Below are 72,089 nucleotides of genomic sequence, written 5' to 3'. Positions count from 1 at the left end.
CAGAACCTGGTCCGAGCCCCGCAAGTCACCCCATCTTGGATTCCCCTAGGTCTCTAGTTTTCAGAAATGCACAGGTTTGGTAGGTTTCCCTAGGTGCCGGCTGAGCTAGAGGCCAAAATCTACAGGTAGGCACTTCGCAAAAAACACCTCTGTTTTCTTCAAAAATTTTGGATGTGTCCACGTTGCGCTTTGGGGTGTTTCCTGTCGCGGGCGCTAGGCCTACCCACGCAAGTGAGGTATCATTTTTATCGGGAGACTTGGGGAAACGCTGGGTGGAAGGAAATTTGTGGCTCCTCTCAGATTCCAGAACTTTCTGCCACAGAGATGTGAGGAACATGTGTTTTTTTAGCCAAATTTTGAGGTTTGCAAAGGATTCTGGGTAACAGAACCTGGTCCGAGCCCCGCAAGTCACCCCATCTTGGATTCCCCTAGGTCTCTAGTTTTCAGAAATGCACAGGTTTGGTAGGTTTCCCTAGGTGCCGGCTGAGCTAGAGGCCAAAATCTACAGGTAGGCACTTCGCAAAAAACACCTCTGTTTTCTTCAAAAATTTTGGATGTGTCCACGTTGCACTTTGGGGTGTTTCCTGTCGCGGGCGCTAGGCCTACCCACGCAAGTGAGGTATCATTTTTATCGGGAGACTTGGGGGAACGCTGGGTGGAAGGAAATTTGTGGCTCCTCTCAGATTCCAGAACTTTCTGCCACAGAAATGTGAGGAACATGTGTTTTTTTAGCCAAATTTTGAGGTTTGCAAAGGATTCTGGGTAACAGAACCTGGTCCGAGCCCCGCAAGTCACCCCTCCTTGGATTCCCCTAGGTCTCTAGTTTTCAGAAATGCACAGGTTTGGTAGGTTTCCCTAGGTGCCGGCTGAGCTAGAGGCCAAAATCTACAGGTAGGCACTTCGCAAAAAACACCTCTGTTTTCTTCCAAAATTTTGGATGTGTCCACGTTGCGCTTTGGGGTGTTTCCTGTCGCGGGCGCTAGGCCTACCCACGCAAGTGAGGTATCATTTTTATCGGGAGACTTGGGGGAGCGCTGGGTGGAAGGAAATTTGTGGCTCCTCTCAGATTCTAGAACTTTCTGCCACAGAAATGTGAGGAACATGTGTTTTTTTAGCCAAATTTTGAGGTTTGCAAAGGATTCTGGGTAACAGAACCTGGTCCGAGCCCCGCAAGTCACCCCTCCTTGGATTCCCCTAGGTCTCTAGTTTTCAGAAATGCACAGGTTTGGTAGGTTTCCCTAGGTGCCGGCTGAGCTAGAGGCCAAAATCTACAGGTAGGCACTTCGCAAAAAACACCTCTGTTTTCTTCCAAAATTTTGGATGTGTCCACGTTGCGCTTTGGGGTGTTTCCTGTCGCGGGCGCTAGGCCTACCCACGCAAGTGAGGTATCATTTTTATCGGGAGACTTGGGGGAACGCTGGGTGGAAGGAAATTTGTGGCTCCTCTCAGATTCCAGAACTTTCTGCCACAGAAATGTGAGGAACATGTGTTTTTTTAGCCAAATTTTGAGGTTTGCAAAGGATTCTGGGTAACAGAACCTGGTCCGAGCCCCGCAAGTCACCCCATCTTGGATTCCCCTAGGTCTCTAGTTTTCAGAAATGCACAGGTTTGGTAGGTTTCCCTAGGTGCCGGCTGAGCTAGAGGCCAAAATCTACAGGTAGGCACTTCGCAAAAAACACCTCTGTTTTCTTCCAAAATTTTGGATGTGTCCACGTTGCGCTTTGGGGTGTTTCCTGTCGCGGGCGCTAGGCCTACCCACGCAAGTGAGGTATCATTTTTATCGGGAGACTTGGGGGAACGCTGGGTGGAAGGAAATTTGTGGCTCTTCTCAGATTCCAGAACTTTCTGCCACAGAAATGTGAGGAACATGTGTTTTTTTAGCCAAATTTTGAGGTTTGCAAAGGATTCTGGGTAACAGAACCTGGTCCGAGTCCCGCAAGTCACCCCTCCTTGGATTCCCCTAGGTCTCTAGTTTTCAGAAATGCACAGGTTTGGTAGGTTTCCCTAGGTGCCGGCTGAGCTAGAGGCCAAAATCTACAGGTAGGCACTTCGCAAAAAACACCTCTGTTTAATTCCAAAATTTTGGATGTGTCCACGTTGCGCTTTGGGGCGTTTCCTGTTGCGGGCGCTAGGCCTACCCACGCAAGTGAGGTATCATTTTTATCGGGAGACTTGGGGGAGCGCTGCGTGGAAGGACATTTGTGGCTCCTCTCAGATTCTAGAACTTTCTGCCACAGAAATGTGAGGAACATGTGTTTTTTTAGCCAAATTTTGAGGTTTGCAAAGGATTCTGGGTAACAGAACCTGGTCCGAGCCCCGCAAGTCACCCCTCCTTGGATTCCCCTAGGTCTCTAGTTTTCAGAAATGCACAGGTTTGGTAGGTTTCCCTAGGTGCCGGCTGAGCTAGAGGCCAAAATCTACAGGTAGGCACTTCGCAAAAAACACCTCTGTTTTGTTCCAAAATATTGGATGTGTCCACGTTGCGCTTTGGGGTGTTTCCTGTCGCGGGCGCTAGGCCTACCCACGCAAGTGAGGTATCATTGTTACCGGGAGACTTGGGGGAACGCTGGGTGGAAGGAAATTTGTGGCTCCTCTCAGATTCCAGAACTTTCTGCCACAGAAATGTGAGGAACATGTGTTTTTTTAGCCAAATTTTGAGGTTTGCAAAGGATTCTGGGTAACAGAACCTGGTCCCAGCCCCGCAAGTCACCCCTCCTTGGATTCCCCTAGGTCTCTAGTTTTCAGAAATGCACACGTTTGGTAGGTTTCCCTAGGTGCCGGCTGAGCTAGAGGCCAAAATCTACAGGTAGGCACTTCGCAAAAAACACCTCTGTTTTCTTCCAAAATTTTGGATGTGTCCACGTTGCGCTTTGGGGTGTTTCCTGTCGCGGGCGCTAGGCCTACCCACGCAAGTGAGGTATCATTTTTATCGGGAGACTTGGGGGAACGCTGGGTGGAAGGAAATTTGTGGCTCCTCTCAGATTCCAGAACTTTCTGCCACAGAAATGTGAGGAACATGTGTTTTTTTAGCCAAATTTTGAGGTTTGCAAAGGATTCTGGGTAACAGAACCTGGTCCGAGCCCCGCAAGTCACCCCTCCTTGGATTCCCCTAGGTCTCTAGTTTTCAGAAATGCACAGGTTTGGTAGGTTTCCCTAGGTGCCGGCTGAGCTAGAGGCCAAAATCTACAGGTAGGCACTTCGCAAAAAACACCTCTGTTTTCTTCCAAAATTTTGGATGTGTCCACGTTGCGCTTTGGGGTGTTTCCTGTCGCGGGCGCTAGGCCTACCCACGCAAGTGAGGTATCATTTTTATCGGGAGACTTGGGGGAACGCTGGGTGGAAGGAAATTTGTGGCTCTTCTCAGATTCCAGAACTTTCTGCCACAGAAATGTGAGGAACATGTGTTTTTTTAGCCAAATTTTGAGGTTTGCAAAGGATTCTGGGTAACAGAATCTGGTCCGAGCCCCGCAAGTCACCCCTCCTTGGATTCCCCTAGGTCTCTAGTTTTCAGAAATGCACAGGTTTGGTAGGTTTCCCTAGGTGCCGGCTGAGCTAGAGGCCAAAATCTACAGGTAGGCACTTCGCAAAAAACACCTCTGTTTTCTTCCAAAATTTTGGATGTGTCCACGTTGCGCTTTGGGGTGTTTCCTGTCGCGGGCGCTAGGCCTACCCACGCAAGTGAGGTATCATTTTTATCGGGAGACTTGGTGGAACGCTGGGTGGAAGGAAATTTGTGGCTCCTCTCAGATTCCAGAACTTTCTGCCACAGAAATGTGAGGAACATGTGTTTTTTTAGCCAAATTTTGAGGTTTGCAAAGGATTCTGGGTAACAGAACCTGGTCCGAGCCCCGCAAGTCACCCCTCCTTGGATTCCCCTAGGTCTCTAGTTTTCAGAAATGCACAGGTTTGGTAGGTTTCCCTAGGTGCCGGCTGAGCTAGAGGGCAAAATCTACAGGTAGGCACTTCGCAAAAAACACCTCTGTTTTCTTCCAAAATTTTGGATGTGTCCACGTTGCGCTTTGGGGTGTTTCCTGTCGCGGGCGCTAGGCCTACCCACGCAAGTGAGGTATCATTTTTATCGGGAGACTTGGGGGAACGCTGGGTGGAAGGAAATTTGTGGCTCTTCTCAGATTCCAGAACTTTCTGCCACAGAAATGTGAGGAACATGTGTTTTTTTAGCCAAATTTTGAGGTTTGCAAAGGATTCTGGGTAACAGAATCTGGTCCGAGCCCCGCAAGTCACCCCTCCTTGGATTCCCCTAGGTCTCTAGTTTTCAGAAATGCACAGGTTTGGTAGGTTTCCCTAGGTGCCGGCTGAGCTAGAGGCCAAAATCTACAGGTAGGCACTTCGCAAAAAACACCTCTGTTTTGTTCCAAAATATTGGATGTGTCCACGTTGCGCTTTGGGGTGTTTCCTGTCGCGGGCGCTAAGCCTACCCACGCAAGTGAGGTATCATTGTTACCGGGAGACTTGGGGGAACGCTGGGTGGAAGGAAATTTGTGGCTCCTCTCAGATTCCAGAACTTTCTGCCACAGAAATGTGAGGAACATGTGTTTTTTTAGCCAAATTTTGAGGTTTGCAAAGGATCCTGGGTAACAGAACCTGGTCCGAGCCCCGCAAGTCACCCCATCTTGGATTCCCCTAGGTCTCTAGTTTTCAGAAATGCACAGGTTTGGTAGGTTTCCCTAGGTGCCGGCTGAGCTAGAGGCCAAAATCTACAGGTAGGCACTTCGCAAAAAACACCTCTGTTTTCTTCCAAAATTTTGGATGTGTCCACGTTGCGCTTTGGGGTGTTTCCTGTCGCGGGCGCTAGGCCTACCCACGCAAGTGAGGTATCATTTTTATCGGGAGACTTGGGGAAACGCTGGGTGGAAGGAAATTTGTGGCTCCTCTCAGATTCCAGAACTTTCTGCCACAGAGATGTGAGGAACATGTGTTTTTTTAGCCAAATTTTGAGGTTTGCAAAGGATTCTGGGTAACAGAACCTGGTCCGAGCCCCGCAAGTCACCCCATCTTGGATTCCCCTAGGTCTCTAGTTTTCAGAAATGCACAGGTTTGGTAGGTTTCCCTAGGTGCCGGCTGAGCTAGAGGCCAAAATCTACAGGTAGGCACTTCGCAAAAAACACCTCTGTTTTCTTCCAAAATTTTGGATGTGTCCACGTTGCGCTTTGGGGTGTTTCCTGTCGCGGGCGCTAGGCCTACCCACGCAAGTGAGGTATCATTTTTATCGGGAGACTTGGGGGAGCGCTGGGTGGAAGGAAATTTGTGGCTCCTCTCAGATTCTAGAACTTTCTGCCACAGAAATGTGAGGAACATGTTTTTTTTTAGCCAAATTTTGAGGTTTGCAAAGGATTCTGGGTAACAGAACCTGGTCCGAGCCCCGCAAGTCACCCCATCTTGGATTCCCCTAGGTCTCTAGTTTTCAGAAATGCACAGGTTTGGTAGGTTTCCCTAGGTGCCGGCTGAGCTAGAGGCCAAAATCTACAGGTAGGCACTTCGCAAAAAACACCTCTGTTTTCTTCAAAAATTTTGGATGTGTCCACGTTGCGCTTTGGGGTGTTTCCTGTCGCGGGCGCTAGGCCTACCCACGCAAGTGAGGTATCATTTTTATCGGGAGACTTGGGGAAACGCTGGGTGGAAGGAAATTTGTGGCTCCTCTCAGATTCCAGAACTTTCTGCCACAGAGATGTGAGGAACATGTGTTTTTTTAGCCAAATTTTGAGGTTTGCAAAGGATTCTGGGTAACAGAACCTGGTCCGAGCCCCGCAAGTCACCCCATCTTGGATTCCCCTAGGTCTCTAGTTTTCAGAAATGCACAGGTTTGGTAGGTTTCCCTAGGTGCCGGCTGAGCTAGAGGCCAAAATCTACAGGTAGGCACTTCGCAAAAAACACCTCTGTTTTCTTCCAAAATTTTGGATGTGTCCACGTTGCACTTTGGGGTGTTTCCTGTCGCGGGCGCTAGGCCTACCCACGCAAGTGAGGTATCATTTTTATCGGGAGACTTGGGGGAACGCTGGGTGGAAGGAAATTTGTGGCTCCTCTCAGATTCCAGAACTTTCTGCCACAGAAATGTGAGGAACATGTGTTTTTTTAGCCAAATTTTGAGGTTTGCAAAGGATTCTGGGTAACAGAACCTGGTCCGAGCCCCGCAAGTCACCCCTCCTTGGATTCCCCTAGGTCTCTAGTTTTCAGAAATGCACAGGTTTGGTAGGTTTCCCTAGGTGCCGGCTGAGCTAGAGGCCAAAATCTACAGGTAGGCACTTCGCAAAAAACACCTCTGTTTTCTTCCAAAATTTTGGATGTGTCCACGTTGCGCTTTGGGGTGTTTCCTGTCGCGGGCGCTAGGCCTACCCACGCAAGTGAGGTATCATTTTTATCGGGAGACTTGGGGGAGCGCTGGGTGGAAGGAAATTTGTGGCTCCTCTCAGATTCTAGAACTTTCTGCCACAGAAATGTGAGGAACATGTGTTTTTTTAGCCAAATTTTGAGGTTTGCAAAGGATTCTGGGTAACAGAACCTGGTCCGAGCCCCGCAAGTCACCCCTCCTTGGATTCCCCTAGGTCTCTAGTTTTCAGAAATGCACAGGTTTGGTAGGTTTCCCTAGGTGCCGGCTGAGCTAGAGGCCAAAATCTACAGGTAGGCACTTCGCAAAAAACACCTCTGTTTTCTTCCAAAATTTTGGATGTGTCCACGTTGCGCTTTGGGGTGTTTCCTGTCGCGGGCGCTAGGCCTACCCACGCAAGTGAGGTATCATTTTTATCGGGAGACTTGGGGGAACGCTGGGTGGAAGGAAATTTGTGGCTCTTCTCAGATTCCAGAACTTTCTGCCACAGAAATGTGAGGAACATGTGTTTTTTTAGCCAAATTTTGAGGTTTGCAAAGGATTCTGGGTAACAGAATCTGGTCCGAGCCCCGCAAGTCACCCCTCCTTGGATTCCCCTAGGTGTCTAGTTTTCAGAAATGCACAGGTTTGGTAGGTTTCCCTAGGTGCCGGCTGAGCTAGAGGCCAAAATCTACAGGTAGGCACTTCGCAAAAAACACCTCTGTTTTCTTCCAAAATATTGGATGTGTCCACGTTGCGCTTTGGGGTGTTTCCTGTCGCGGGCGCTAGGCCTACCCACGCAAGTGAGGTATCATTGTTACCGGGAGACTTGGGGGAACGCTGGGTGGAAGGAAATTTGTGGCTCCTCTCAGATTCCAGAACTTTCTGCCACAGAAATGTGAGGAACATGTGTTTTTTTAGCCAAATTTTGAGGTTTGCAAAGGATTCTGGGTAACAGAACCTGGTCCGAGCCCCGCAAGTCACCCCATCTTGGATTCCCCTAGGTCTCTAGTTTTCAGAAATGCACAGGTTTGGTAGGTTTCCCTAGGTGCCGGCTGAGCTAGAGGCCAAAATCTACAGGTAGGCACTTCGCAAAAAACACCTCTGTTTTCTTCCAAAATTTTGGATGTGTCCACGTTGCGCTTTGGGGTGTTTCCTGTCGCGGGCGCTAGGCCTACCCACGCAAGTGAGGTATCATTTTTATCGGGAGACTTGGGGAAACGCTGGGTGGAAGGAAATTTGTGGCTCCTCTCAGATTCCAGAACTTTCTGCCACAGAGATGTGAGGAACATGTGTTTTTTTAGCCAAATTTTGAGGTTTGCAAAGGATTCTGGGTAACAGAACCTGGTCCGAGCCCCGCAAGTCACCCCATCTTGGATTCCCCTAGGTCTCTAGTTTTCAGAAATGCACAGGTTTGGTAGGTTTCCCTAGGTGCCGGCTGAGCTAGAGGCCAAAATCTACAGGTAGGCACTTCGCAAAAAACACCTCTGTTTTCTTCCAAAATTTTGGATGTGTCCACGTTGCGCTTTGGGGTGTTTCCTGTCGCGGGCGCTAGGCCTACCCACGCAAGTGAGGTATCATTTTTATCGGGAGACTTGGGGGAGCGCTGGGTGGAAGGAAATTTGTGGCTCCTCTCAGATTCTAGAACTTTCTGCCACAGAAATGTGAGGAACATGTTTTTTTTTAGCCAAATTTTGAGGTTTGCAAAGGATTCTGGGTAACAGAACCTGGTCCGAGCCCCGCAAGTCACCCCATCTTGGATTCCCCTAGGTCTCTAGTTTTCAGAAATGCACAGGTTTGGTAGGTTTCCCTAGGTGCCGGCTGAGCTAGAGGCCAAAATCTACAGGTAGGCACTTCGCAAAAAACACCTCTGTTTTCTTCCAAAATTTTGGATGTGTCCACGTTGCGCTTTGGGGTGTTTCCTGTCGCGGGCGCTAGGCCTACCCACGCAAGTGAGGTATCATTTTTATCGGGAGACTTGGGGAAACGCTGGGTGGAAGGAAATTTGTGGCTCCTCTCAGATTCCAGAACTTTCTGCCACAGAGATGTGAGGAACATGTGTTTTTTTAGCCAAATTTTGAGGTTTGCAAAGGATTCTGGGTAACAGAACCTGGTCCGAGCCCCGCAAGTCACCCCATCTTGGATTCCCCTAGGTCTCTAGTTTTCAGAAATGCACAGGTTTGGTAGGTTTCCCTAGGTGCCGGCTGAGCTAGAGGCCAAAATCTACAGGTAGGCACTTCGCAAAAAACACCTCTGTTTTCTTCAAAAATTTTGGATGTGTCCACGTTGCACTTTGGGGTGTTTCCTGTCGCGGGCGCTAGGCCTACCCACGCAAGTGAGGTATCATTTTTATCGGGAGACTTGGGGGAACGCTGGGTGGAAGGAAATTTGTGGCTCCTCTCAGATTCCAGAACTTTCTGCCACAGAAATGTGAGGAACATGTGTTTTTTTAGCCAAATTTTGAGGTTTGCAAAGGATTCTGGGTAACAGAACCTGGTCCGAGCCCCGCAAGTCACCCCTCCTTGGATTCCCCTAGGTCTCTAGTTTTCAGAAATGCACAGGTTTGGTAGGTTTCCCTAGGTGCCGGCTGAGCTAGAGGCCAAAATCTACAGGTAGGCACTTCGCAAAAAACACCTCTGTTTTCTTCCAAAATTTTGGATGTGTCCACGTTGCGCTTTGGGGTGTTTCCTGTCGCGGGCGCTAGGCCTACCCACGCAAGTGAGGTATCATTTTTATCGGGAGACTTGGGGGAGCGCTGGGTGGAAGGAAATTTGTGGCTCCTCTCAGATTCTAGAACTTTCTGCCACAGAAATGTGAGGAACATGTGTTTTTTTAGCCAAATTTTGAGGTTTGCAAAGGATTCTGGGTAACAGAACCTGGTCCGAGCCCCGCAAGTCACCCCTCCTTGGATTCCCCTAGGTCTCTAGTTTTCAGAAATGCACAGGTTTGGTAGGTTTCCCTAGGTGCCGGCTGAGCTAGAGGCCAAAATCTACAGGTAGGCACTTCGCAAAAAACACCTCTGTTTTGTTCCAAAATTTTGGATGTGTCCACGTTGCGCTTTGGGGTGTTTCCTGTCGCGGGCGCTAGGCCTACCCACGCAAGTGAGGTATCATTGTTACCGGGAGACTTGGGGGAACGCTGGGTGGAAGGAAATTTGTGGCTCCTCTCAGATTCCAGAACTTTCTGCCACAGAAATGTGAGGAACATGTGTTTTTTTAGCCAAATTTTGAGGTTTGCAAAGGATTCTGGGTAACAGAACCTGGTCCCAGCCCCGCAAGTCACCCCTCCTTGGATTCCCCTAGGTCTCTAGTTTTCAGAAATGCACAGGTTTGGTAGGTTACCCTAGGTGCCGGCTGAGCTAGAGGCCAAAATCTACAGGTAGGCACTTCGCAAAAAACACCTCTGTTTTCTTCCAAAATTTTGGATGTTTCCACGTTGCGCTTTGGGGTGTTTCCTGTCTCGGGCGCTAGGCCTACCCACGCAAGTGAGGTATCATTTTTATCGGGAGACTTGGGGGAACGCTGGGTGGAAGGAAATTTGTGGCTCCTCTCAGATTCCAGAACTTTCTGCCACAGAAATGTGAGGAACATGTGTTTTTTTAGCCAAATTTTGAGGTTTGCAAAGGATTCTGGGTAACAGAACCTGGTCCGAGCCCCGCAAGTCACCCCATCTTGGATTCCCCTAGGTCTCTAGTTTTCAGAAATGCACAGGTTTGGTAGGTTTCCCTAGGTGCCGGCTGAGCTAGAGGCCAAAATCTACAGGTAGGCACTTCGCAAAAAACACCTCTGTTTTCTTCCAAAATTTTGGATGTGTCCACGTTGCGCTTTGGGGTGTTTCCTGTCGCGGGCGCTAGGCCTACCCACGCAAGTGAGGTATCATTTTTATTGGGAGACTTGGGGGAACGCTGGGTGGAAGGAAATTTGTGGCTCCTCTCAGATTCCAGAACTTTCTGCCACAGAAATGTGAGGAACATGTGTTTTTTTAGCCAAATTTTGAGGTTTGCAAAGGATTCTGGGTAACAGAACCTGGTCCGAGCCCCGCAAGTCACCCCATCTTGAATTCCCCTAGGTCTCTAGTTTTCAGAAATGCACAGGTTTGGTAGGTTTCCCTAGGTGCCGGCTGAGCTAGAGGCCAAAATCTACAGGTAGGCACTTCGCAAAAAACACCTCTGTTTTGTTCCAAAATTTTGGATGTGTCCACATTGCGCTTTGGGGTGTTTCCTGTCGCGGGCGCTAGGCCTACCCACGCAAGTGAGGTATAATTTTTATCGGGAGACTTGGGGGAACGCTGGGTGGAAGGAAATTTGTGGCTCCTCTCAGATTCCAGAACTTTCTGCCACAGAAATGTGAGGAACATGTGTTTTTTTAGCCAAATTTTGAGGTTTGCAAAGGATTCTGGGTAACAGAACCTGGTCCGAGCCCTGCAAGTCACCCCTCCTTGGATTCCCCTAGGTCTCTAGTTTTCAGAAATGCACAGGTTTGGTAGGTTTCCCTAGGTGCCGGCTGAGCTAGAGGCCAAAATCTACAGGTAGGCACTTCGCAAAAAACACCTCTGTTTTCTTCCAAAATTTTGGATGTGTCCACGTTGCGCTTTGGGGTGTTTCCTGTCGCGGGCGCTAGGCCTACCCACGCAAGTGAGGTATCATTTTTATCGGGAGACTTGGGGGAACGCTGGGTGGAAGGAAATTTGTGGCTCCTCTCAGATTCCAGAACTTTCTGCCACAGAAATGTGAGGAACATGTGTTTTTTTAGCCAAATTTTGAGGTTTGCAAAGGATTCTGGGTAACAGAACCTGGTCCGAGCCCTGTAAGTCACCCCTCCTTGGATTCCCCTAGGTCTCTAGTTTTCAGAAATGCACAGGTTTGGTAGGTTTCCCTAGGTGCCGGCTGAGCTAGAGGCCAAAATCTACAGGTAGGCACTTCGCAAAAAACACCTCTGTTTTCTTCCAAAATTTTGGATGTGTCCACGTTGCGCTTTGGGGTGTTTCCTGTCGCGGGCGCTAGGCCTACCCACGCAAGTGAGGTATCATTTTTATCGGGAGACTTGGGGGAACGCTGGGTGGAAGGAAATTTGTGGCTCTTCTCAGATTCCAGAACTTTCTGCCACAGAAATTTGAGGAACATGTGTTTTTTTAGCCAAATTTTGAGGTTTGCAAAGGATTCTGGGTAACAGAACCTGGTCCGAGCCCCGCAAGTCACCCCATCTTGAATTCCCCTAGGTCTCTAGTTTTCAGAAATGCACAGGTTTGGTAGGTTTCCCTAGGTGCCGGCTGAGCTAGAGGCCAAAATCTACAGGTAGGCACTTCGCAAAAAACACCTCTGTTTTGTTCCAAAATTTTGGATGTGTCCACATTGCGCTTTGGGGTGTTTCCTGTCGCGGGCGCTAGGCCTACCCACGCAAGTGAGGTATAATTTTTATCGGGAGACTTGGGGGAACGCTGGGTGGAAGGAAATTTGTGGCTCCTCTCAGATTCCAGAACTTTCTGCCACAGAAATGTGAGGAACATGTGTTTTTTTAGCCAAATTTTGAGGTTTGCAAAGGATTCTGGGTAACAGAACCTGGTCCGAGCCCTGCAAGTCACCCCTCCTTGGATTCCCCTAGGTCTCTAGTTTTCAGAAATGCACAGGTTTGGTAGGTTTCCCTAGGTGCCGGCTGAGCTAGAGGCCAAAATCTACAGGTAGGCACTTCGCAAAAAACACCTCTGTTTTCTTCCAAAATTTTGGATGTGTCCACGTTGCGCTTTGGGGTGTTTCCTGTCGCGGGCGCTAGGCCTACCCACGCAAGTGAGGTATCATTTTTATCGGGAGACTTGGGGGAACGCTGGGTGGAAGGAAATTTGTGGCTCCTCTCAGATTCCAGAACTTTCTGCCACAGAAATGTGAGGAACATGTGTTTTTTTAGCCAAATTTTGAGGTTTGCAAAGGATTCTGGGTAACAGAACCTGGTCCCAGCCCCGCAAGTCACCCCTCCTTGGATTCCCCTAGGTCTCTAGTTTTCAGAAATGCACAGGTTTGGTAGGTTTCCCTAGGTGCCGGCTGAGCTAGAGGCCAAAATCTACAGGTAGGCACTTCGCAAAAAACACCTCTGTTTTCTTCCAAAATTTTGGATGTGTCCACGTTGCGCTTTGGGGTGTTTCCTGTCGCGGGCGCTAGGCCTACCCACGCAAGTGAGGTATCATTTTTATCGGGAGACTTGGGGGAACGCTGGGTGGAAGGAAATTTGTGGCTCCTCTCAGATTCCAGAACTTTCTGCCACAGAAATGTGAGGAACATGTGTTTTTTTAGCCAAATTTTGAGGTTTGCAAAGGATTCTGGGTAACAGAACCTGGTCCGAGCCCCGCAAGTCACCCCATCTTGGATTCCCCTAGGTCTCTAGTTTTCAGAAATGCACAGGTTTGGTAGGTTTCTCTAGGTGCCGGCTGAGCTAGAGGCCAAAATCTACAGGTAGGCACTTCGCAAAAAACACCTCTGTTTTCTTTCAAAAAAATGGGATGTGTCCACGTTGCGTTTTGGGGCGTTTCCTGTCGCGGGCGCTAGGCCTACCCACACAAGTGAGGTATCATTTTTATCGGGAGACTTGGGGGAACATAGATTAGCAAAACAAGTGCTATTGCCCCTTGTCTTTCTCTACATTTTTTCCTTCCAAATATAGGAGAGTGTGTAAAAAAGACATCTATTTGAGAAATTCCCTATAATTCACATGCTAGTATGGTCACCCTTGAATTCAGAGATGTGCAAATAACCACTGCTCCTCAGCACCTTATCTTGTGCCCTTTTTGGAAATGCAAAGGTTTTCTTGATAGCAATTTTTTACTCTTTATATTTCAGCAAATGAATTGCTGTATACCCGGTATAGAATGAAAACGCACTGCAGGCTGCAGCTCATTTATTGGCTCTGGGTTCCTCGGGTTCTTGATGAACCTACAAGACCTATATATCCCCGCAACCAGAGGAGTCCAGCAGACGTAACGGTATATTGCTTTCCATAATCTGACATTGCAGGGAAAAATTACAAAGTAAAACGTAGAGAAAAATTGATGTTTTTTTCACCTCAATTTCAATATTTTTCTTTTTCAGCTGTTATTTTCTGTAGGAAACCCTTGTAGAATCTACACAAATGACCCCTTGCTGAATTCAGAATTTTGTCTACTTTTCAGAAATGGTTAGGTTTCTGGGATCCAGCATTGGTTTCATGCCCATTCCTGTCACTGACTGGAAGGAGGCTGAAAGCAGAAAAAAATGCAAAAATGGGGTATGCCCCAGTAAAATGCCACAATTGTGTTGAAAAATTGGGTTTTCTGATTCAAGTCTGCCTGTTCCTGAAAGGTAGGAAGCTGCTGAGTTTAGCACTGCAAACCCTTTGTTGATGCCATTTTCAGGGGGAAATCCACAAGCCTTCTTCTGCAGCCACTTTTTCAAATTTTTTTGAAAAAAACGAAATTTTCACTGTATTTTGGCCAATTTCTTGGCCTCCTTCAAGGGAACCCACAAAGTCTGGGTACCTCTAGAATCCCTAGGATGTTGGAAAAAAAGGACGCAAATTTGGCTTGGTTAGCTTATGTGGACAAAAAGTTATGAGGGCCTAAGCGCGAACTGCCCCAAATAGGCAAAAAAAGGCCTGGCACAGGAGGGGGAAAAGGCCTGGCAGCGAAGGGGTTAAACAGCTTGCCTTTAAGTTAAGCAGGTCACACGCCCTCTAACGTCTGTTGAGTACAAGCTGTCTGGTAGAAAAGACACTGGTTAGGCTTCCACTGTGTTCTTCTTCACTTCAATCTTCAGTTTCTTTTGCTTTATATTTTCTCTTAGATTTTCAATTTCTCTTCTCTTGGTTTTCCTATGTAATCTGGTTCCTCCTTAGATTTTCTGTAGGTTCAGTTTCTTCTTTCATGAACTGGCTCTTCCTTAAATCGTTGCCAGTGTTGTAATCAATTATGGTTTCTTATGGGTTATACAAGAGGTAGGTTTAGTAGCTTAGTTGTAGGTTACAGATAAGGCCCCACCAGGAGCAGCATCCTGCCTCTCAGCCCTTCTTACTCCAACTCCACTCATCCAAGCACAAACACTGTCAACATTCCAACAATACAATGACCTCACTCACTGGCTGAGCAGCAGGGAACATTAAAGTAGTGTGGGGAGAATGCATAAGATAGAAAGAGGCCACAACAGGTTTACATAACCATCTCAGTGTACGAATAGTGTTATATTAAAAATACATACATTGCACTAGATTCCAGTGGACCATCAAGTTGTTGCATTCTCCCAAATACGAATCACCAGCCCACCGCACCTTAAACGATAGCATGAAAATATTTGGGATCGTCGTACACCCTGGTGCACCACTGTGCGTTGCAATTGCAGCTTCCCCTCAAGTCCCCATGCTGCTCCCTTCCAGGATTTAGGGTATCAAAGATTTTGTACATGCATCCTCCTCTGGTCTATCACTTCACTGGAGGCATCCTCTTGCTCCTTTCTCTCAGTCATCATTTGCAATCTTGTGGACCACAGGAGTAGGCCTTCCATTGCCCTTACATCCATCCTGAGGTCCTGCATTCAGAGCTTCTCTGCCAACGACCACTCTGCCAGATCCCATTTCCAGGACTCTATCATTGGTCTCCTCAGCCTGATCCAGTTTATCGGCACCTGTCATTTAGTTAAAACTAATTCTAGCATAGCAAAACTGTACTCCCTTTGCATACTTCTGGATACATGTGTGATGCCTAATATTCAGTGTTCAGGAGTTGCACGTATATGAATGTTTGTTATTCTAGACACTGCGCACTACCTGGTGTAGTGACCTCATTGCAGGATCATACCATATGTATAAATGTGGCTTCCCCGCCCTGCACCAAGGGCAAATCGGAGATCTAGGAAGATACATTTTATGCAACTTGAGGGGGGTCATGTAAGTGCAGTGAAGGAAATTAAATTGTGCCAGCTGAAAGCGTGCCTTGCTGGACACTTCCTTGACCAGTCCGCATGTCATTTTTCTTTCAGCATCAGTTAACTGTTCCCCCAAATGCACATCCCACAGTTGTTGCACCTTCATATAAGTTTGAACTTTATCCTCTTTTAGGGCCCTGTGCGTGTCTATTTTTAATCTACGCCTGTGTCCATTTCTAGTAGCACCTGTACTGACATTGTGGTGGCCGGAGCATCCGGGAATCCATGCCAGACTTCTCTAGCTGTTTACTTTAAGCGCATATTGCAGGAATTTACCCCGTTGAACACCAAATTGTTCCTCCGCCTCAGTAAAAGTAATGAAATGATCATTTGGGTATAAATCCCCCAATGTATGACCACCACCTTCCCACCAGCTCATTATGTTCATATTTGTGCTAATATTTAAAAAAGGTCTGCAGCCATTAAGTTTGAGAGATCTAGAGAAAGGGGGCTGCTGCATCACTCTTGACACCACCATCCCTCATGTGAGTGCTGTTTGCTCTGTAATGAGTGGAGAAGCCATTGGCATGCTTCACACTCTCATCAGGGTAACTGGTAGGCTCTCGCCCCATAGTGTACTAGTTAACAGCTTTTTCCCCCTGTTATTGTCCTCAGCGCTCCACTGCACCACATGCTCAAGCAGTGTAGCAAGGTATAGCAAGGTACATAATTCCAGGTTGAGGAGACCAAGGCCTCCATAATTTACTCCCTTTGGTGGAGGACGAGACATGCACATCCTTCACATTGGCCAGGTAATGGAAAGAACGTGAACAGCTTGATCTCCAGACTAAAGTGGTTAATCACTCAGAGATTAATCTGGATGTGTTTATTGATCCATAACCATTAGTAAACTACTCTGTTGCTTTTCTTGAAATAATTCTATAAATCGTATACCTTAACTATTTTGGTCTGTGATCTCAACAGGTTCTCCTTTAGTGGGGGGTACTTTCTTTTGCAACTGATGTAAGTACAATTTTCACACCAGGGGCCTGCTTTTCTGGTTGTCAAAAAATGTCTGTTCCATAGTAAGGCTTTGCTTCAGCATGTTAGACTTTCGGCAGTTGTCAGTGCTCAAAGAATAGCTGCCACAGGAAATGGTGCACCAACAAACACAGTGGCACACACAGTAAGGTCTGTCTCAGTGGCATGTTTGTCTGGGCCACAGGTAGCCCATATCGACAGTACCAGAGGGACCAGCCTGGATATGGTATGTGCCAGGCAGAGGCGTGAATACAGTAGCAGGGCTCTTGCAATTGTTTCTTTCATCATTTGAAAACATTTGCTGTGGCACATGGGTTACAACACAGATCTCTGGAGTAGGTGCTAAACACTGAAGTGGTTGTGTGGGTAGATGGAAGGGTGAATGTGTGAGTGCTACCACTCTTACTCAGATATGATTTCCTGTAACTAAACCTAATTGCATGCTCTATTACTTCTACTTTTGCTTACAATGCTTTTAGTTATGCGTCTTATCACATTCTGAAAGTCCTGCAGTGGTTACTCAGTCCTGCTTTTACTGCTGTTATTCCAACTGCTATCACTTCATGCAGTCTTAAAGCTGGTACTAAGTCCTGCTATCAGTGCCCACAAATTCATCTGATCTCATTCTCTGCCAGTCCTGCTCCTACCACTGCATGTAACTCCTACTACCATCACAACCTGAGAGTCCTCCTGCTCTAAATGTGAGTTATTTTGTCACTTCAAAACACTCCTACCAGTCCTATTGTCACTTCAAATACCTTCTAATTGTCATGTACAGTTCTGTCATTCTCTCTTGATAAAGCTGTCATGCCTACTTCTGTAGTCGGGGCATCAAATTAAATGTGTGGACGGAGGCTACGTGAAAGCAGATGAATTTCAAGGGTACATAAACAGGGTTTTCCTGCAGAAGCCTTAGTTGATACATGTGTCACAATTATAATGGTGCGGCTGTCACCGTGAGATTGCTGTAACCGATGTTGCCATTAACAGTGTGAAGCTTAGGTCAGGGCGCCCTCATGCCCAGTGGAGAAAGACTCAGGTCACCAGTGATCCCTTCCATCTTTCTGCTTTCCAGGAACTGGCATCTGTTCAGCTAGGGGAACCTGATCCCCATATTGGCTAGTGGTTATGCACACGCTGGGGCTGCAGGATTTGAGGGGCTCTGCTGCTTCATGGGTAGGCATGTCTTTCCTCATGTTAATAGCTCTATTACTGGCTTTCCCTTCAACTATCTTCATGTATTATGATCTCATCCATCAGTAGTGTCATAAGCAATGCATGCATATCATCATCCTCTGTATTTTTTTCATCTCATTAAGCAATGTGCCACATTTTTTTGGCAAATAGATGTCATAGATCTAGTTACTTCCTGTTGGGCAATCCATTTCTGCGCCACTCCAAAAGTGTATCCATATAGCCCTGTCAAGTGTCACGCATCTCGAGTTAGTCTCATGCATATTACTAATATATGCGCATCCCCTCAAGGACTGGACATTATCACACATATATGTTGCACTTGGCAAGTCTAAGTTGAGCAAATAAAACTCTCCCTGTAAAGTCCTTTCTTCCTCTGCCGCATGAAAGTGACAGGCAGAGGTCTTTTGGTTACACCTGGGATGAGTCTGACAGACTCTCTGCCCCACTGGAGAGCACTGGGCTCACGACCCCTATTTGCTTGCGATCAAGTAATTTGTTATTTATTGGCACCTATGTGTATTGCACAGCCAGTGGCTCTGATACTCCTGAAGCAAGAAAGGACTGAAGAGAGGCAGGAAGCACCCTCCACTAGACTCTGTCCCAAACAACACACTGATTGGGTCTTATCTCTGTCTTTTAGACCCCAAATGCTCACGTTCTGCACTAAGCGGGAAAGTACTTTCTTGTGATTTAGAGCTCCAAGGCAAACCTGCTCTCATCTCCAGCTGAGGGCCCCTGCACAGAACAATATGTGAGCAGCTGACAAAGTAATCATGAGACCACACAGTTAAGAAGTGTGCTCTTCACTTTATTGCTTTTGTTGCATGAACGTCCTTTAGATATACATACATTTCTAAGTCACAATGTATTTTTATCAGTATATTTAAAAGTTAAACATTCTGGAGTGTGAACGCATTTTTCATCCGACATCAACGAATCCTTTGACCCAGTAAGATGTGTGGTGAACCATAAACAGCTCCTTCAACACCACCCAAATAATTTAGACACCATGACCAATGTGGCCACACAAGGAAAACTCAAATCAGGAATATAGTTCAAAGCTTTATTACAAAAAACAAGCTCAGAGTTATGTAGACTATACACAAAACCAAGTTATAAAGATACATAATCACCAAGGGTTGCCCAAGGTGACGAAACAAGTTCAAGCAAACTAACATTAACAAAAATAAACATTAAGAAGAATGATACAGAAAGTTAACAAACATATCTGAGACACAGAAATAAGTGGTGCTCAGACTGCACAATCATTTAGTCAATTCAAATTCAATCAAGTCAATAATCATTTGCTGGGCACATGTCAACCCTGAGGCTAACCGGATTGGGGATATACATGTGTGGTGAGTAACATATGCGGGCAAAATACAAAAAGTGACAAAATAATTTGGAAAAATAGAATAAATAGGGACGCTAACTAAAATAAAAATAAAATAAGCGTCAGCATAGTGGAGAGTCTAATCTAAAAAGGGCATTTCAAAGGGCAGGGGTAAATGGCAGAGAAGAAGATACCTTCCAAGGGATACAGCATTAAGGGAATCTTCGTCAGCAAAGCACCACCATCTGCATCTCTCCTCTCAAGCATCTGAGCAAAGTGCAATCAGTAAATGATATATCAAACCACATGAAATTGTTCCAACTGGCCTTCATGGTCAGTTCATATTATGAAAAAGGGCATCATCCAATCAAAATATTGAAAAACTTCAGGTTGCAACAGTCGGACAGTTTCCCAGGTCTGTCATGAGAACATTTCCTCTTTTCGTGTGACTCCAAAAGATTTGAAACAAAAGTATGCTTTTGCAACAGTTCGCTTGGTTCCCAGATTTTTACTATGGGATCATCTCAGTTCCGTTTCAATCCAAAAAGTTTGAAACAAAAGTATGCCATGTTCCTGCAATATATACTTCTCAAGGACGAATGTACACAGTTCTTCTACAGTTAAACAATAGGCTTTTACAAATGTGACTTTGCTTTTCCTGAGAAAGAACCTGAAAGAAAATATCACGTTATGAAAAAAACAATTCAGCACTTCTACATGAATGCGAAATGAAAGCTCTGTCATTAATAATATATTATCAGTGTAGGTAATATATTTCATTGGAAAGTATAAAACATGTTTATTGCATTACAATAAATTTAATAGAGAAGTACATTTTCTCACTTGCACATAATTTCAAAGTCATTAATCTTTCACTAAAAATTAGAAATCTAAATTAGCTTTCACATTGACTATTAGTTTAGTCATAATTACATTTTAACATCAACTTTAATGTTCTAGCATGTGATTAAATTTGAAAGGCACCAATATCACGTTTGAAATACAAGATACAGGCACATTTAAAATGTGTGTCACTGTAGCTTTCTACATTAGTTTTTCACTCATGTGGACTTTTAAACTTACACTTGTCACAGTCTGCTGACTTTAGTGACACGAAGAACAGAGCTCAAATTTATGCTCTATCAGTCCCTCCTTTGATAGCGAAATACGCCATCACAATAGGCCAAATTCTCATTTCAATGAGACAGTTCAGAACTTTGTTGTCTTATTTCAGTAAGGTCTGCTGTAAGTCTCCATTTTCTTGACATTACAATCATAAATGCTTCCCCTTTTCTCCATTTCAACTCCTCTTTCACCTACCTGCATGACTCATTGCAGCAACTGTGTGTTTTCCTACATTCATCAGCTGACACTTTACACATCTGTGACACACTGCTTCTGCAATAAATCTGAATCTGGAATTGTGCCATGTTTGTCAGAATGTTCTGATCATTACATCCCTACCTATATGGGCCTGTCCTTGGTAGTATCTTGTCATCAGGTTCAATAAGCTATTTTGCAAAACTGCTTTACCTTCATTTGAAAGCCAAACATCATCCTCATTCCTTTGGACACATCCTTCTTGAGTCCAACCATGCCTATCATCTTCCGTCACTTCCTCCTGCAATCTTTTGACTCCTCCCCAAGTGTCAATGGCTGTCATAAATAAATTTTGATTTGTCTCATCGTCACTTCCATAGCTCAGTTCTTCACTGAAGGAAGTGCAATGCAAGGCACAATACCTTGCTACTTCGTCAACATAAGTATTTACCAAGGAAATTTAATCATTTGCTTTCTGGTGAGCTGCACATTTTACACCTGCAGTTTTCACATGTAACTGTAATGCTTTCAGTAATTTATATACCTTGTCATCATTTCGGATAGGTGATCCAGAATAAGTGACAAAGCCTCTCTGGGACCACAACTGGCCAAATTCTCATTTCCATGAGACACTTCAGAACTTTGTTGCTTTATGTAAATAAGGTCTGCTGTAAAGCTCCATTTTCTTGACAGTACAATAATAAATGCTTCCCCTTTTCTCCATTTCAACTCCTCTTTCACCTACCTGCATGACTCATTGCAGCAGCTGTGCGTTTTCCTACATTCATCAGCTGACACGTTACACATCTGTGACACACTGCTTCTGCAATAAATCTGAATCTGGAATTGCGCCATGTTTGTCAGAATGTTCTGATCATTACATCCCTACCTATATGGGCCTGTCCATGGTAGTATCTTGTCATCAGGTACAATAAGCTATTTTGCAAAACTGCTTTACCTTCATTCGAAAGCCAAACATCATCCTCATTCCTTTGGACACATCCTTCTTGAGTACAACCATGCCTTTCTTCTTCCATCACTTCATCCTGCAATTTTTTTACTTCTCCCCAAGTGTCAATGGCTGTCATAAATAAATTTTGATTTGTCTCATCGTCACTTCCATAGCTCAGTTCTTCATTGAAGGAAGTGCAATGCAAGGCACAATACCTTGCTACTTCGTCAACATAAGTATTTACCAAGGAAATTTAATCATTTGCTTTCTGGTGAGCTGCACATTTTACACCTGCAGTTTTCACATGTAACTGTAATGCTTTCAGTAATTGATATACCTTGTCACCATTTCGGATAGGTGATCCAGAAGAAGCGATAAAGCCTCTCTGGGACCACAACTGTCTGAAGTCATGAACGACACCAAACCCAGATTGCCTATCAGTAAATATGGTCACTTGCAGCTGTTCAGAAATACAGCATGCTCTATTAAGAGCAAACAATTCAGCTGCTTGGGCAGAAAAGATTCCTTGAAGCCAAGAAGCTTCTATCACGCCTGAGAAGGCAAACAGCATAACCAGCTATCCGGGCATCTTCAGAATCTCTTAACCAGGAGCCATCAACGAAAAGACATAGACATTTTCGTTCAAGGGGACATCTTGAATATTAGTCATGCTCAACCTCATCCTCATGGTTGCTTGCATTTTCAACAGGATCTGGCATGAGTGGCAACATTCAGAACATTGCAATGTTTTATAGTTACATTGGGTGATCCAAGGATCACCAGTTCATAGCGGGTCAAACAAGCACGTGTGAGAAACTGTGTTTTCGTACGGGTGAGAAAATCTCCACTGAATGGGGAATAAAAATGTTCAAGGGTGGCCCATAACAATGCCTTTTAACTGCAAAATGCTGACGCTCAGTGCTGCTACAGCTCCTAAACAGCCGGGCAACGCAGCATCTACAAAATCAAGTGTGGCTGAAAACAAAAGCCACTGGCTTGTTGGCACTTCCGTGTAGCTGTGTCAAAACAGAGAGAGCACACCCACCCCTCTCACAGTGAAACAAAGAAAAAACATTGTTGTAATTCGGCATTCCCATAGCAGGGGCTCGGCATAAGCTTCCTCTCAGCTCAGTGAAGGCTTTCAAGCATTTGTCATTAAATTGTACCGTATTAGACACATCCTTGAGTGTCAGTCTTTGTAAGGGTTTGGACAAAAGGGAAGAATTCGGGATACATTGACAGCAGTGACCAACCATTCCCATGAACATTCTGACTTCCTTCTGAGTAACTTGGGGATTCATCTGCATGAATACTGAATTTCTCCTTTGCGATATTTTTCTTGCACCTTTCTCTATGTGGTGTATTGGACTTCCTTTTTACATATTGCACCTTTCCTGGGGTAACTTATGTCCGTTTCCTCCTAAATGATTCAAGAGAGCTATGGTATCTCTCCTGCATGCTTCTTGTGTATTTAACACAACCAACGGGTCGTCAATATACTGCCAGATGTAGCAAACTTTTGCGAGTCGCAAATGGCCCGATTTGCTATTTGCGACCCCGCAAAATCGGAAATGGGATGCAAAAATCCCATTTCCGACTCGCAAAATGCGATGCGAGCCGGTACTGACTCGCAAATTTTGCGACCCCATTTAGCGACCCGCAAATAGGAAGTCGCAATTTGCGAGTCGCAAACCATATGCAATAGCAACTCGCAAATTGCGACTAGTCGCAAAAAGCCCATTTTGCACTTCCAATTTACCACTAACTCAGAGCAGGTGGTAACCATTACCAAAGTATAAAAGGAGACCCAGAAGGCATCTGGGTTACTCAAGATGGCGGAGATATACCTGATAGCAGTGAGGAGGAGAGCCCACGCCGCACAGCAGAGGAGGAGGAGGAGCCAGAGACAGGAGAAGATTTACAGAACAAGGCAGACCCTCTTCCAGCAAACTGAGGAGGAAATTTATGACAAATATAGACTTAGCAGCGCAGCTATACTAGATTTAATAAATTTACTCAAACCACGGCTAGAACGCCAGACTGTGCGCGGCTGCGCCATCCCTATGCATGTGCAAGTGCTATGCTCACTGCACCTCTTGGCCTCAGGTAGCTATCAGGGGGTCATTGCAGTGGCAGGTGGGGTATCCCAAAGTGCACTATCAAGGTTCTTCAGGGCATTCCTAGATGCCATACTCACACACATGTCCCGATACATATACCTACCCAGGAATGAGGCAGAAATCAACAGTACCAAGTTGGACTTTTACCGGATTGCCAACTTCCCCCATGTCATAGGATGTGTAGATGGGACACATATTCAAATATGCCCTCCTGCAAACCTGGAATATCTGTTCCGCAATAGGAAGTGTACCCACTCACTCAATATTCAGGTGGTATGTGACGCCCATTATGTCATCACTGACATGGTTGCTAAATTTCCAGGCAGTACTCATGACTCCTACCTTTTTAGGCACAGTGGGATACACCAGCGCCTGGAACGTGGGGAGTTTGGAGACGGATACCTCCTAGGTAGAGCTGAATACACCTTGAAGACATGCACACAGGTCAATGTGCAAACCACCCATGCCTTGCTAACAGTGTACGTTTTGTGCCCAACAGGTGACAGTGCATATGCACTACGTCCATGGATACTGACTCCATACTTAACACCCAGCAATGATTGCGAGAGGCGATACAACAGTGCACATAAGCGGACCAGGAACTTGATAGAACGAACCTTCGGACTGCTGAAAGCAAGGTTCAGATGCCTCCACCGAAGTGGAGGTGCCCTCGAGTATACCCCAATAACGGCATTCAAAATAGTTGTTGCATGCGCTATCCTGCACAACATTGCCACCCGACATGGGCTACCTCTCACCCCTGAAGACCCAGATTAGGAGGATGAAGAGCAAGAGCAACCATATCGCCATCATGGGGATAGGAGCATCGCAAATCAAGGCAGACTGAGACGGGAACACATTGCAAACCAATACTTTGGAAGGTACGTGCCAACTTCTACCATACTCACCAACAGAACAAAGAGTCCATGTGTTAAGTGGAAAGAACAAATGATTTAATAAGTGCAAATAACCAAACTATGTACATGAAAAAACAGTTCAGGGGCTTCAATAGTCCACGTGGCATGGGACACATTGACATCATGTGCCCCAACCCCAGGGACAGTGTGGAGCTCACACCCTACAGCAGGCTCGGCCAGCCTGGCTGGTACTAGGTGGGTTAGCAGTGCTCTGCCTTGTGCTTCCACTACGTAGCACCCTGGTGTCACTGGCAGAGACACTGCTGACAGTGGAGCCCTCCTCACTGTCTTGTGGGGTGTCGCCTGTGCCCCTGGCCACCTGCTGTGCCTCCATTAGGTCTATTGCATGGTTGATCCGGCCCAGTCCCCGTGCCACATCACCCGCAAAGTGGCCCATGTCCACCTGGAGGCTGACTGTTCGCCTAGACAGCCCAGTTGTGTTAACCGCCAGCCTAACTATAGAGGAGGCCATCCTGTCCAGGCGTTGCAGCAGCTGGCGGTCCCTGCGCAGTGCACTGTCACTCTGCGTTAGCAGTCCTGCCACCAGTTCGCGCATAGACAGTGCAAGGTCACCCGTGTTGTTCCCAATAACCTGCAATTCTGAATGCACCTGCTGCATACTGATGGCATGGTTTCTTTCAATGCGCTGTAATACCCCACTAATTCTCCTTAATTATTGGTTTTGCAGGCGCTGATCCCGTAGCAGTTGGGCCTCTGTTGGTGTTGTGGAGGCAAGCCCTGACTCTGCCTGCTGCTCTGCTGTTGTCATCCTACGTCGCCTGCGCAGCGGTGGAGGCCCTGTGATGTCTGACGTGGCACTCTGGCTTGTACCTGGTGCAGGCTCTAACACCACTGTTGCAACAGGTGTTTCCAGAGAGGGCATGGTGCAGGTGGGAGTGGTGGCAGGTCCTGTTGTCTCCTCTCTGTGCTGGCTGACCATTGGCCCCTGGCTGCTTGGGCTGGTGGGGGTGTCTTGTGTGAGACCTGTGGGACATAGGGAACACACTGTCAGTGTCTACTATCTGTTAAAAACTTCCTAATAAACAATTGCCTATGAACTGCCTACTTGACTACATTGCCCATAATGCATCATTCTGGTGTTTGCTACTCTGAAATGGAGCTATCTTGGTTGTGCATGCCCCTGTGTACAAGGTGGGTGGGGGTATGGCATTGATGGGGGTACATGCATATCACATGGTACTCACCGGTTGATGGTCCTGGCTCAGAGGTGTCCAGATCTCCCATTCCACTGACAGCCTCAGGCTCAAGGGTCTCCTCAACCCTTTCCTCCAGGGGTGTGGGTGGTGGTATGGTAGAAGGTCCCCCTCCTGTGCCTCTCATCTCCCGGAGCCGCTCTGCCACCCTCTCCTTGGTCCGGGAGCGCAGGTCATACCACCTTTTCTTAAGTTCTTCCACACTCCGGTGGCTGACCCCCAGGGAGTTGACCTTGTCCTGGATATCCTGCCAAATTCTTTTTTTTTCTGTGTCTGGCACAGTGAGGGCTGCCCTGCCAAACAGCTCATCATGGTGCTGACAGCACTCATCTGTTAGCACCTCCAACTCCTTCTCAGCAAACTTTAGCTTCCTTTTCCTGGGAGTGTCAGCCATGGTTGCTGGAGCTCTGTTAGCTGTTCTGCAGTTAAAAAGGGTGTGGTCCTCCCTCCTCCCAGGTGTATTTGTAAACTTCCTGGCTGTGATGTCATCATCATGTGCCAGGAAGTGTTTTCCTGAGTGTTCTGAAGTGATTTCCAGAGTGTTCTGCAGCACCTGCTTTCAATTTTCAGCACAGTCGCAATTTGCGACACCCACTCGCAAATTGCGAGTCCGTTTTTTGTGCGGTCGCAAAAAGCGACCTCGCAAACAACGGACTCACTATCTGCAGTGCGACTCCGTGTGCGAGTCGCAAATTGTCCGCGCACTTTCTACCTGCATTGCAGTTAGCGACTCGCAAATTGCGAGTCGCTATTTTTTACCTACCTACATTTGGCCCTAAGATTGAATGGTAAGGCATTTTAAGTGACTCCAGGTTCTTTTTCAAAATCTGATTGAAGATTGATTGAGATTCTGTATATGCCTGAGAAGTACGACACAATGCTAAAATACGACTGCGGTGCATCGTCACCAGCGTAAAGATGGCGGTAGCACTCTAGGAGTGCTCCAGACCCCTCCGTCATCCGCCGGCGAGAGGGCCACTGTCCCGGTGCCCCAGTGCCCGCCCGCGGACCCTCGGGTGCCGGGGAAGTGACGGGGCAGCTGGGGACCCAATTCCTGGCAGAAGAAGTTGCAGCGGAGCCGTGGGCGGGCTCCGCTCCCTGAGGCTGTTGCGGCAGGCTTTGCGCAGCCTCATGGGCGAGGCAGCTGTGGCGCGGCCTTTGGGGCTGCTGAGAGCAGCCGCGCTTTTGGGAGGGGCATGCCTGGAGCCGGGCGGCCCCTCTGAACTGGTGAGTGAGCCACGGTGGCGGCGAACAAGGGCTTGGCAATCTGGACCCCCGGACCGCTCCTTGTGGTCCATGCTGCGACCTGGGTTGGGGGTGGGGCGGAGCGTGGGGAGGAAGATTTGGCTCTTCCCCGCACCAAACCCAGGATTTTGCCAGAGCCCCCCCCTGAAACTAGTTGCGGCGGAGGAAGCGCTGCAGGGCCCTCGACCTGGCTGGGCCTCGCCTGGTGGATCCTGGGACCAGGGACGTCCGGGTGGAAAAGGAGAGCCCGAGGCCCACGGGGTGGTCGGCGCTGCAGTCGGAACAGCAGTGGTGGCGAAGGAAGCGGGGCCCCACAGACGTGAAGACTGCTGACGTGCTTGATGGACCGATGGTGGCAGGCTGATTGGGCTGGACAGTGACAATAAGGAGCCTGAGGCCCCCGGGGTGGACGCCGACACGGTCGTGGCCCTGTTGGAGGGCAGCAAAGGGACACGAGCAAGGCGGGCCCCATGAAGGTGATGGCTGGTCGGTGAGGGGCTGGCGGTGGGGGACTGACTGGACTGATCGAGCTCGGTGGGGAGCCTCTGCAGACCCTCTGGGGCGACCTGGGACCCCTGTCTCCCTTCTCTCCAACCCCCCCAGAGGAGTCCGGGGTCGTACGCAGTCAGCGGCGGCCCTTGGGGGGCCCGGGTGTGGAGGCAGAGATCCTCAGAGGAATCACGCGGACTAGGGGGGCTGGGTGGAGCCCCGGTGAGAGGTGTGCGGCGGCCGGCTCCTGGACCAGACCGCGGAGTGGTGTAAGACGTTGAGCCCAGAGTGGTGGACGAGTGTGATTGGGCCCTCGACCGCAGCTGCGGAGACAATGCTCGGGGCTGAGTCAGCAATCCCTGGGCGAGAGGAGCTTTGTTCCATCCACCCACCCAGAGATACATTCGGAGGCCAGAGAATGCAGCTGGAGACCCTGTTCGGGACTCTCTTGAGACCACACACCTGAGATGGGGAGAGACAAAGCAGGCAAGCAGCCGCCGGCATCGCAGCAGCGTATAGACCAATTTACTAAGCAAGGATCCTCTCAGGTGATGGGAGAGCCGGAGACAGAGGCTGCGGCCGGGGGAGTGAACACGATTCTTCAAGCTATCCATGCCTTGCAGTTAGCAGTGGAAGCCAAGGTCGGTGAAGTGAAGAAGGATGTGGGCCTCCTGCGCCAGGACCTGCGAAAGGCAGTAGGTCTCATCAGCCACAGACTGAGGATGAGATTGCGGACCTTAAAATTAGGGTCGCCCAGCTGCAGACCCGTACCGGTGAACTACACAGCAGAGCTGAAGATGCCGAAAACCGCTCCAGGCGTAATAATTTGCGATTTGTGGGCTTCCCAGAGGGAGCGGAGACAAGCTCTGCAATTGAATTCTTGGACTCGATCGTGGGTCCTGGACCAGCGGCTCTCCCCGTGGTTTGCCATGGAGCGCACCCACAGGGCTTTGACGCTGCAGCCGCCACCAGGTGGCCCCTGGCGGCCAATGATAGCACAATTCTTCAACTTCAAAGACCGGCATTTTGTCCTTCTAGAGGCTAGAGCCCAGTCAGACCTCCGCTGGGACAACCATAGGATCCTCATATTCCCAGACTATACCCGTGAGGTGCAGGCCCGGCGACGTTCGTACGAGGGAGTCAAACAGAAACTGCGGGCCATGCAGCTGACATACATGCTTCTCTTTCCTGCACGGCTGAAAGTCATGATGGACGGGAAATCCTTCTTCTTTGACTCGCCGGAGGCTGCATGGGAATGGCTCATGGAAGAGCGCCGTGTGACTCCGGGGGGGCCCTCTGAGCTGAGGAGCGGTTCGCCGGAGATGAGTGAGGGGGAGCCGTAGGCGCACCCGGTCCTGTCAGAGAGGACCGGGCCCCCGCTGGCGGAAGGGCTGTGCCAGATGGCTCTGAGGAGAAGAGGCCGGCTCAGGATGAGGAGGGGGAGCGCCTGAGCCAATCTCCCTTGCTCTCCTGCCTCTGACTCCTGGTGCTGTGAGTATTTGGGAGGGTCCCGGCGGGCGCTCCCCTCCGGAGGCGAGGCAAGGGACAGTGCTTGGCCGCATTGCAGATCTCCGACTCAAATGAAGGGGTCCACCATTCCACGTTCACTGTAGACATTCTGTATCTACTGTTTGGGATGACAGATGCTTCTGGGGTGGAAGTATGGGGAGGGGGGCAGTTGGGGGGAGTTCAGGGCTTGTGTAGCAGTTCTGTGCTAAGGTTGACTCAGTGTTTCATTTTTCAGGGTTGGCTTGATATGTCACAATGGAAATGTCTGGTGGGCGCAGGGGATGCACTGTTCTTGTTCTTTTGCCTATGTCCGAGTCTGCTAAAAGGGCATTATCCTGGAACGTAAACGAACTCCTGAATAAAATCAAACGGCCAGCTGTGTTTAACACCCTCTGTCTTTTTGCACCGTCTGTGGTCCTGTTGCAGGAGACCCACCTGCTTCGCACTCAATGCCCTTTTCTGCTGAGACGGGGGTATGACCGGGTCTATCATGCAGGCTTTTCCAGGGGCTCATGGGGGACGGCCATTTTATTGCACCGTTCGCTATCCATGGTGGTGGCTACCTCTCACTCGGACCCGCAGGGCCGTTACGTGGTGATCTCCGGGCTGGTGGGGGGGGCGCCCCATCAACATCCTTAGTGTTTATGCCTCCCCGGGGGCGTTACAGAGCTTTCTTATGACCCTTAGGGAAATGGCGGCAGGGCTCCCCCCGGGACTGACTATTTTGGGAGGAGACTTCAACTCGGTGCTGAACCCAGAACTAGACATTATGGGACCATTGTCCTTGAGTCGGACTGCCAGAGCGTCAGGGCAGCTTAATTGGGTGGATGGTCTCGGGCTCTGCGATGTCTGGCGGACGTGGCATCCCTGTTTGCAGCGGTACACCCACACGTCAGCAGCACACCACACTCACGCCAGGATAGACCTCTTTCTTGTTCCGGCCCTTGATGTGTCTCGGGTCACAGGGGTGGAAATGCTCCCACACGGGGTCTCAGATTATGCGCCGCTCTTGCTACGACTAGATGACTTTGATGCGGGTCGACGCCCGATGAGGCGGCTTAATGCATGGTTTCTACAGGATGGCGACTATGCGCAGGGCATAGGAGAACGCCTGTCAGAGTACTTCTCTATTAACCTCGGTTCGGTGTCATCCCCAGGCATACTTTGGGCTGCCTGTAAAGCTACCCTTTGGGGGCGCCCCAAATACCTTCTTCGTGTGCGGGCGCGTAGTCAGGCGTTGTCAGTGTTGGAGTCCCAAACGGTGCGTCTGGAGGGCTGACTGGTGGAGGCTGACAAAGAAGTAATCACGAGGCAGCTCATCCTGACTCGGCAGGAGATTAGACACGCAACTCTTGAGGCAGCGAAGCATGTGGTGAGCGTCCGTGGCCCCGGTTTATGGGTGGGGAGACAAAAATTGCAAGCTTCTGCACTGGCTGACAACTGGCCGATGGCGGGGAGGATCGTTCCGGAAATCATTGCTGAGTCAGGGGCGGTCTCCAGGTCGCCTTGCGAGATTGCGCAGAGCTTTGCCATCTATTATGCAAGATTATATGAGGAGCTCCCCAGACCTCTGTCAGAGAGGGATGACCCCCTATTATATGAGGTGTCCTTTCTGAAGATTTTGGTGGCCGACAGATGGGACTTGGACGAACCGGTGGGTGTTGAGGAAATTGGAGCCGCCATCTCCGAGTTAGCGGCGGGTAAGACTCCAGGTCCAGACGGGATCACGGCTGAGCTCTATAGTAAATTTTGAGATGTATTTGCCCCACACCTGCTAGCCATGTTTGCAGAGGCAGAAAGGACTGGGGGATTCCCTCCGGGGCTTGACGAGGCAACTATTGTAGTAATCCCCAAGACAAAGCCTCCATTGCAGAGCTGCTCGGAGTATCGACCAATCTCACTCCTTAACACAGAGATTAAGATTTTTTTTCTACAGTTCTGGTGGCTGGGTTGCGAAAAGTGTTGCCCTCACTAATACATTCGGACCAGTGTGGTTTCATGCCGAATAGGAGTACTAGACCTTGTATCAGATGACTGCACGTGGCACTGGCTAACTGGGCTCTCTTGGCCCCCTCACTGGCTTTCCTTCTCGTGGATTTCGAGCGTGCGTTCAATACAGTGGATTGGTCCTATCTCCAGGGGGTGCTGGAGAGGGCCGGGTTCAGCCCACGATTTCGGGCATTGGTGGGGCTCCTCTACTCTAACCCTACAGCCCGAGAGCAGGTGAATGGGGTGGTGTCAGAATTGTTCCCCATCTGGAGGGGGACTCGTCAGGGCTGCCCTCTCTCTCCGCTTTTATTCGCTCTGGCGATGGAGTTGTTGGCAAAGCTGGTAAGGGAGGATCCCTTGATTGATGGGTGGGCCTGACCCACTGGGTGGGAGGATCGCATTGCGTTGTACGCAGATGATGTACTGTTGTTTTTAGCAAACCCAGCTAGAAGCGGGCCGCGGGTGTTGCAACTCTTAGGCCTGTTTGCGGATGCGGCGGGTCTGGTAGTTAATCCCGGTAAGTCTGTCCTGGTCCCGCTGAGCCCGACCAGAGATAGCTATGATTGGCAACTGGGTATTCCCCTCCGCCGTAATAGCTTCCGGTATCTTGGGATACAAGTGGCACTCTTGCCTGAGTTGGCGTGGTCCATCAATGTAACAACCTTGACTCGGAGAGTCAAGGAGGATCTCCGGCGCTGGCGGTCGCTCCCCCTCAACATTCTGGGGCGAATTGCGCTGTATAAAATGATGGTGCTTCCTTGGCTCCTCTATATGCTTCAAAATCTTCCGCACCATATTCCTAGGAAGTGGTTTAGCGAGATGGAGGCGGTGGCGCGGCGGTTCTTATGGCATGGTTCGCGCCCCCGGCTAGCGCTCTGTACCTGTCAAGGGGATGTTTATGAAGGGGGATTGGGAATGTCCAACCTCTATCTATACTACTTAGCTATGCATTTCTTGGTCATCTACGACTGATTGGGAGGGGGATGGTCAGATCTGGCGTATCAGCTAGAACTCTTGACGATGGGTTTCTCTGGCTTGCTTGGGCGGTTGTACGGTGACCCCCTGCCGCCTAATGTTCGGTGGTGTTGGCGGGGTGGAGGGCTGCACAGCGAACAACTGGGTGGTGGCGCCGCCTTACCCAGCAGATGCTGTTGTGGCAGGGACGGTGGTTTGGGGAGGTCTCAGCGGTCCAGGGATTCCATAAATGGGACCTCATAGGTATCTCCCAGCTGGGTGATGTCTGGACCGGCTCCCGCATGACATCATTTCAAGAGCTCCAGGAACAATTTGAGCTGCATAAGTCCCAATTTCACAAGTTTCTGCAGCTTAGGCATGCATTGCAGGTGCATATTCGGACAGGGACAGAACTCCTGGAATTCAGCCCTGTAGAGGCCAAAATTATGATGGGTCCTCTCTAGGCAGAGGGGGAGTGTCACGCATCTACTACTCATTAGTTATTAACACCACCCAAACACTTGACAAGCTCCAAGAGCAATGGGAGCAGTGGGTGGGTCCGATAGAAGATGGAGACTGTAGGGAAACGTTGATGGCCCCACGGTCTCTAATTACGACCTCCCGACTCCGAGTGGTACAGGTATACTTTCTTCACATGGCATACCTCACCAGTTGTGTAGAGCGGGTCTGCGGCCCCAAGCGGACTGTCCTCGTTGTGCAAGCCCCAATGCAGACTTCTTTCATATGGTATGGACTTGCCCCCATATAACCTGTTATTGGAGGGCGGTGCTGGGAAAGATTTCAAGAATTATACAAGTAGAAGTTGAAGTTTCTCCACTACTAGCTCTCCTAGGGGTGTTCGACGGGGTGGGCTCCAGCAGAGCGCAGTGGACATTTGTGGGGGTGGCCTGCTTGGTGGCCAAAAGAGACATTGCAGCGAACTGGAAGGCCGAGGCCGCTCCCACAATCATAAAATGGCATTGGGGTGGACTGGTGTGCACAGCAAGAGAAGGTGGTCTGCGAAGTACGAGGACACCCGGCCAAATACACAAAGGTGTGGGGGAGTTGGAATGGGGCAAGATGCCTGGATTCACCTTAAAGGGGTGTGTGCAGTCTGACAAATGGGGCAGTGGTTATTGAATGTGCATTAGTGTATCATGCATTGGATCTATATGGTGTACTACTTTACCTGTGCTGATTGTACCAGTGACCTATTGGACTGTTAAGCCATTTCACATAAAACTATTAAAAATGGTTTAGCAAAAAAAGACTGCCAAATCTGAATGCAAAAAGGAACTGCCAATCCTCATAGTGGGGAATGGAGAAAAATGCTTGGCACAAATCAATGACCGTAAACTATTCCGCTTCACAAGGATTCTGAAATAAAATCACTGCTGGATTCAGTACCACAGGACAACATGGAACAATTTTGTTCACCTTTCTCAAATCCTGAACTATGCATTATTTTCCATTGGGCTTTTGCAATCCCTAAATGGGGGGATTACAAGGATTTACCAAAATTTCCTTCAGAACACCTTGCTCAATCAGACTCTCAATTAAGGGTGTAATCTCGGGTGTCATGCTGTAAAATGGTATTCTCAGACACACTGCATTTGGCTTTACTGTTATTTTGACTGGCTCATCTCCCTTTATGAGACCAATGTCCTTTCCTGAGAAATCCCAAACATCAGGATTAACTGTTTCCTGCAATTCTCCTGGCAAATCATCACATCATCACTGGATACAGTATGAAAGTGGGTACTGTTCTACAGTTTAACAAGGGACATCTCCTTCCCCATTTGTTTGAATTTCGATCCTTTGGGTGTGCAGCTAATGGAACTTTTTGGGGGGGAGCTTTGTTTTATTGGGTTTTTTCACAAAACATAACAAAAACCAGTAGGGTAAGCAGAAAGAGTTGGTTACATTGATGGGAATACAACATCTTGAAATCCAGATCATGTCATGATCAATAGGTAAATACAATGGTTTGTAGGTCTTGTGAGGCATAAAAACATTTACATATCCTGGCGAAAGATACATCCAAGACACAATCCTATTATTCAGATATACTGAGATTCATATGATACCATGCTTGGATGTCACGTGTAGTACAAATTAACAGAGGCCAAACAAGATTTTCACAAATCGTTTTCCGATCCATCACTTGGGCTAGTGTCGCCATCATCAGGAAAGTTATTGAGGACTAAGCCCCAAGTCATGATCTCATCCTCAGCTTTCTCATTAGTGTGGGTGAGGCACATATGGGCCTTCTCCGCCGCGCCCCATTCACAGACATCACATAGCCAGGCATTCAAGTGTGGTAATCTTTCACTCATCTGTCCAATTGCTACTCTCCGTTTTGCTAATAGCAGAGTAAGCTGGGCAATCTCATAGGGGATCTTGCACCCCCTGGCTCTCCTCACCACTTCCAGGAGGGAAGTCAGCAGGGTGATGGGGACCTCCACATCCATTGCTCTAACTATAATAGGTATCACATCTCTCTAGAAGCTCTGAATTCCAGTGTAGGTACATGCTAGGTGTACAAATAAAGCTCCCCGTTGCCCACAAAGTGCGCAGCTACCTCCTTTTAAGGGGTCCATCCTGTTTAACTGCCTGGGGATGACATATGTGCGATGTAAGAAATTGAAATGTAGTAATTTGAATCTGTGGTTACAAGATATCTGCCTCACCAATTCACAGGCATGGGACCAATCTGTACCTGCTAAAGGTTCCCCTAAATGTCCAGCCAAGGCTTGTCGCAGGACAAGCTCTCTCTGGCTGCACCTCCCTGGCAGTATTTTCCAATTTGGCATGGTGGAGAAAGTGTCCCATTGCCACCCCAAAATCCTCTAGCCCCTCCTGAAAGGTGAGAAAAACCTCCCCCGGTTACAAGTCTCTCGCCACTGGACATCCTCCCAATATCCACTGTTCCATGGACATACCTTTGTCAATCTCGCAAAACAGTGCCAGGTGCGACAGCTTGAGTTCCCTATCAAAGAGGGCTCTACGCAACACCTTTGTGACCACAGCTTCCCAAACCATCACCATTTGTCTCACCAGATATGGAACTGGGTGCTCAAAGTGCCCCTTTTCATTTATCCTTTTTCCCACTTGTCAGAGTATCTCAACCATCTCGCACATGCTGCAGCGTGGCAGCGTAAAAGTAAGAGCTTATGTCTGGGAGGACCATTCCCCCATCCTGCAGATCATGCTTGTGGATCGACAGCGCCACTCTGCTGCATTGCCCTGCCCACACCAGTGAGATAAGTAAGCTGTCTAATTTACGGAAGAACTCCGGCCTAAGCGGAAACAATGCATTTTGGACCAAGTAAAGACACCTAGGAAGGAAGGCCATTTTGCCACTGCAGCCCTACCCTTCACAGACAAGGGGAGTCTAGACCAAAAAGCTATAGAGGCCTCCAGCCATTCTAGGATTTCGGTATACAGGCATCTAAAGGCCTCTACTGTGTGAGCATTCTTTATGCCTAGATACCGGAACACTGCAGTTTCCCACCAAAGTCCCAACTCTGGAAGTCGGTCTGGTGGCATCCCAATCAGGCTCCCAAGCAGAAATAGCACTGACTTACTGACACTATCCCGGAACCCAGACACTTGACTGAAGGCAGTAAGTAAGCCCAACAAGATCGCACCAAGCATTCCGGAGTATGGACATAAATGAGTGCTTCATCCGCATATAAGGAGACAACATCCAGAGAGTTCCCCACCTGGATCCCCCACTGCCCCAGATCTCTATGCAGCATCAAGGCCAGGGACTCAACTGCAAGAGTGAAAGCAGGAGCGACAGGGGGCAATCCTGTCTGGTCCCCCTCCCAACCACCCACGGTTCAGAGATGCCACTCCCAACTCTTATGCCTATCATGGAGCCAGTGTATAAAAGCCACACCCAACTGCCGAATACAGACCAGAATCCCATGCCATTTAGAACTGCCAATAAGTAAGCCCATTCCATGGAATTAAAGGCTTTTTCTAAGTCCAGGGAGACCAGAACCAATTCCCGATCATCATTTATGGTTTTGTGAAGCACGTGTGTGAGCCTGCACAAATTAAACATGGTGCTGCGTGTGGGCATAAAACCACATTCATCTTTGTGCACTAACATTTGGATTACCCTAGCAGTCAAATCGCTGGCAGTTTGCACAGTATTTTGATGTCTGAGTTGAGCATAGTAAGGGATCTATATGGGGAGGGGTCTGCAGGATCCCCTCCTGGCTTAGGCATGAGACAGACAACTTCCTCTTCATGGCGGGGTGGAAGAACTCCATTCCTCTGCTCCTCCTGAAACACCTCCAGAAGTCTCTCTTTTAATGTTGTGGAGTAGGCCTGGGAGAATTCTATGGGGACTCCATGCCCCCGGGGCTTGAGATCTATTAAGAGCCTTGATGGCCTCGCCCCCTTCTTCCAATGTAATCTCCCTCTCCAGCTCCTGTGCGAGGTCTGGCCCAAGTGTCGGCAGTCCCACCCTGTCCAGGAAATTCTCCATCTTCCCTTCAGTGCCCCCCACCCTAGCCTGGTACACCTTCTTAAAATAACTCACAAAAACGTCCAAGATAGTTAGTCGGCTAAACACCAGGGCACCGCCAGACGTACAAACATGGAAAACATGAGGGATCTCTTGCTCTCGACGTAATATCCAGGTCAACATCCTGCCTCACCTATCCCCCGCCCTATGAAGGTACTGACTGTATGTTTGCAACGTGCATTTATCTAATGTGTCCTAAATGCCAGGCACCTTTCTACGGAGCCGGATCTCCTCAGTTTGCACCTCGTGGTCAGGTCAGAGCTCAAGCAACTCTCCCACACCACTAGGTCAGTCTCGAGCTGTCTTCTGACCACACATATGGTGCCAATACAGGCTCACCTCATTACTGCCGTGAAGGCCTCCCAGTCTAGCACCCTGGAGGTGGCAGTACCCCAGTTAACAGCCAAGTAGTCCATGAAGGAAGTCACCAGCCCCTCCCGGCACACTGCGTCCGCTAGGAGGTCAGGGGGCATGTGCCATCTATGCTCAAGATGTAGGGAGTCCCCCCACCACAGGTGCAGCAGCACCAGTGCATGATCAGACAGGTATCTCCCTAAGTGAGACACCACATTCAGGGGCTGATTCTAACCCCGGCGGTCTTCGACCGCCGGGGCGAGGGTCGGCGGGAGCACCGCCGACAGGCCGGCGGTGCTCCGCAGGGCATTCTGACCGCGGCGCTTTGGCCGCGGTCAGAAAGGGTAAACCGGCGGTCTCCGGCCGGTTTACCGCTGCCCTCAGAATCCCCCATGGCGGCGCAGCTTGCTGCACCGCCATGGGGGATTCTGACCCCCCCTACCGCCATCCTGTTCATGGCGGGAAAGCCGCCATGAACAGGATGGCGGTAGGGGGGGTCGCGGGGCCCCTGGGGGCCCCTGCCGTGCCCATGCCAATGGCATGGGCACGGCAGGGGCCCCCGTAAGAGGGCCCCGCAAGGTATTTCAGTGTCTGCCTTGCAGACACTGAAATACGCGACGGGTGCTACTGCACCCGTCGCACCTTCCCACTCCGCCGGCTCGATTACGAGCCGGCATCCTCGTGGGAAGGGAGTTTTTCCCTGGGCTGGCGGGCGGTCTTTTGGAGACCGCCCGCCAGCCCAGGGAAAAACTCATAATACCCTCCGCGGTCTTCTGACCGCGGAGCGGTATTATGGGGGCGGAATTCTGGCGGGCGGCCTCCGCCGCCCGCCAGAATTAGAATCACCCCCTCAGTCTCCTAGAGTCCACTCTAGAAATCAAGAGGCGGTCCAACTGACTACAAGTGCTGTGTGTGAGTGAGTGGCATGTGTACTCCCGATCCCCCGGATGTAAAGCTCGCCAGCTATCATAGAACCCTAGATTGTGCATGGCCATGACAAGTGACTTAGTCATCAAAGGTTTGGTTCTATGCCTGGGGGGTTGCCAGTTCTCGTCTCCATCCAAGATACAGTTATAGCCTCCTGCCCATATCACCGGATTCCCCATATTGTCTTTCAGCAGACCTTGCATATGGTCAAAGAAGTGTTTGTTGTTGATGTTAATTGCATATGTGTTGCAGATGGTAATGTCCCTACCATCCAATGTACCCTATAGCAAGAGGTAACGACCCTCCACATCCGCCTCGCTACGCTTGATTGGGACCTCAGGTGCGATCCAAATGGCCACCCCTCTTGCATAAGTGGAACATGTGGCTGTAACCAACTGTCCCCTCTATTATCTACCCAGCTTTCAAGCTTCTTCCCCCATGAGGTGAGTCTCTTAGAGACAAGCTATTTGTACTCTGTGGCGCCTCAGAAAAGAATGGACCCTATATCTCTTGGTGTATTCCTTCAGGTTTCATACATTTCACTTTACAATATTCATACATTCAGCCAACCTATTGCAGGTTTTTGCCTCTCGTGGACTCAATCAGTATCCCCCTTACCGGACCCATCACCATTATGAGGTATTCTGGATGTCAATAGCCAGCCAAAAAATAGTTTTGGTGCACTGACATTAGAGCTCACACCCCACAGCCTGTGGGAAACCCAAACAGCACATCCCCTTCAACACACCCCACATCGGATAGACAATATAACAACAATAACAATTCATATTGGACATCCATTGTAGTCCTTTCTATCAGAACTAACAGTCTAAAATCCAAACCTAAACCCTACCACTACTGTGGAGGCATACTCCCACCCCACAAATAATATGATACTGAATTGTGAAGATCAGAGACAAGAAGAGAGGCACACAAAGAGATTATGATGCACATCAGTAAGATAGAAGTTCAATCAGCAGCATCTACCAACATCCTTGCTGGCTCCAGGGTCTCCTCCGTTCCTCCATCACCCGTCATGGCAGTCAGGGATGCCGAGGCCATAGTTCTGTCACCCTGGATCTCGACACTGGAGGAGCCTTTGAGGTCGCGTCCACCCCCAAAGATTCACATGACCTCCAGTTAGGGCTGCGGGCCCCCAAAGTACTCCCCATACTTATCTGTCTATGTGCAATTACAATCTCTGTAATTTAGGGTTTGAACTATGATGGCGTGCACTGACGCCCCAGGTCTGGGGGGGCAACAGTGCCCGATGCACTCTGTCAATTGCAAATATGGTGGACAATCTAGCTGGTTTGAGCACATCCCGGAGCCATCGTTCCACAAACACCTCTGTGGTGTTACCCTTGGCCCGCTCTGAACCCAAGTCTAACATTACTGCAGCACGATCTGCCCTCAGCATCCTCGACATGTGCCTCAAGAGTCCCTTTTTTTGGAGGTGGCCATGTCTATTTGCTTCTTCAGTGTGGCCACTTAGGACTGCAGCTCAGATATGGTGCCCTCTGCCACTTGAACCTTGTCTGATACTTTCTGAAGGTCGGCAAGAAGGAGATTAACTTCTAGGGCAACCATCTCTATTTTCCCCTTGGGTGGAATCCTGGACCCCTGTATGGCTGCGAGCAGTTCCGCGTGGGATGACTCGTCAGCAGATGCACCCTAGTGAAGATTTTCCCTCTGACAAACCTGCCGTGTCTGCCGCTGTGGGAGATGGGTCACAGTGGTATGCTGTTCCATAGTATTTCCCTTTGGGGGAGCAGCCTGTTTATTTTTCCCCATGTGGACACCAGCAAGAGGTAACCAAACAGGTACTCTGTGCCAGCAATGGGTCATTGATTTTCTAGTCACTCTGCACGTATCCCACATGATCCCACCACTGCAGGATCCATGTAAGCGCCACCGCAGCACCCCCAATGTATGGATGGCCAACCACTAAACTCAGCAAGAGAGGAGAGATACACAGGATCAGGTGTGCTCCAGAGTCCAACAACACTCATCCACGAGTCCTGAGGACCTGCAATTCCCCAGCCAACCAGGTTTCCCCACCAGTGTCAGGTGCCAATACATGGGCAGCCCCCAGGCAATCAGAGCACCCCCTAACAGTTGCCTTTGCAGTCTCACCACTCAGACCCCCATCTACGTCGTCCAATTGTGTGTCTGTGATGCTCCCGGGTAGCCCAGCACATAGATAAGGGTTCGCAGGCCCTCACCTCGCCCCACTTATTGGTGAGGGGGAGCAGTCAGCTTTCAGTCAGCCCCAGATGGTCCGTATAGAGGTCAGGTGGTCACGGAGGGTGAGGAATGGTGGTCGGGCTATTCCATTGACCATGCCCACCTCCTGAGTTGTCTCCCTCAAGCCAGAAAAATTCCAGAGAGGTGAGGATCTCCCCCACCGCTGCACGAATTAAAGGGAGGTGTGCAAATCGATCTGTTCGGCTCCTCTTGTGATACCTTGCTGTATCACAAGGCCCACCGTGGGCAGCATTACACCAGTCGCGGCCTCCAATCTTTCCTACTGGGCTGCAGCCGCTCCAATCTGCACCCCGCCCCCCCCCCCCCCACAGTCAGGGGCAAGCACGGCAGGGACACAGTTCCTCAGCTTCGGCTGAGCTCCACCACCGAATCCAACCTCCAGCAAAGTTGCAGCAGTCTCACAAAGCCCATCGCGGGCCGCACCACTTGAGCCGCAGCCGCCGCTCCTCATTTCCACAGTCTGCTTTGCCTCCTCACTCCCAAAGTGCCGCTCTGAGCTGCGTGTTCACCATCCTGAGGGGCCTGCACCGCAAGGAACAGTCACACAGCCCCAGCTGGGCCGCACAATTAATGTGAGTCCAACAGCACGGTTCCTGCAACCCAGGTATGGCGCCACTGATGCCTCCTTCTTACTTATTGCAGTAGCCTTGGCTACACTAGATTCCACCCATAAATAGTGCAGAGGGTGTGCTGCAACAAATACTGCCCTTGTGTAGTGTCCTGGGATATAGATGTGAAGGATTAAGCTGGGGTCGCAAGGATCTGCCTAGAAGCACATCCCACCGGCCCTCTTGCTTGGCCACGTCCTGCTAATGGAACAATTTAACTTGCACAACAGGTCATGTCCAAAAAGATTTACTGGACTTGAATCACACGCCACAAGTTGGTGCTTGTCTTCAAATTAACCTATTTTTACTGGGACCTGTTCCATCACAGGATGGAATCCTCACCATCAGAACTACCACTGTGAAAAGTTTAAAATAATTCTTCATCACTTGTCAGGGAAAGCTATGTGATTTACATTTGCATTTGTCATTTGATTTTTTTTACTTTTGCCATCTGATTCATGTTTTGCTGAGGAACAATCACCGGTTGCTCTGGCATTAGGGCTTGTGGAACCTGCATCTGTTGCACTGGGAACATTTGCACATTCAGAATTTGGGGTCTCCAAATTTGAACCCTTAGTCTGAGCAACTCCAGCTTTCTGTACCAAATTATTCACATTATTTAATGGACAGTTCCTCCGCCAATGTCCAAAATGTCCACAAGCATGACCTGGACTTGTTTTCTTCAATGACTGAACATCAACTAAATTTCCATTCTGGTCTACATGAACACAATGTCCTCTACCTTTAGGCTGAACAACATTGCTAACTTACTGTTGCACTCCTTGCATTCCACCTGTATTTACCATCACCAATGGACTCTGAGTTCTTCTATTTGCAGCCTTCAATTGCATCACCATCAATTTCTCTCTCAACGTTTTCTGCTTCAATTCAATTTCATCACTACAGTACCTTGCATACTCTACTGTAGTACACAATAAATGGGACTGTTCTGCCAACAATTTAAATGCCGCTGAATCATGATAATAATTTCGGGCTTCCATTATTGCACATATCTAAATACCAAATGACTTATATATTTCGGCTCAGTGTTTTCAGAACCACTGTGCTGTTTGAAAGCTTGTAACAATCTCTCATATTATGCATGAATCAACTATTTTGTTTCCTATGCTGTCCTATCAGTTTTCTGCCAATCAACATCTTTTGGGGAAACTTTGTTTTTTTAGGAACGAATGGCCAGATGTAGCAAACACTTTGCGACTCGCAAACGGCGAAAATCGCCGTTTGCGAGTCGCAAATGCGTGTTTGCTATGTAGAAATGCATTTTGCGAGTCGGAACCGACTCGCAAAATGCATTTCCGAGTCGCAAATAGGAAGGGGTGTTCCCTTCCTATTTGCGAGTCGCAGTGGTATGCAATTCCATTTGCGACCGCGTACGCGGTCGCAAATGGAGTCGCAGTTACCATCCACTTGAAGTGGATGGTAACCCACTCGCAAACGGGAAGGGGTCCCCATGGGACCCCTTCCCCTTTGTGACTGGACCCAAAAATATTTTTTCAGAGCAGGCAGTGGTCCAAGGGACCACTGCCTGCCCTGAAAAAATCCGAAACAAAAGGTTTCGTTTTTTTTTCTAAGTGCAGCTCGTTTTCCTTTAAGGAAAACGGGCTACACTTGGAAAAAAAAACTGCTTTATTTAAAAGCAGTCACGGACATGGAGGTCTGTTGTTCCCAGCAGGCCCCCATCCCCGTGAGTACCCTGAGTCGCTATGGGGGCGCAAATTGCGACCCACCTCATTAATATTAATGAGGTGGGTCTTTGCGACCCCATAGCGACTCGCAGTAGGTGTCTGAGACACCTTTCTGCATACCAAATTGCGACTTGCAATTTGCGAGTCGCAGGGACTCGCAAATTGCAAGTCGCAATTTGGTATATTGCTACATCTGGCCCTAAGGGCCAGATGTAGCAAAGGTTTTTACCCATTCTGTGTCTATGGGAAAAAGTGTTCGTACATATGGCCCTAAATTACCTTATAGTACCCTTTAATCACCTTCAGACGGCACACCTGTTACTGGATCTCTGTGAGGTTCACACTCTGGCCAATCAAAGCATCTTTTACACTCTGTCCACAAATCAACTGGAACCACAATGTCAAACAATGTATTCAAATGTTCCCACAGGCATTTTGAAAATTTTACACAGCTCTCTGTCTGCTTGTACCATTCCACTGGCTTCTCTTTCAATCTTGGCTAATCATTTGCGAATTAAAGTATATCACTTCTACTCCAAGGTACATGCACATAACCTCCACCTGGTCTTTCTCTCATTAGCATCATTTTTTACATGGTCTTCAGTCTGATTTGCTAAAGGCTGAGACTAATTCTGGTTTGCTTTCTTTTGATCTATTTTCTTAGCCCATCTGCCTTCCCATTTATCTAATGCTCCCCATGATCCCATAAATAATTCATTTAATCCTAATTTTAATCTGGGCACCTTCACTGTTCAGTCTCTCTCTGGTGTCTCTTCTGACCTACTGTTACTATCTGTTTCACCTGTTGCTCCTTTTGGGCTCAGATTGTCTAACCACTCAGTTAACTGATGTGCTGAAAAACATTTCAAACTAATATTATTTCTCTGGGGCATATTTTGCGGGGTACTGTAACGTACACTTGTTATCTGATCTGGTGTGGGCATGTACAGAAGTGGGATTCCCTGAAGAAACCTTGCATCAAATACTGGTCCTGTGTGATTTAACATTTGATTAGGTTCTGTAAATCATGTAGGAGTTAAAGTTGGGACACAAGAAGCTATTCTGTCCATCTCCAAATTGTTTGAATATACTTATCTATACATACCAGTTGGTGAGATCCCTGCCATTACTGGTGTTTCAGGGACTGCTGAGACATTCATTGACTGGTCATTACTTCCAGGGTTACCTGAATCATACAATGGAATAACTGGACCTATAGTCACAGGAACTGTTAGTGCATCAGGTCCATTGGGTCCCCTCTGATTCTGAGGAATTTGCATTCCAGTAATTGGACCTGTTAAAACAGTACTAAAAGTCTGTCCTGTTTGATTCAGGGTACCATTTGACATTGTCTGCACTGGAGTACATATAGGCACAGTCTCATTCAGATTAAAATTCTGCACAGCTGTAGTCACATTAGGTGTCTGCACCATCTAATTCACATGAGGACTTGGCATTACCTGATTCATAAATGGGCTTGTAATAGACTATACTGTATTAACAGTCGGAACTGGTGGATAAACCACAGGCACTTGTGTCACTGAATTTGCAGGTGTACTTGGAATTATCTGATTAGGGCTCTGTGTAACTGGAGCAGACGGCACATTCAGGGATACACTCTGTACGGCTTCCTCAATGGAATGATACAGTGGGGGATGATTCATCAGAAGCTGATTTATGAACTCACCTTCCGAATCACTTTCATATGTAGCTGTCTTTTCATTCTCACCTGCTGTCTGTTCTGTTTTCTTTGTCAGTTTCTTTCTTCTCTTAGGTTTTGTACTTCCATCACATTCTCACTCCATCTAGTATCTCTGCTCTCCACATTTTCTGTTCTGTATCCCATCTAGCTTCTTCTAATGTCTTAACTGCTTTCTGAATTTATTAGAACTGGGGTCTCTGGATGGCAGTGGTTTGCACCCTGCCCAAGTAGGGACCCTCACTGTAGTCAGAGTAAGGGAGCCACACAGCTAAGATAACCCCTGCTAACCCCTTTGGTAGCTTGGCACAAGCAGTCAGGCTTATCTCAGAAGCAATGTGTAAAGTATTTGTACACACACATAGTAACACAATGAAAACCCTACAAACGTACTCCACACCAGTTTAGAAAAATAGCCAATATTTATCTGAGTAAAACAAGACCAAACCAACAAAAACCCAACATGCACAAGCAAGATACAAATTTTGAAAGATTAAATCTTAGTATAACGCTTAGAAACAGTATAGTTCCAACCAGGACTATCATGATGTCTTGATGGAGTTGTTCCCAATAGTCCGATGCCACTCGTAAGGGAGTGTGGGTCGGTCATGGAGTCACATGGACCCGAGGTACAGTACCTTAGTAAATGAGGAAACAAAAACTTTGTACAGAGTTGGGGAGGTGAGATGTCCCTGGAGCCGGTGTGGCGTTGGTTCTTTACTGCTACCGGGGAGGTGAGGTGTCAGTTCATTACTGCTAGGCAGGGGAGGTGAGGAGTTGGTTTCTTATGGGTGCAGGAGAGGTGATGCAGCATCGGTGGTGAGGTGTTGGTTCCTTAGGACAGGGCAGGGTCAATGAAACCAGCACATCAAGACGCAAGGCATCGACTTCGCTGCATCACGATCACACCACGAGACCACAGGTGCTGTGGCGGCGTCGGGTATCATGGATGTTGGTGACACAGCACTTGGGACTCTGTGGACGGACTTCGGAGGAACTGTGGTGGTGTCGGGCCTGCGGCGTTGGTTGCAGTATTTGCACCTAGCGGGGACTGTGGCTTCAGTACAGGCAGTGGCGCAGAGTTGGAAAGTGGCCCAAGTTCAAAAGTCGCTCTGGAGTCAATGTGCTTGTTTCTTCTTCGTTACACCAGAACTCACTCCCAAGGGCCGAGGAACTGGATTTGGTACCACTTGGCACGTCAGGACTCTCAGCAAGAGAATCCAGGTGCTGGCAGATGAAGTTCTTGATGTCCCTGAGACTTCTTAACAGGATGCAAGCTCAGTCCAGGCCTTTGGAGAACCTTTGAAAGCAGGATGTAGAAAGGAAAGTCCAGTCCTTTCACTTCCACGACAGAAACAGCAAGCAGCAGGCCAGCACAGCAAAGCAAAAGCCAGAGTGGCAGTCCCTCCTACAGCATTCAGCTTTTCTTCATACAGAATGTCCGAAGTCCAGAAGGATTCTAACTTTGTGGGGTCAGAGGTCGAGTACTTATACCCATTTCTGCCTTTGAAATAGGCAAACGTCAAAGGAAAGTCTCTGTAGTGCACAAGACCCTGCCTTTCCTGTCCTGGCCCCAGACACATCCCAGGGGATTGGAGGCTGTTTTGTATAAGGACAGGCACAACCTTATTCAGGTGCAATTGTCAGTTCTTCCCACCATTCTAACTCAGAAAGACGCATCAGGATATGCAGGGCACACCTCAGCTCCCTTTGTGTGACTGTCTAGAGTGAATTCACAAACACCCCAACTGTCCTCCTAAACCAGACTTGTGTTCCACAGACAGGCAGAGGCACAGAATGGTTAAGCAAGGAAATGCACACTTTCTGAAAGTGGCAGTTTCAAACTTACAAATCAAAAACCAACTTCACCAAAAGTTGTATTTTTAAATTGTAAGTTCAGAGGCACCACACTATCTCTATCTGCTCCCAATGGGAAATTACACTTGAAATATATTTCAATACAATCCCCATGGTACCCTATGGGAGAGTTAGTCCTTACATTAGTGAAAAAAGAATTTAGTAGTATCTCACTATCACCACATGTAAAACACACCAGTACATGTTCTGCCTTTTGAATACACTGCACCCAGCCCATGGAGCTGCCTTGAGCCTAACTTATAGGTAGCCTTCATTCAGTAAAAGGGAAGGTTTGGGCCTGGCAAGTGGGTAAAGTTGCAAGGTCAAAATGGCAGTTTAAAACTGCACACACAGACACTGTAATGGCAGGCTTGAGACATATTTGCAGGGCTACTCATTGGGTGGCAAAATCAGTTCTGCAGGCCCACTAGTAGCATTTGATTTACAGGCCCTGGGCACACTTGGTGCTCTATACTAGGGACTTACTGGTAAATCAAATATGCCAATCATGGATAAACCCATCACCAATACTGTTAATACAGAGAGTGTTTGCACTTTTGCACTGGTCAGCAATGGTAAAGTGCCAAGAGTCCTAAAGCCAGCCAAACCTAAATGTAACACACAGTAAAAAATAGGAGGCCAAAGGAAAAACATTTGGGGCGAACCCTGCAAAAAGGGCCATTTCCAACAGCATTCTGTTCTCAAATGTTATTGTTTCTTTCTGCCTTGCAACAAGTTCCAAAACAGCAAGGGCTTCAAATTGTGTGGGTCCTGGAGGGGGCTTTAACTTGTACATTACTCTCCTCAAATTGTCTAAAATTCTCATATTAAACGTTCCAGAACAAGGAAAAGCGAATGGACCTTCATTCTCAGTGATCTTACACCATTGCCTAAGCTATACGCGTGCTGAAACTGCTTTTGTTTCTGACACTTTATTAGCTGGTGTTGCCTCTGGTGCTACTTTTTCACCCTCTCTAACTGGAAGAAACACATCTCCTCTAAGCGCACTTCTTAAAGCTTTGACAAATTTCATTTTTTGCACAACTTAATTAAGCACAACGATTTGAAATCAAATCCAAGAACTCAAACCTAATGCAAAATATTGTGAGCAAAAATAAACAACCTGTCTGCACACTATGGGTAGGAACTCAATAGCTTTGAAAGCTGTACAGGCTGCGCTTCCAACTGTGGTTTTAACAATTACACAATTAGTGAAACTTGACCAGCAATTCTCACTCTGGTTGATATAGATCCTCCATGTGCACTCAGGATTCACTAAATACCAAACACAAATTATACTCACTCAAGGAAAAAACTACTAGCACTGTCAATGATGTCTCATGACAAGTACCTCACTGCAGACAATTAATTAACCAAGTGTCTTCTACACTTGTACGTTATCCCAGGATCTTAGGCCTTGAGGGACCCGTCAACAACAACAACAGTGGACATTTTGAAACAAAGTGTCACATTCACTTTGAGTAAGACAACTCCACAAAACACTTCACAACATTGCAGTCTTCAAGCAAAAAGCATTGCAAGCGCAAATCCCTGTTATACTCACAAAACACGTCAGTTGTATTCACAATGCTGGAACTTCATCAATCTCCGTCAGAGTCACCAGATCATTTGGGTCTGTGCATGTTCCCAACACTTCCACCACACGACAGCTCCAATACTCTGATTAGAATTGTCACAGAGTCTAAGAGAGTCCAAGTGGGGAAAAGGGGATTAGGAAGGGAACAGCTGGGAAGGAGACCTGTAGGAACCAAAAAGGTTAAACACACAATATCAAAATTATATCATATTAATCAGTACTAGGCTATGACTCTAAACATTGTCCTTCTGAAAACATGGACAACCTAAGCATAGACTTAAATGACTAGGCTTCAAGATGACTGGATACCTGTGAGGGAATCAAGAAAGGTTAAAGGCAACTTTCAAATTCAAGTATTATCTTTTGCATGAGGATCAGGAAATAATCTGAATGATTTCTAAACCATCATATGAATCGTGTTTGAGGAACTTATTATGTACATAGAACATTACATCTAGAACTCTAGCATTTTTGTTTTCTCAAAATTACCGAAACATGAATTGCGCACATTGCAAGTTTTTACAAAGGTTGTAAATACCATGGAATGATTGTGCACCATGAATAACATAAATTAGACTTGAGGAATAAATCACGCGTCTTGCCAACTCAAAAGCCACCAAGTAAATGCCATGAAGTGGTAGCGCATAATGAACACCGTGATTTTAAACACAGGAAATGAATCACGCGTATTGCCGATTTTGAGTACCCCCAAGTAAATACCATGAAATGGTAACGCTCGCTGAATAGCATGAATTCAACACAAGTAATGAATTGCGCGTTCTGCCAATTTGAATGTCACCATATGAATATAAGGAAATGGTAGCGTACAATGGATAACATTAATTACACACAAGAAATGAATCGCGCGTCTTGCTGATTCGAATGCCACCATGTAACTGCCAAGAAATGGTAGCGCACAATGAATATCAAGGGTTAAAGCACGAGGAACGAATCGCGCGTCTTGCCGATTCGAATGCCACCATGTAACTGCCAAGAAATGTTAGTGCACAATGAATATCAAGGGTTAAAGCACGAGAAACAAATTGCGCGTCTTGACGATTCGACTGCCACCATGTAACTGCCAAGAAATGGTAGCGCACAATGAATATCAAGGGTTAAAGCACGGGGAACAAATCGCGCGTCTTGCCGATTCGAATGCCATCATGTAACTGCCAAGAAATGGTAGCGCACAATGAATATCAAGGATTAAAGCACAAGGAACGAATCGTGCGTCTTGCCGATTCGAATATTAACATGTAAATGCCAGAAAAACCCAGAGCACATTCACACACACACAAGGTAAAATCTCTGAACATGAAAATTAGGCCCAAGAACTCGGATGCCTTCAAAAACGGGATCGGGGGCCAGCTCGACCTCCTTCTTACCGCCCTGATCAAGGATCACCAATGTAAATGAAGGGCAAAGGCCTGAAAGATCAAAGTAGGCATCTGGAACAGGAGCCCAGGAAGTTGCTGCTGCTCTGCACCGGGACCTCTGAATAGTGAGCACGTGGAGCTGGGCTGGCTCCCTTTTATAGAGTCTTAGCCCAGCCCACAAACCACACCCAGGCATGATGCAGGATAAGCTTCTAAAAGGCCCTGGAAGGGGACCACACCCTGACACAGTCTGAAAACCTGCAGCAGTACATTGCATGTGAACAGTATTTATATGCATGCTGAACATAAGTCTTCAGGATTAAACTCTACAATGCAAAAGGTTAAACAACACCATATCAGCACAATGCATAAATTATGTTATCTTGAAATTGTTAGGTTTTTGCATGCTAGTCGCCCGTAGAGCGCGCACTGCCCTGATGTTGACAATCTCTGGAATGGGCCTTTGGATAAATTACAGGGTGGGCAAAATTTGGACCGGGTAAACTCCCTAACACTAGACAAAATATTGTCTCCCCTCTTATGGGATGAAACTCATAACTCAGCTACCAGAATTGTGAATCCTAATTCCCTAAAATATGGCTTTCCCTCTTATGGGACAAACTGTACCTCTGCTACCAAACTGTGAACTCATTTTTCATCTTTCATAGAATTCAAATGCTCAACGAGATTGATGAATCTATTGACCCAGTAAGATGTGTGGGGAACGGTCCTAGTCCCACCTGGTTACTTCTAGTAACACGTCCTTTTCTTCCCCAGGACTTACTGTCTCAGGATGTGACAGTCCTGTGGAGGCTGTAGAGCCCAGATGGCCAGCTTTACTGCTCGTGGTCTGCCTTGAAATAGGAGAGGGCTTAGTGGCACCTTGGCATCTTGACTTTGCCCCATGCCCTAATGCGTCTGTTATGTGTCTTATAAGACTCATATGTCTTGAAAACTGTGAGTCCTGAGGCGCTGTACCTTCCAAGTTTGCTGGCAGAATGGGGGGGGCTTAGATTCCAACTTGTGCTGATGATGCTTCCTGAGTTCTGGAAGTTTATCTGGGCCATACCACGCCAATCTCAGTATAGTCCTGATGCGGCTCACGACATGAGAGTGTGAGCGCCTCTGTTCCAGTGAAATTGAGATGGCGAAAGTCCGGGGCTTGAACGCCCATGGAGACGTGCAGTGCCTCCCAAACCATGCCTAAAATCCCGAGGTATGTAAGTTTCTTGTCCCGATGTAGCCATTGGTCTTACTGCCGGAAAAGAGGAGAGCTCATGGCCCATGCGCTTGCTAGCCGCCATATTCCCTTCATCAAACACAGCTCATCAAGGGAAGGAAGCCTACAGAGCTACTGTGTAAAGGGGGTAGCACAACTACACAACGAGACTCCAGCCACATTGAGGACATTGTGATTTAGGCAGGGGGAAAAAGTTAAACTGGTGCCTTCTGTAAGATCTTATTTTAACGGTTCAAAAAGCTCAGGAGCCCCAAAGGGAACCTCCTTTAATTGGGTCTGATAGGGTAACATCTGTGCACTCCCCTGATATAGAACATCTTAACCCTGCCTTTGCAAGTAAGCGGGAGGTTTCTGGACCAGCTCTCAGAAATTGATTTCAAGCACTTGCTCAGTCTGTTGAGGGAGAGGGGGAGGTGGCAGCAGGCGTAACACTTCAGGAGGATGAGGGTAGGTTGTCAGGCACTTCAGAGACCACTGAGAATGAGGGCTTAGAATTCTTACTACGTTCACTGATGAAGGAGGTTAAGGACAAATTTGATACATTTGAGCACAATCAAGCCAAAATTCAGTGCACCTGCATTTGACCGCATTGACCACAGCATTTTGGTGGAGAAAAATACGATTGTTGTGGAACATCCCAGAACGAGTATTGCGAGGAATAGAACAACTCTACACACAAACCTGGACTCGTGTTAAACTGGGTGATGGTTCAAGAATATCAAAGATGATTTCCACAAATAAGGGTATAAAAGAGGGGTGTGTGTTGGCTCCACACCTATTCAATCTGTTCATGGCAGACCTAACACCACGGCTTGATAACGTTAATTCACACCCAACAGGATTGGGCGCTGTACCGCTGACTCAACTCTCCTATGCAGATGAAGTGCTCCCAATGAGTCAAACAAAAGTGGTTATACATACGTCTCTGAACGAACTGAGAAATTATGTTTCAATCAATAAATTAGAAATTAATGAGACAAAAATAAAAACAATGTTAATTAGGCGCCAGTCTGGCCGCCTGCTTTGAATATGGCTGGATGGAGCCCAATTGGGGGAGGTAAGATGTTACAAGTAATGGCACATATATTGACAATAGATTTAATCACCAGGAACAGAGACAGAGCTCTGGTAATGGCATTCAGTGCATTGGGAAAGAAACTATAGGGACCCTCCTTCAAGCCACTTTTATTAGTAATTGCAGCAAAAATGCTGGCAGCGGTGACTTATGCATGCATTGCACTGCACAAAACAGACGCTGCTCGTACAGAATAAACTGTAGGCAACTGCTTACAAGAGGATGTTTTAACTCCCACAAAATGCATCGCTGGGGCATGTGCGACTTGAATTCGGGCTTATTAATGAGAACCTGGGGAGAATGTACAAATATATAACAAGTTGTTGCAAGGTCAAATTAAACAGAGATTTCTCCTCACTAGGCAGTTCAGCATGCTTGGAACTAGAAGGTGATTCTCAGTCGAAATATAACAAATACCTCCCTAAGGCATTAAACAAAGCAAATACAACAGAGCTATGGAACATGTATTTACCATCTGCATCATTCAAGTAAATAATAAATAAAGCTGCAAGACAGCATTCCTTTTTGGTTGATAAGAACACCTTCAGCAGGCGCTCTCAGGCATGGATGGTGCTCAAATATTATGAAAGTTTGAAGCCGGCACCTTATCTTACTCTTACTTTTCTGGCGCACATAAAAAGAAAATTGATTGCCGTCCAATTTGGCTGTCTTCCGACCCTGGATGACCAACCACTTTGGAAATACAGTAGTAATGCTTCATGTAGGCTCTGCAGTTATAATCAAGATGAGGTTTCCACACCTGATATGCACATGGAGGTATCCACACATGTAGGGAAGCAGTAATAAAAAGTCTTGACCCAGCTAATCCCCAATTGAACACTAAACTGCTGAAACATGTATCATTACCTGAAGAAGCCATTCTCAATCATTGCAAGGGGAAAGCTACAGTGTGTCATGTAAAGTATAGCTGTTGTTTAACTACTCCAGGCAGTCTTTCAGCCGCACGCCATGTTGTCTTCACTTTGTTCACTCCAAGCTGGCTGCCACATTGGCTTCACTTTGTTAGACGTCCAGCTGTTTGCCACATTGACTTTACTTAGTTTACTTCTATCATTGGTTACGTTTTTTAGGATGGGAATTGCTCAAAAACTAATGGGAAGTAAGGGAATGAGTACTTTTTAATGATTTTGTAATAGTTGAACAATTTCATTACTATTATCAGTAAGAATTTGTTTTTATGATTTTACACCACAATATATTTATATTAAGTAGTCCATGGATATTAATACTTGTATGTAATGAGCAATATTGTGCCAGTTTTAATTAACTAAACAATAAAGGTTTGACAGTGCGCCAGTGTCAATTTGGATACCAAGTTTACAGAGCTTACTGAAGGGCTAAGCAATATGGAATCCTCTTTAGGAGTATTACGGAGGGAGGTTGGGAACAACAGTAAAGAAATTGAAACACTGAAGCTAGGGGAAAAAGAACTGCGTGATAAGCTATAATCTTTGGAGAACAATTGTAGACGTAATCATTTAAGATGTCTGAGCATTCCAGAAGGAGTCGAGGGCGGTAATATTAAGGAGTTTATTATAAGCTTAATTAAGGAATAAACACCCATCGGTTCCCTCCATGAATCTTGACTTGGAAATACAGAGTGCATCGTAATCCCTTCAGAAGAAACCCCAACAAGGACAAGCCTAGGAAAATCCTAGTCAACTTTTAATCTTACTCTGTAAAAGAACAGATTCCTTAAGAACCCTTGAAAGCAAAGAGCTTCAGAAAGGGAGGCTGGTATTTTCGTCTCAGGTCCAATATCTCCAAGACAACCCTAAACCGCTAATGGGAGCTTGGGAGTTATATACAGAAACTAAAGTCATTAGGGGCTACACCACAACTGAAGCTCCCAGTCACTTTAATGGTGAAGTGGAACAATAAAATGTTTAACATTAGGGATCCCCTGGATGTAGAGAGCCTGATAAACCAGACAAAGATGCAAAAGTGGCCGCACCGGAGAGGCAGAACTCACAGGGTATGTTTCACTACCCATTTTGGGTTCAGGGAGTGTTCCTGAGGGAGGGAAGGATGGGAGCACTCTTGGGAGAAGGATTTGCATGGAGTGTTGCTGGAAGGATAGGTAGTGACTGGGTGGGGAGCAAGGGGGAGAAAAATAAAAAAAAAGAATAGTCTTCATCCACAGGAATGATTTTATGAAGGTAGCATTTGAGGTACTAGTAGCATAATGAAGAATTTAATTAGAGAAAGCAGCCTGAAGGTTTTAACTTGAAATATAAATGGTCTTAGGGTAGTTCGTAGAAGGTTTAGGATCCTAGACAATCTGAAACAGTCAGATAATGATATCATTCTATTACAAGTTACACACTTATGCCAAGAGGAATGGATGGGAAAAACTAAAGGGTGAGAAATGGATTAGTCATTTTGCCTGCTCTAACCAAAGTTATAATGTGAAGGGGGTGGCTATTATAATAATTAAATCAGCTCAAGCATGTCTGGAGAAACATATCACCGACCCAAGGGGTAGGAGGCTGAGTATTAATCTTAAAATACAGGGTATTGGTTCTACTTTTGTGGTGTATTATGGTCCACAGATGTATGATCCAGCCACACTTGTGGAGCTTTATAACCAGCTGGTGGAAAATGGGAACTATATCATAATGGGTGGTGATTTTAATGTTGTGCTAGAACCTATTTTGGATAAGCCTGCGACTAGATCAACAGTTAATTGCCCAAGGATGCAAAAGTGTATCTAACATATAATGACGGATGTGGGCTCATTTGATGCCTGGCCAAGACGGGCCAATCGGATAAGAGACTATACTTATTACAATTAGAAATACGGCCACGCCTCCAGAATAGACTATTTTCTGATCAATGCCAGGTTGGGGAACAAGATTAAGGGGGTAAAACATCAATTAGAACATCTCTCAAATCACACTGCAGTACAACTGGAGCTCATTATGGCCAGCCCCTCCCCTTACTCTAGATGGACTCTTAACAGGTCTCTATTAGGAGAACAAGAACTTGAACTTGTCTATCATTAGAAACAAGACACACTAGATTTGTTTGAATTAAATAAAGATTCAGCCCCAATCCACATTGTATGGGACACATACAAAGCCTTAATTCAGGTGAGATTGATTAAACTTGCTACATAGAGAAAGAACGAAAATAGCAATAGATTGAAGGAGTTTAAGTATAAAACTGCTGAAGCCCATAAGATTCTGAAAAGTACCAATGACCTTGCCAGATAGGTTGTATTTCTAAATTGTATTGGAAAGCTAAATGATTCTCTCTTAGCATTGGAAGGTCAGGTCAGAGAATATTAGAAACATTTTTAAGAAGATAATGATTTAAGAGACCAATGAAGTCTAACTGCTTAGAAGATTCTAATATTGAGAGGGTTTTTCATAATTTCTATCAGGATGTATATACTGATGAGGTGGTGGTTACAGATGTCCTCATAGATGACTGGCTTAAGGAGGATGCTTTCTGAAATTAGATTCAGATTCACAGCACTTTCTTAACAGATTGATTTGGTAGGAGTCAAGATGGTATGCAGGTTCAAAAAGGGGAAGGCACCAGCCCGGATGATACCCCAAATGAGTTACATAAGGTATTAAAAGATGAGGTCTCTCCCGTCCTATGTAATGTAATAAACGCCATGTAGCCGGTTATCGGCTAACGCGGCTACGGACTCTTCCGACTGGCGCTGTACGCGCACGTCAGAGGAAAGCTTCTTCCGTTCCCATGGCAGCAAGGGGGCGGACCCCTGCACCATGAACCCGGATTTCCGGGTTCCGGAGATGGTAAAGGTGGACGACGGACTCCGCGGGACAGAGGAGGAGGAGATTGGGGACGCAACGGAAGACGCCAGGAGAATCGAGGAACAGACGGACGCCGTAGGACAACGCGGAGAAGGAAGGGCTGGGAACTCCGACGTTCCCACCAATAAAACGGGTCCTGTGAGGAAAGACAGCAGCGAGGAGACGCGCACTCATCGCCACGTCCCAGGAGGGGCGTGGCTAAACAAGGTACGGTCCTTGTTTACAGGACAGAGTAAAAGAAATACGGAAAACGGGGACGGAGGGGAGGAGCGTGGGGACGGAGAGGGAAGGGTTGAGGGGGGAACAGCTGAGAGGACTTGAGAGGGGAGTGGCTGGGGCAAACGAGAGGTCCAGGAAGGACAGGAAAACGAGCACTAAACCGAAATTCAGGCGTTAGGAAGTTTGGAGATACAAGACACTTCTTGGGAGCACAGAAGAGTGTTTGAGTGAACTGCAACTGATTTCCTCCATTTTCACACACAACCGGTTCTCTCTCTCTCTCTCTCTCTCTCTCTCTCCCTCGCTCTCTCTTCCAGTCTCACTCTTAAGAAAGTGATATTCATACACCCTGACTTACCTTCCCTTTCATTCCTTTTTTTCCGGTACACTTGGGAGTCCACCAGGGAATCATCGCCGGTCAAGAAGGGAACCTGGGAGGAACAACAAGAGAGACATTACCGAAGAGAAACGCACCAGACACCAATTTAATATTGTAAAGAACTCTTAAATAAATTATCACCTGCACATACTCGAGTCTCAGAGTCCTTCATATCACCTAACCCACCCCGTAACACGCCATATACATAAATGCCCTTCTAGACCCAGTCTCTTGGAATGAAGCCACTATTACTATAATTTTAAAGCCAAATAAAGATCCAAAAAGTTGTTAATCATATAGACCCATTTCTCTGCTTAATAAAGATCAAATTGTGGCTAAAAGATTAGAGAAAGTAATGGGAGGGTTGGTTCATGATAATCAAAAAGGCTTTATGAAAAAGAGGCAGCTACATGAATTGACTTATGATTTAGTGCGCGTAATAGATGTTGCAACACAGAGAAATGCCTCCCTGGCCATAATGACTTTGATGCCATCAAGACTTTCAACAGAGTAAGTTGGCCTTTCTTATGTGCGGTATTTAAGCAGAATGGGCTAGGAGAAAACTTTCTCAAAGCAATAAAGACCATTTATAAAACACCATCCATCTGCAATGATTTTGGTTAACTGTAACCTCTTGTCACAGTTTCAAATTAGTAGAGGTACACACTGAAGGTGCCGTCCCTCTCCCTTTTTACTTCATTTAAATATCGGACTACTGACCAGAAGGATCAGGAAAGACCAGAGGAACCTTCCCTTTCAATACCATCACTGGGCTATAAAAAAGGTGCTCTATGCTGATCTCTTAATTTACACGCAAGACTTTCAAAGTTCCTTCCCAGTAATTTTGGTTAGTCTGAAAAACTTTGGGAAAGTTTCAGGTTACTCAATGAATTCAGATAAAACGGTGTTGATGACGTAGAATGGCCCGACAACAATCCCTTAGATGAAGAGGAAATATGCTATCTAGGTGTTTAAGTGGTTAAGGATCTGGAAAAGATAGCCCTGGTAAATTTAATAGGCTTATGGCAGAAACTAAGAAGCTATTGCATAAATTGTCCTATCCTCCAATCTCTATCTTGGGAAGAACTAACCTGGTTAAAATGACTATTCTCCACAAATATACCTTTATCCTTAGCATGCTACCTCTACCTTTTAGGGCAGAGTGTGTTTTGAGATTACAGGGGGTGCTAGCTAGTTTTATTTGGACCAACAAGAGCACGAGGATTGCTTGGAAGAAATTACGTAAAAAGGAAATGGACTGAGGTATTGAGTGACCAGACGTGCAGTTTTACTGTTGGCTTTCCAATTTAATAATTTCTCGCTACTACTCTCCAAAGACTACCAACTGTTTCCTCCATGCTATCAGGCAATAACGGCAGACCTACGGGACAAAGGTAGCCACTTTCCTTTCAAATTTGGGCATCCTAAGTATTTCAAGAAGATTCGATTTAGAGTGTTAATAATGGCCTGTGAGGTGTGGCTTCGAATCAGAAAGATCTTGGGCATAACGTACTATGCTCTATGGCCCTAATATGGAACTCTTATGGAACTCCACAGTGCTTTCAAGATATATTGGCTATACCGTTAATGGAAGCGTGAATACTAAGATGGGGTCAGCTGCTTGGGGGGCACATCTTGAACTCATGAGATGCTTTAACTAGCCTTACAAATAATTCTCTCTCCAGAAGAGATACTGAGCACCCAGCCACTAAAGAAGCCATACAGCAGCTGCTGTGCCAAACTGAGCCATATACAACTGCCATTCTGCAGACACCACACAATATACCACCAGTGACCAAGCTGCTAGCTGTCCAGCACATATTGGCAAGTGGCTCCTTCCTAACAACGGGTGTCCTGGGGGCTGGGGTATCATAGCCCTCATTCTCCACCTTCCTTTCCAAGGTCCTAGATGCCATCATCTCCCTCACACCCCGCCACATCAGCTTCCCCAACACACAGCAGAAGCAGCAGGAGATCAAACAGGGGTTTTACGAAATCCATGGCTTTCTGCGTGTGCTTGGTGCAATTGACTGCACTCATGTCCGGATTGTTCCACCTGATGCAGCAGAGCATCTATACCAGAACAGAAAGCACACCCACTCCATAAATGTGCAGGCCATAGTTGACCACCAGGGATTGTTTACCAACATCTTGGCCAAGTATCCTGGGAGTGTACATGATTCCTTCATCTTCTGCCACAGCAACATCAATCAGCACTTCCACGAAGGGCAATACGACAATGGCCTTCTTATCGGTAAGTCCATAAACCTAGCAATATACACATGGCACAGCAACCCTGTAGGACACACAATACAGACACCACTACATTGGCACGTGGGCAGGAAGACACTGAGGTGTGACACAGGTAGTTATGTTGTACATCCTGACACAATGGGATACACACATAAGGACAAAGGACGGCTGCCAATAACAATAGATGCCACTCTATAGCTACAAGATACCGATGCCATAGCACACAGTGGCAATGACATGGCCTGCACTGGAAGTACAACTTGGAAGATGAACCATTTACTATTACATTAGGCCACAAAGTCAATCCCACACCCTCCCAAGCAATAAGGACTGTGGAAGGGGTGTGCAATGTGTGTTGCTGCAGGATAAACACCATGAGACACATAGCATGATGATGCTGACTCACATGTAGGTGACGTGGAAATACTGAGGCAGCCCCAACATCACACATCACTCCTGTGATGACGTTGCCAAGTAGCAATAAGGAAGTGGACTGTGCTATGAACACTGTGCTGTGCCACTAATGCAAACTGTACACTGCTGCACACACTGAAAGAGCCAATTGCCCATCAAAATAACAGATATACAGGGAGATGACCCTTCCTACACAGACACATCCACCTCCACAAGGCAGTTAGCCAGGTTACCTGGAGCATGTTGGGTAGTGTAGGTGCATGGTTGCATATGAGCCACTGGCAGAGGGAACTACAAAGGTCTACATAGAACCAAGTCACACATGGGACAATTGTGCATTGTCAATACTGAACACCTCAATGCTGCCAACTTAGGGAGATGTGTTGGGCATTGTCACCAAGCCTAATCAAAGGGCCATGCTGTTGCATTTCACCTGCAATGACATATGTCTAAGTGGATGGGATGTCCAAGCCATGTAGTGCAACCATGATACCACCACATCGGAATCTATTGTGTGTGTGGAAGTATCATCTCCCCTCCAGTGAAAGCATACTAAAACATGTTGCTCATTACACAACACATGGTACATACATACTGAACTGCAGTTTGGAAACAAAACCATAGATATCAGGTCAATGAGCCAAACACAAGTTATCAAGTCAAACATCCCAAGCCAGAAAGAACCTCACATAAGCCCGGGATCTCACACAATGCCACAAACACATATGAGTCACAGGCGCCACAAGATATCAACTGCCATGCTACATGACATTCCTGGTGCAAGCACTAACAAAATACTTACTCCTATTTTCTTTTTCAGCTGATCAGGGTTACGGGATCCAGCCATGGATTATGACCAAATTCCTCAACCCAAGCATAGCAGCAGAGCGTGCCTATAATGAGGCACATTGGAGGACACGCACCATTGTGGAATAGACCTGGGGCATCCTGAAGTCCAGATTCAGGTGCCTGGACATCACTGGAGGCAGCCTCCTATATGCCCAAAAAATGGTCTGCAAGATCATATTGACTTATGCCATCCTGCACAACATTTGTGTTAGGAGGAACATCCCCATATATGAACCTGAGCAAGAACTGCCTGAGGAGGAGGAGGAGGATGGTGCCAGGGAAAATGAGGGGGAACATCCAAACACAGCTGCAGGAATGCGCCATAGACACCAGATTGTTCAAAACCTTTTTTACCAATAGTCACTCTAAACACATTGTTAGGATATGTAATTAAACACCTCACTTTATCACACAATCCTGCACTGCTCTGGTCACTTATTTCGCCATCACATGTTCTTTAGGGATGGGAATATTACTTCAGGGAGCATGTCACAAAGACAAATCTGACTACTTCTGATGCAACATCACATGTGATGCATATGACTGTACAGCAAACATCACACACATATTTATAAAAAACATATTTTCAAATTCACATATGAAGGATGAAATCAGAGGACCACAGCATATGACACACATCCACGTTGCTAACATGGTCTACTGTAGCACATGACACACAACTATTAAATCTCCAAACATAAGGGAAATAAGCGCCTTGTACATGAGACAGTGGATGTGAAATATCAGTGGTAACTGGAATGTATGAACAGACCCCTGACATTAGTAAGTGTGACAATTGCCATCTCTGAAAGGAACTTGTGTGACAAGAGGTGCATCAATGCTGAAAATGGATAGCACGAGTGTCCCAGGTATGACAAGCAATGGTCACAACACATGCCCTGCGCTGTCCATCCCTGGTAATAAGTCCTGCCACTGGCATGTGTTAAGTCTTTGCCCTCCCTTCTCTAGAGGGCGCTGTAAATGGACTATCTGTACCCTGGGAATCATCATTAACACTCACCCAGACTCCCATTCTGACTCCTGATTGCTTCCCTTTTCCATATGGCATGCTATAGAAGAACTACATTAGCCTACATGGACTTCAGGTCCCATAATGCACTGCCTGGTAATTGGTAAGACCTGTAATCTTCTGTCCACAGCTTCCTATGGGAAAAGTACAGTTGTCCCCTTATACTGGATTCTCTCCTCCAGGACTTGTGAGAGACTGAAGCTGCACACAACTGTGACCTCTCTCTTGCAGCCCAGTCAGGTGACTCTGCCCTGGCCTTGCTGCTGCCTGGAACAGCTTAGAAGCTGCCATACCCTGAAGCTCCTCGTTGTGCATTGGAGTACAATTCATTTGTGTACCAGAGCCCTTGTTGGATTGTGTTACAGTCCTGATTAACCTGAACCTGCTCTCTGTTTACACAGTGCTGTTCCTACTTGTTACAGTCAGATTCTGCTCCCTGATTCTCAGCCTTGTTAATGTTTGTTTCTGCCAGAGCCTACTTTCTGTTATCCAGACCTGTTCCAGCCTTTGCGTTAACCAGAGCCTGTTCCCTGTGCCTGGCTTTGCCTTCTAGTTGGTTCCCTTGCTTTCTGGTTCCTCTTTGGTTATCGTGTCTGGTAAGTGTCCCATCAGTCCTCACCTGTCTAGAAGTGTTTTACTTTGTATTTGGTCTGGCACCTGGTTTCCAGGAGGCTAATCCAGCCCCATCCTTTGTCTAGTGTTGCATGTAGCCATTAGTGCCTAACAGTGACAGTGTGCTATGGCTGTATTCTAGGAATTGTTACTGTGTCTCCAGCCTGACAAACAAGGGCTAGTCTTGTGTATGTAAGGACAATCCATGTTTGTGCCCTTAAGGTCCAGACACAGATTCTCTTCTGCTGCCACCTTTCTATGGGGCTTGCGTGGTGACTAGATGTGGGACAAATCTGCACAGAGACACTGATGTTCCCTGTTGCTCTTCTGCTTTAGGACAATTCTGCCTTGCAAGATACTCTCTGAACTCAAGGGTTGCCCCAACAGACTCCTGACTAGACCTGCACGAAACCGTAACACCATGGAGCCCAATACTGACACAGAGTACACACGCCCACACACTTGAACTGGATAATTTTGAGCAATGCACCTCTGAAAATATGTGAACACATGCAGCCAGGGCTGCAGGTCCACCACAGCAACACGAGTGAAATAGGTAATTTTCATTAGTCAAACTGATGTGTACATAACAATTTTATGATTGGAATTGAGGCACAGTGTCGCAAACACTGTACCTACCAAACATGTACAAATGGCCGACATATGGGTAGTTTACACACAAGTCACCATGAAGTCGTAGCCAACAATTAATGACAGGTGAGGGCTAACATATCCGACATAGCCCTCATCAGCCATCCTCAATCATCCCTGTGTGTTGATGGTCGGGGGAAATGTAATGTCCCCAAAGTCAAACAACTACACACATCAAATGAGTCAACACATATTACAAACACATATCATGACTGTTGCACATCATTGATTGCCACCTGATGTAGATACCCATTTGTAATACATTCGTACATGACCATTATGCCAAATATATTGCATGCCGTTTCATCAGAAGCACACATATAGTTGTAACAGATAATTCACACACAAAACACACAGACCATTATTTATACTTTTGTAGCGCAGCCTTGCAGTCATTTATCGACACAAAATCAGTGCAAACTTACGAATTCCAATTGTATTTTGTAACCTAGCGCCGCTTTTGCATCAGAAAATAAAGGAAATGCTGCGCAATGATAGTATAAATGTGGGCCGCAGTTGCATGGTCTACCACATGTGGCCAACCACTATACCACACACTGCAGGCCATACCATCCTATCTTCATATAGATACAGGCTGCATGCATGTTAATATTTAAAATTCATGCAAACACAGTTAGAGTCAGAAATTTTTATGCAAATGCTTTGAAAAACCGCACAAACTAAACATCAATAGGGCCCTAGTATTAATTCCACCAGCGCACCACATGCCTACGGATATCCATACAAATAGTAGTTTCCCGGTAATGCGTGGTATTTTGGCGCACATGTAGGTTATGCGTTGAATATATTCATGCAAACTATGTATGCGTCAAAAAAATACACGCAAGACGGAAAACGGGCCGCAAAGGGGACAGGAAGTGATGTAATAGGAAATTCTGTTTACAGACATGGTACAGTGGGTATACTTTCACTTTAATGTCTGTGCTTTTTCTTGACTGTGTGGCTGTGTCTTGGTGTTGCTCTCGTTTGGATTGCGTATATTGTGTCTTGTGGTGTCTATCTTGTGTCTTTTTGTGTATTCTATTTGTATATTGTATATTGTACCTGTTTGGGTGTTTTTGTGTATTTTAGTGTTGTCTGAATTGTATTTGTACTGTCAGTGTCTGTTTGGGGGTTAGATTAGTTGGGTTAGTTGGGGTTTGTATTTTGGGTTGTAAGTTTCCTTTTTTCTGATTTCTTTTCCCTACTTTTTCACTTTTATTCTTTAAATTTTGTGCTCTAACATGTCGGGAAGGGCGAGGCTGAGCAGCACGGATGAGGAGGAGCTTGGGGCCTTCGTGTGGCTGGTGTGCCACTTTCTTCGATGATGCTGGAGTTGGGGGGCCTTGTGATACAGGGGTATCACACAGAGGCAAGGCGGCTGCATTGGGCCAACGTGCTCTTCCACCTGAAACGTGTGTTCAACACATCAAGGAATGAGCACCAGCTGAAGCATCGCTGGGCTGACCTAGTGGGACGAGAACAAGCCCTGCTGGACCACTGGGATGTGGTGATCGGTGGCCCTGTTGGTGAGTATCACATTGACAAATGTGTACAGTCGAATGCTCCTGAGTGACAGTAGAAGTCTTGACGTGCTGCATGCAATGTTTGTGGCCATGTGGAATGCAAGCAGAACAAACTGTTAGTGTACCAGTACTGAGATGTATTACACATGTTTATACATGTTAACAATGCAGTCCAGAGCTTCATAGAGCCTGCCCGATTATTACTTAGGGGCATATGTATCAAGCTGTTTATAATTTTCACAAACGGCCTAGGTTTCTGAATTTTTGTGTTTACCTCATGAAAAATATTCATTCAAATGCACAAACCCAGTGTTGACATTCTGCTATCACATTGCACAATCACAAAACAGGGTTTGCTAGTGGCATTTAGGAATGGACGTTCCTATCCTATTATTGAGTTACAGGCCGCTGACTGATTTTTTCTAGAGCACAAATGGTGGGAATAAAACAATTGCAGTTACCATCCATTTCAAGTTGGTGCTAACCCGTTTTCTAAAGGGAACAGGTCCCTATGGGATCCCTTCCCCTTTGTGAAAGCATGGCTAAAAATTGATTCTGAGCAGGAAGTTGTGCCACAGACGGCTGACTGCTTCCAAAAAATATTTTCTGTCATAATATAGGTTTTTGAAATACTTTCTGTTTACCCCTGCTGAAATAAGGCTGCAATTAAACAAATATTTACATCCCTATTTGAAAGCAGTCACAGACATGGGGGTCTGCTGAGCCCAGTAGGCCAACATCCCTGTGACTGCTGCCATTTGCAAGGGGTTTGCAAAATGAGACCTACCTCATAATTATTCATGAGGTAGGTCATTTGCTACCCCATTTTTGAATTGCAAACAGTGTCATTGAGAGTGTTCTACCTCAGATCATCCAGCTTTCTAATTGCTAGTTGCTAAGACTCGCAATGTGTGACTCACAAAACCTGATCTTGGTGCATATGGCCCTGAGTAACACATTTCAGGTGCAATGACAACACCTGTTCCCATGCATTCTGTAAATGATGGTCAGCTAAGGCACCATCAGCACACCATATTTCACTGTTGTGGGACAGCAAAGTGGGCTATCCATGTTTAGCGCTACATTGTCATCATTACACTCACATCATCCCTGCCATCATGTTGGCATAGGTGGCATATACGGATTAGGGGACACTGCCAATGGGGCATTTGTTACCTACAGACAACTGTGCCACATTTGTTATGGACCACTGAATGCACAATAATTGCTGACTGAAAATTGACCCACATGTCCATCACACGGTTAATCATTGTCCCTTGATGCACAAGCCACAATACATGAGTCACTTGTATTGCAGTGCACCAGGGAAGTGCTATTAAAATTGTCACCCAATTACAAATCATGACATTGAGTACCATCTGAAATGGATTAGCGACAAATCTTTGTAGTCAGGTTTAGCACCACATGAATGTTAGGCCCAGTGCATGTGTGCATATGTTTGTCTGTCACTCACGAGAGTGTCAGTGTGTCAATGGGAGTTTGCAGTGGTATGTCTGTTGGAGTGTCTACATGCATGATCAGCAGCTCACCCGTATAAAATGTCACACACTATGATATGTTGTCCACACGTTTGTACAGTGATCAGCCATTGAGCATATATTTCCTTTCCATGTCTTACAGGTGAACTGGCCCCCTATACCATTGGGGAAGTGGCTCGATTTGAGGACCCAGACGTATCCAGTAAGTGTGAAAATGTCTGTCCTGTGTAGTGATTGAAGCTGTTGTGTGAATGACTTTTGTGTTGCACTCATTGCAAGATATGATGAGCTGGCACGTGATCTGATATATTACTTGACTGGAGGTTGACATAGTGTTACATGTAAGGGTTAGACATTCACAGGCAGAGAGTCATATCTTGGGAGTCTTGTGCTGCGCAATAGGCAGCAGCATGTGAACAAGGTGATTAGTTGCCACATGTAGGCCCACATTTGATTTGGAAGTGCTCCAGTGTCAGAATATTGTCAGCAAGCCATACCCTCATTTTCACAAGACAGTAATGCATCAATTTTCCACACAAAATTGCACATCCCTCTATTGTAATGTACATGTAGGACTGTATGGGTAACTGTCCCCCAGCATCTAGCCCCATATGTTGTACTCCATTACGTGACACTTATGTGGTATGTAATAGGCGTGCATGCAGGTCAAGGCCAGACGTGTGCTGGCATCAATGTGGGTGATTTTGAAAATGTGTTGGCAGATCAGGTGTTGATGGCTGTCCACAAATGGAAACATGAATATAGATGTGATTGACCAATGGATACCTCACTCCTAGTTGGCAGGCCACCTCACATGTGTTCCGCTCACTAAATCCATGTACAGGTGGATATGGCTTCATGGTTGTCCTTGACAGTTGTGATGATGTACAGCATGCCCATTCCCCCTGAGGCACAGGGGTAGGGGGAGAACATATATGTAGGTAGGTGTGATGGTCACAGTGTAGATGACAGTCATCTAATCCAAGCATGCATGTGTCCCAAACAACACTGATCCCTTATGATTAGCAACGGCATACAATCCTGCCAAATACATCTACAAATCATTGGTCTTGGGTTCCTTGAAGTTGATCCAGATGATAGGGATTAGTTGGCATGGCCCATGTTAAGTCCTTGCTGCATTTGCAATGTGACACATTGCACTACATCAATGCACAGTTCACTTTATTTGGTACACACCTTGTTGTGCTTTGCTGTTAAATACTTGATGGTTAGGCAGCGTTGCCATGTCATTCCTCAGGGACAATATATCATCTGTACTGTGATTTGGACTGCATGTGCAATTTGAGGGAGAGTGTTATATTATCATCTGTACATGCATCACACAATGATGACACTGATGGTTGCCTGTCTCATTTTTACAGCTGCCAACATGAATGCTGCAGAGATCAGAGATTTCCGGAGGTGGGCAGTGAGGTACAGACACATCTTGGATGTGGAGGCTGGGTTCCGGATGATGGCAAGACGCTATCGGAGAGAGAGAGACACAGAAGCATGGTGGGCTTTCAGCCAAGGGGGACCGGCATTGGCCACAACAGGTGGAGTCACCACCACAAGTGCAGCCAGTGACACAGCAGCTACCAGTTCATCAGCCTCACCTGCTGCACCCTCAACCTCGGGACCAACACCCACAACACCTGCTGCACCTTCAATTCCAGCAACCTTGACCACAACACCTGTAGGAGCAACTACGTCAGGTACACAGACAACCACAGCAGCTGCTTTGGCCATGGCCGCCATATCACAGCTACAGAGGGACATGAGGAAAGTCCTAAAGAATCTTGACACTCTCCAGCGGGACGTGGACAGAAATACCTGTAGGCTGAAGTCCATCAAAAAAACTCAGAAGAGGGCAAACCTCTGAACTCCTGCCTTACCTCACCCCTAAGTCTGTCCCCTCCCTCCTCTTTCCTTATCCAGTTTTTTAGTGGGTATAGTGATAGGTAAGAGTAGGCTAGTAGTTTAGATAGGATAAGTAAGTTGGGGTGGGGGGTTTCATATTATTACATGTTGGTTTGTGTTTGGGGGTTAATGTTGGGGCTTTTGTGTATTCTATTAAAAAAAACAATTAAAAATACAAAAACATATATATTTGTTTAGTATTAGTATCTGTTTAGGTTAGTATATGTTGTCCTACATGTGTCCCGTCATATAGGGGGGTGGGGGGTAAATGTTTAGAGTGTTTAGTTAAATGTGGTAAGTAAGTTTAGCATAGGATAGTTCGGGCCATATGTGGGTAATGTATAATTAGGATAGATTAGGTTAGTATAGGTGTGTGACATAGTTTTAAGTTCTCTTTTATACATAGTTATTAAATTTTTAGGTACTCCTTTATGACATATGCTTGGGGATCTGGGTCTTTGCATGAGTGTACAGTGCCAATTTTTCTGTTGGCCTGTGTATTCTGTTCTGCATCCACATCCCACTCTTCACATGTTAATTCCCACTTCCAACTGAGCTGTCACATTGGCAACTACAACGAAGCTAAATCTCAATGCATATGCCAGCCATTGTACCCACCACTCGACTATGGTTCCCATTTATTTGACAGGTATGTGTGATTTTATAGCTGTTATCGTTTGGGTCCTGAGTTGGAATGTTGGGCACTGTGGGACGTCTGCCTGCAACCTGATGTTCATGTGAACACTGCTAAACTGAGTAGTCAATTTCTGATGAGGTCAGGTATACAGAATTCACGCTTATGTGTCTTAATTGTACTCCCAGCTGATGTTTTTTGCCAAACACTCTTACACAGCCATTCCTGCTGTATGCTGTGGGTGTGGCATGTATGTTTTGAAGCAAATGTAGCATACACAATGACTTTCCTATAGGGGATCTGGCCAGCATTGCGTTTCATCTTGTAGATACCGTGGGCCTGAAATATACTATTATTACACTGCATTTGCCTCATTTTTTTAACGCAAAAGCAGCGCAAACTTACAAATTACAAAGATATTTTGTAAGTTTGTGCAGCTTTTACTTCAGAAATGAGGCAAGAGCAGCACAGAAGATTTAGAAGTCCTGACCCTTGTGCATAAATATCTGCCCCATTATTTCTGCACTCTGGTATTGACACTCTGTGACCATTGACATGTTACATGCATCTCAAATCTCCAGCACAGTAAATGTGTCACATTACACAGAGACAAAGTGGTTGTGTAGGTTCTGTTTATTTTAAAGTGCAGTAGTGCAATATTTACATAGTCCAGGTCTGTGAGCCCATTAGTGTGACGCAGTCTATTGTGACGCTACACAAATGCAATGTTGAGGAAAATGTCATCGGACATGCTGAGATGAAGTGTCATTCAGTGCAGAGGAACATGAAATGCCAATTAAGTAGTGAGAGACAATTGCAGTCCATAGTGGTAAGGCTAACAGTGTGTCGGTGAAGAGTGCTTTTCCAACTGTAGCAACACTGGCATGTTGTCAAGCACAGGACAAAGGAAAATCAGTGCCCAAAATGTTGCATGAGCTGGTGCTACCGGGTACTCCTACGGGTGAAGATGATCTGTTCATCATCTTCATCCTCTGATGTGTGTGTCGTCTCCTCTGCCCTTGATGGTGGTGGGTGTGAGGGGGCAACAAACACTTCAGTGGTTGGAGAAGTGGACTCCAAATTCCCAGCAGCTGCCATCTGTGTAACTACATATGACATCACTGCAGGAAGGAGGAGCTGCTGATTATTGAGTATGGCAGCAACATCCCTGTGGTAGGCAGCCATGTCAGCCCTGAGGGAGGCCGGGTCACGGTGCATGGAGTCCAGATTGATGTCATGCATGCAGCTGCAGGATTGGGAGGGCAGGTGTTGTGGCAACTCCCTCACAGCAGTGGTGAGGTCCCTCACACACTGTTGGACTCCTTGCAGTAGTGACTGTGTGACTTGTATGGCTGCTGACTGTTCTGTGGATGTCATCATGCACATCCCCTCAAGGCTGGCTGCCATAGTTTGCAGCCCTACCTGCACCTCCTTGGCCAGCTCCCGCTGTACTCCCACAACTGTCCTGTCAGAGGTGGTCCCAGTGTCATCAGAGTCCTCAGCTGTGTTGAGCTGGCGGGTCGTACTATTGGGGTGGTGGGTGGGTCTTCTGGAATGGCTGCTACATGTGTGCTTTTCCTTGTGACTAGAGGTGGTGTCTGGAGGGTTCCTAGGACATCTTGGAGGGTTTACTGGCTGATGGTTGTCAGCTGGTCATCCATGTCATCAGGGTAGTCCAGGACAGACAGATCCACAAGAGAGCCATCGTCCTCTGCAATGAGATATTGTACAATTAGTGTGTCTGTGTTGTGGCAGTTGTAATGTGACGTCACTGAATTCCTATTGGTGGTACATTGTAGTCTTGGTTGCCATGCATTGTTCCTGTCATTAATGTTTGCAGTTTCTCAGGGCTATGCCCCTCCTGCATGTCACATGTAGTGTGGGCAGCTTGGGTAATTGTCTGCGTCACATCTTCTAGGTGTGGGTTCTGTCCAAATTGTGGCTTGCAACCTTCTTGTCCTCATCAACCCTCCCTCTGCTTCCATTATCATGGTGAGGCCTTGCAATGCTTGTTGGTGTGCTGATGCCACATGCACCACACATAACAATATGGCCCTGTCCCAGTCTATCATTTTTTACACCTAGCACCATACCATGTATTGCATTTCCCTGAAACGATACATTGTCACTATTGGTAGTTTCTCATGTTGATGTTTGCGTATGTGTGCTACATTGCATTGCACTGATGACCCTGGCAGTGTTCCAGTTCCTCTTATGACTGTGCGGGTGTGTTTGCCTAGCTACACACATATGTCCTCCCCCTCAATGTTGTTGTCTTGGCACTATGACACCTGAGATGTTGCATGGTGGCATTGCAGCTATTGTGACACAGGCACAGGGGTTGACCCTGGAATGGGCAGCATGGGTATGAGATTGCTGCTGTGTACTTCATGTATGTGACAGTGCCTGATGTTTATTGAGTCTGAGCAGTTGACAGGAGTTGCACTTGGACAGGGATTGATGGGGATTGATCACGTAGTCATACTGATCCCTCATTTTGAGTGTGTTTGTGCCATGGGCACCTAACTGCCATTTCCTAATTGACCAGCACACACAGCACAGGTAATAGTGTCAAATGTTGTCAATGGTAAATGTGGCTTGAGGCAATGGCCTGAGACTGGGCATTGTCCTCTAGCTCACATTCTGCCAATACCAGCTGTACTGTGACAGCAGCCCAGTTTTACGTTCTACCCTACCCTCCTGGTCTGCTTCAGCATTTCCAGCAGCCTTGGCATGGCGATGCACCCCCATGCAAAGGTTGTTGGTGTTGTGTTGCGCCCCTGGGTGCCCCTGCACAGCCCTTGCACCTGTGCTGTGCCCCTTTGCCCTTTCCACTGCCTGATTTTCAGGGCTGACATGCATTGCATTGGTCCCTCATGCAACTTACCTTGCATATACTGTATGTTGTTTCCTGGTAGTCTGTGCTGTCCTATTCTGCGATTCCTGTGATGATTTCCTCTGGGATGACGACTGCAACCATCTCCTCCATCTCGTCCAGGTCCTCCTGCGGTGCTGAACTTCCACCTCCGGTCTGCAGTGCTGCCTTCCTGTTTCTTGCCATTTTTTCCTTTGTCTTGCAGTCATGCCAGCGTTTCTTACACTCAGTGACAGTTCTCCTGACCTCTGCCACACTGTTAATCTTGTCCACAATTTGTTGCCAAATTGCCTCTCTCCTTTCAATTGGCAATTTAGAGGTGATGAATAATTGATGCTGGTGCTCCATCACCTCTCTAACCAGGATTTCATGCTCCTCTGCGCTGAAGCGAGACTTCCTCTTCTTCTTGTCTCTCCCCTGGGTCTTGTCTGTGTCCTCCTGGCTGGTTCCTGGTTAATTGAGGTCTCCCTGTGGTCTCTCCTGGCTTCTGGGATCCATTTTAGGGCTCCTTAGCACTGTTTGCTCTGTTTGCATCGCTTTTTGACACTATTGCGGTGAAAAATGGCGCATATCCATTTTGCAATGTTTTTCCATGTCGTAAACCGGATTAAAGTCATTTTTCCTGCGTTAACGTCCTTTTGCCTTATGACAAGGCACAATGGTTAGAGTCAGGTAAAATGACTCTAACCTGTTCTTACGGCCACCGTGCATCAAAGTATAAATTTGACACATGGGTGGCGTTAAGAAATGGAGTTAGCCAGCGGTAACATTTTTGACGCAAAACTGCGTTAATGCAGTTTTGCATCAAAAAGTATAAATCAGGGTCATAGTATTCAAGCAATCTTTATCAGAAAGCATCAACATCTGCATCTCTGCATCTGAGCAAGGTTCAATCAGTAAATGATATATCAAACCACATGAAATTGTTCGCATTGGTCTTCATGGTCAGCTCATGTTACGAAAAAGTGTTTCATCCAATTAAAATATTGAAAATATTCAGGTTGCAACAGTCCGACAATTTCCCAGGTCTTTTATGAGAGCATCTCCTCTTTCCATGTGCCTCCAAACAATTTGAAACAAAGGTATGCTTTTGCAACAGTTCACTTGGTTCCAAGGTTTTCACTATGGGATCATCTCAGATCTGAGTGAATCCAAACAGTTTGAAACAAAAGTATGCCATGTTCCTGCTATATATACTTCTCAAGGATGACTGAACACAGTTCTTCTACAGTTAAACAAAGGTTTTTACAAATGGGACTTTGCTTCTCATGAAAAAGAATCTGAAAGAAAATGTCACGTTATGAAAAAAACTGTTCAGCACGTCTGCATGAATCCGAAATGCAAGCTCTGTAGACATGAGTTATGCTAACACAAGAGAATATAAAATGCATTGAAAAACACTTGGTTAATAAAACACACATCCTATGCAAACTTAAAATTCCTCATTAATAATATCAGTGTAAGTAAAATATTTCATTTACAAAGGTAAATCCTTGTTATTGCATTACATTAAATATAATAGAGAAGTGCATTTTCTCACTTGCACATAATGTCAGTCATTAATCTTCCACTAAGCATTAAAATCTACATTTGTTTTGACATTGGCTATGAGTTTAGACTTTAACATCAACTTTAACCTTCTGGCGTGGGATGAAATTTGAAAGGTACCAATGTAGAGTTTGAACTGCACCCGTCGCACCCCTGCAACCATTCGGAGCCGGCTTCTATGTTGCAGGGCCTTTCCCGCTGGGCCGGCGGGCGGTCCTTTGGTGGGCGCCCGCCGGCCCAGAGGGAAAGCCAGAATGGTCTCTGCGGTCTTTTGACCGCGGAGCGGCTAAATGGCGGTGACCGCTACCGCCGCCCGCCGCGGTCAGAATGACCGCCTATATGTTTTTTTTAAATGGGTTGCTGACATTGCATAGTGGTGAATATTGCAGTTCAATATAGATGTGCAATGTGAGGGACCTGTAGATTTCTCTCCGTACTGGGATATCATAGGTAATTACACCTCAAGCTCTATGACTAGCTTATTCATGCATCCATCCTTAAGGGCAAAATAGAGGTGCAATGATGATTTTACTCTACAGGCAGGGAAATATCTCTCTGCCACATCAGTACTGTTGGCGCGTCAGACCTTAATAAGTAAACTTAAAAGGCGACGTAAATAGGTCAATGAACATTTTGACCCACATTTAAGATGTTCCCACCATATCTCCAGTACATGCAGATCAATAATCAATAACCAATCACTAACATTAATAATCAATGATAATCAATAGCATTAGTAGTCAATTAGTCAGTAATTGTCACACACAATGACCTGTCAGTCATGAAAAATCACACCTTTTAGTAAAAGTAAGAATATTTATTTCCCTATATTAACAATGCTAATGTCACGTAAAATAATCTCCAAATCAAATGATAAACATATAAGAACAACACTGGCTCTCCAAAGGGCTAAAAGAAACGTAATCTAATCAAGCCTTGAGCCACTACACATTCCAAAGTTACAGTGCAAATTAATAGCAAGAACAACTGCGCAAACTATATCACATACATTTAGATTCAGCAAAGAAAAGACATCAAATGTTACACCATATAGCGAACTTTCATTAGCGAGGATCATAACTAACACCAGATTAGAATTAGCATGTTGGGCTTCATGCAAAACAATTTAGTCAACACAAATTTG

This window comes from Pleurodeles waltl, chromosome 11 (genome assembly GCF_031143425.1).
Source record: "Pleurodeles waltl isolate 20211129_DDA chromosome 11, aPleWal1.hap1.20221129, whole genome shotgun sequence".
NCBI classification, from domain to species: Eukaryota; Metazoa; Chordata; class Amphibia; order Caudata; family Salamandridae; genus Pleurodeles; species Pleurodeles waltl.
The sequence above is the reverse complement of the archived record's forward strand: the minus strand, read 5'-3'. Positions refer to the sequence as shown.